We start from the raw sequence: 72089 nt of genomic DNA, 5'->3' as shown, positions 1-72089 counted from the left end.
TTTTCTTTACAAGTCTGCAAGTGTCACATTCTTCAATGCAGTCCATGGAGATTTAGGATGACAAAGTTCTCTACAGGCACCAACATGAGAAGCCTCAGAACCATTAAATGTTTTAAAAGACTGGTTTGTAATGGAATAAAAAGTTAAAATTATGAAAGAGTATCATGGTATTTAATCTTGTAGCACTTATTCCCCTTACTACAAAAGATCCAGAATTACCACGGTAAACATCCAAAATGACATGAAACTACACGGTAATCTAGTTGTTTATCATGTTACTTTTTTGTGTTTGCAAAAAAGTACAAATAAACATGTACCATAGGGAGGAGCTTCAGCAATTCACAAAGCTACTGTCAAAAGGACACCTGCAGTTTGCTTATATAGGACTTTTATTTCTACTGGCAACCTATCTCAGTCTGTGCATAGAAAATACAACTAATGCACAGTAATCTGTCTGCACCAGCGTTGTACCAGGAGGAAACATAAGACCATGAACAGCAGTTTAAAGCTTTTTTTCAGACCTGAAACCCCTTATAAAAATACAAAACACAACACAAACAAAACAATGGAAAATCAAATTGACAATCATTATGTCGATAATACCAAATCGGTTCACAAAGAAAGTAGAGTAAAAGGACACTTTCCATTTAAGCGATCATTTATACACACCAGAGAAAGGATTAATAATGGACAGTACAAGAACCAGCGTTGTTATCAATCTGTTGGCTCTTAAAATGTGACAAAATTGTATCTTATACTGGGTACAATAGAGAAACACTGACTACATTTTCCTTGTTTTGCTCTATGCAATGGCCACACGTTTATCTGTGTGTAGTGTACGGCACCTACCGATTGTCACTGTCTTCCTATGGTCCCAGTGATGAATAGCTGCTTGGATTGTCACACTGAAGCTTCACACCAATCTGAGTACTGCACATGCACCAACTAAGGGTATTTATCAGGTTGTGGTTAGATGCACTGACAGTACCATCATACATCATTACACGTGTCACTTTATAAATTGTCATCATTCAAGTTTAGCAGCTTAGGGCATAGTGACCTTGGCAGCAAGTAGTGGAAAACAATAGATAAAGAAGACACCAAAAGGTCAATAAATGCAAATAGAGAACATTACTATACACACAGACTACTAAAAGAAAACAAATTGGTGCAGGTATCCTTTGACCAAAGAGCCAAGACTCTTGGTTATTTTTCACATTTGGGTTTAGAATCATCCCACCTCAGTAATGTGTTAGAAGGAAAAAATGTTTGGTGCATCCTTAAATAAAACTTCAAGACATCACAGGAAACCACACGGCACTTCACATGCAATGAGAAACGATGGACAATGGAAATGGTGTACATGGATGTTTAATTATTCACAGTTCTTGAAATTTATTGCACTTGCTGTAGTAACGTTCTAAACTATAACTTCACCGTATAAACAATGATAAATATATACACATTTTACAATGACATTTTTTCATAAGAAAAAAAAAATATATGGGGACATGGCCGTCCCATTACTTTCCACATATGTTTATGGCCGTCCCATTACTTTCCTTATATCTTAACCCTTCATGCTGCTCCATGCTCAATGATGGGCAGCATGGACCCGTTAAGTGACGCAAGTACTTGCAGACAAAATAGGGCCAGTACATTAAAAATAAACACCTTTTAAGTTAAGAGGAACAGTATGAGCAAAGTTTGATGGTTTAACACAGACCTTAATTGTCAAGTGCATTTCTTTTTATCTTAGTGAATATTTGTAAGATAATTATGATTTGTAACATCAATAGACATAAAATGCAGTGCGGCACTTAGAGAAATAAAAAAAGATGATTGTAGAATATATTTGCAGACGAGAGACCATGTAATTTTGTTACGCAAAATGTAAATAAACCAGGAGATGTAATGTTCGTTATATCATAACCATGAAAGAAGAATATTTTTGGTGACCAAAACCATAATGTGCATATGGGGAAAACCCTTTAGACCATTTATGAAGACTGGCGCTCAGGGAAATTTTGATGCGTCAGATTACAGTACAGTTGTCCTGTGCACCAGTTGTCATAAATGCTCTGAAGTCTTCTCAAATACAAAACTCTACCAGCCCCATCTCACTAATATTTAGTATTCTAGTGATTGCTGAGACCACAGAGAGCATCCATGTAACCGCCACACAATCATGAGATTATGCCCCCCAAAGCTGCTCTATTTTTTAATACCCCCTGCAGCCATTTTCCTTAACCACCTCCCCCTGCAGCCATTTTCCTCAACCCCTGCTGTAGCCATTTTCTTTAACCCCCCCTGCAGCCATTTTCCTTACCTCCCACCCTGCATACATCCCCCCTGCAGCTATTTTTCTTACCTCCACTCTGTAGCTAACCCCCCCGTCACATCAAAACTCCCCCAGTCACATATATCAGTCCCCCTCCACTGCCCTCCTTCACACATATCATCATCATCATTTATTTATATAGCGCCACTAATTCCGCAGCGCTGTACAGAGAACTCACTCACATCAGTCCCTGCCCCATTGGAGCTTACAGTCTAAATTCCCTAACATACACACACACACACACACACACAGACAGACAGAGAGAGGCACACACAGACTAGGGTCAATTTGTTAGCAGCCAATTAACCTACCAGTATGTTTTTTGGAGTGTGGGAGGAAACCAGAGCACCCGGAGGAAACCCACGCAAACACGGGGAGAACATACAAACTCCTCACAGATAAGGCCATGTCGGGAATTGAACTCATGACCCCAGTGCTGTGAGGCAGAAGTGCTAACCACTACGCCACCGTGCTGCCCCACATATAAACCTCTCTCCCTCCGTATAGATTTTTATAGCAGCCCCCCCTCCCACCCTATAGATTTGTATGACAGTCCCCCCTCTCCCTCCCTATAGATATGCAGGGCAGCCCCTCCCTATAGATATACATGGCAGTCCCCCCCTTCACTTACCTGTAGTTGAGTTGTGCTGGCCAGCGTCGCTCCTCGCTCCTCAGATCAGCAGACAGGAAGTGAAGACTTACTGCTTCCTGTCTGCTGCGCAGCAACAGGCAGCCTAGCGATTGGCTGCCTGTTGCTGACCACCAATGCATTTGATCGTCGCCGCCGCCACCCCCCCCCCTTCCTGTGCGGCGACCCCCCTCCTCCTGAAAAAAGAAAAAATACCCGCAGCGCCGCACCCCCTGGGACCCAGTGCCCCAGGCTGCAGCCTGGTCAGCCTAGTGGTTGATCAGGCCCTGGAAAGAGACATTATCTCAGCAATAACTGCTATCAAAATTGACCCTAGTCTCTGTGTGTCTGTGTGTGTGTCTGTATGTGTGTGTGTGTCTATGTTAGGGAATTTAAACTGTAAGCTCCAATGGGGCAGGGACTGATTGCATGAATGAGTTCTCTGTACAGCGCTGCAGAATTAGTGGCGCTATATAAATAACTGATGATGATAATGATGATCGATAAACAGCTTTCAGGCAATGTCTTATCACAGCCTATGGAGGAGTATAATTTGCCTTCTATGGAAAGGGAACAAACCTATCTATAGGCAAAACATCTTTATCCATAAGTCTTTCAATTGCAAAATAGAAAATACAATTAGAAGGGTTATCCACCTTCAGATTACTTTAACAGTTTGTACATACCCTCCTGAAACTTTTACAAACCATATTGATTTACCTTTCTGATAGGGATCGGCCCTATTTAACCAAGTCATCAATCAGAATTACTTACTTGCTCTTGGACATGACACAAAGCTGATCTCTATATAAAACCATACTTGTAGCACAGAGCCCAGCAAAACCAAGGGCAATGCAAATAAGACAACTGGCTGGTGCTTTTCAGGCAATAACATCATCAAATGCTGAAAGTTTAAGCATTTATTTTAATTGCACATTAAAAATATATGTGCAATACTACTGGGGAAAGCCAAAGAGGAAAAGCTTGAGGAATACAGGTAGATAGCTGAATAGCACACCGCTCAATGCCAGGCAGCTGCTGCAAAAGCTACTAAAATCACGAGATTGTTTGCATGATATAAATCTTAGTGTTACCAATTTATGTAGGTTTACTCGTCAGACTACCGGGGCACTGGTTTGGACTACTCTAAAGAAAAAACAAAAAGGAGGATACCTTGAGATGATTCAGAAGCCAACAAAATCATCAATGGAATAGCGTATTACACTATAAAAACAAAAATTGACAAATTGTGTGTATGGGAGGGTCGGGAATAAAAAAAATGTGCCTTTGATGTGACCCAATTCATATGGATAATATCCAAGGATTTATCCAATGAGCATTTCATACAGATATCTGTCCAGGTAATTAAGGGATCATCCATTGCATCTGGAGAAGCCATTTCACCATCAGCACAGAAAAAGGCTTCTTCACTGTGAAACGCCAGCTATATAGTCCTCTACGAAGGGAAGTGATGATGGGTATATTAAATGGATTACATGCATTGAGTTGTAATTAGATTTGTTAAATCCCTGGTTCAATCCAGCCCAATAATGATAATTGTAGAGATTGGTAAATGTGTTTTATCCCTAATCCCACAAAAGGAGAATAAAGTGCCAGATTCCTCACTAAAATTCATTCCATAGTCTGGATGCCCACAGCCAGGACTTCTACCTGGCCAAGTATGTAATTATGTAAATGTAGGTAATAAAAGTTGCAGGAGAGCAGGTACATCCCAATAAAAAGTTGTCTGAATATGGATAAACCCCTTAAAGTAACAAGCAGTACTCCATAAATAGGTAAAACGCCAGATTTGTGCAGACACTATGTATGAATATTTCAATATAAAATCTAAGCAATGCAACACGTTTACCTCCCCCCCTCTCAAATAACAAAACTTGCAAAGAGTCACTGTGTTTAATGATGTGTTGAAAGGCGAAAGTGTAACTTCATTTTAACTAGAGATGCTCACTGACCCCCGTGAAGCTGTTTTGGTTTTGGATCTGGATTAGCTTCGTGTTTTGGTTTTGGCAAAACCACCCTTGTGTGTTTTGGTTTTGGATCGGTAATTTTTTAGAAGAATGTGAAAAATATGCTAAAAATCACATAATTTTGCTTTTTTTTTTTATCCTACAATATTATTAACCTCACTAACACTAATTTCAAGTCATTTGCAATCAGTTTTGACCACCTTATTATTTTCATACACTTTTGGACCAATACTGCAGCGATCTGGCTGGATGCTAAGCGTCAGTGGAATGACTCAAACACACGGCAGTTCTAGGACACATTGGCACACAGTGGCAGAAAAGAAAAGTGGTGCAAGATGGAATTGTCCTTGGGCCCTCCCACCGGCCCTTATGTTGGATCTTAAAAAGGACATGCACACTTTAACAAACCAAGCACTTCAGCCACAAAAGTTTCACTCCTTATGGCTGAAGTGCTTGGTTTGTTTGGGCCCCCACAAAACAAGCTAACAATGTCCTTAAGCTAACAGTGGTGTTAATGAACTCAGCCTCATCCTCACCCTCATCAGTGTGTACATCATCCTCGCACATTATTAATTCATGACCGCTCGAATCCACCATTATAGAAGTCTCAGTATTTTGAAATAATTGGCGTGAAAGGCCTTCCTCGTGGAACTTGAAGTTCATTTTTATGAACATCATCTTTTCCACATTTTGAGGAAGTAGCCTTCTACGCCGATCGCTGACAAGGTTCCCGGCTGTGTTGAAAACTCTCTCCGAGTACACACTGGAGGGTGGGCAGCTTAGGTAGTACAAAGCGTGTTGGTACATGGGTCTCCAAATTCCCTTTTTTTCCTCCCAGTATGTAAAGGGACTGTCTGATGTATTTATTTCTATGCCTTCGTGAAAATAATCCACCATGCTTTGTATGTTGATAGTAGGATCAGGTGGAGTTACAGCTGAGGTTTCCCGTTTTTTGGTCATTTCTTTTAGACCAGGCCAGATGTCAGAATTTGGTGCAGAGTCATCTGCATCATCCCTGGGTCTCTTGGGAAAGTGAAGTTTTTTCCTAGCAGCAGTTGAGTGAGAAACTGAAGGAGGAGACGCCGTTCTGTCACGTAACACTTGAGCTGTCATCTTGCTCACCAGGAGCTCCTTGCATCTCTTCAGATCTGGGTCAGTTGGAAACAAAGAGAAGACATAGGTCTTAAACAGAGGATCAAGCACAGTCACCAAAATGTATTGATCCGATTTCAAGATTTTGATAGCTCTTGGATCCCGGTGAAGCGAATAAAGTACTTGATCTACAAGTCCGACATACTTAGCGGAATTGCTTTGTTTAATCTCCTCCTTCAGTTTCTCAAGCTGTTTTTCCAAAAGTCTAATTAAGGGAATCACTAGACTCAAGCGCGCAGTGTCTGAACTCACTTCACAGATGACTACTTGAAATGGTTTCAGAACCTTGCACAACACGGAAAGCTTTCTCCACTGCGCTTGACTAAAATACATCCCCACGCCTTTCCCAATGTCATGACTTGTGGAGCAAGCGTGGATGGCTTTTCGCTGTTCCTCCATCCGCAGAGGCATATGCAGGGTGGAATTCCACCTTGTCACCTCCTCTTGCTTCAGTTGGTGGCAAAGCAAATTAAATTGCTCTTGCAGCTGCTGCAATCTCCTACACGCTGTTGCCGAATGCCGGAAATGTCCAGATATTTGGCGGGCCACAGAATACATCTCCTGCACGTCCCTGTCATTTTTTAAAAAGCTCTGCACCACCAAGTTTATTATGTGAGCAAAACAGGGAATGTGATGGAATTCACCCAGCTGTAATGCTCTCACAATATTGGTTGTGTTATCAGAAATGACATTTCCTGAGGAGAGTCCAAGCGGGATAAGCCATGTTGCAATGACATCCCTTAGTTTTTGTAACAGATTGTCAGCTGTATGCCTCTTAGTGAAGCCGGTGATACACAGAGTAGCCTGCCTCTAACAAATGTGATGTACTTGGGTACATGCTGCTGCTGTTCCTGCTGTTGAAGTCGAATCACCAACCCAGTGGGCTGTCACAGTCATATAATCTTTAGTTTGCCCATCTCCACTTGCCCACATATCTGTGGTTAAGTGTACAGTGGGTAGAATGGCATTTTGCAGCCCAATAATAACATTTTTACGAACCTTCTGGTAGAGGTGAGGAATAGCTTTTCTACTGAAATGGTGTTGTGATGTTATTTGGTAACGGGGACACAAGACCTCAAGTAACTGTCTAAATCCAGCTGCATTAATAGTGGATATTGGACGCAGATCTAATACTAGCATAGTTGCCATGGCGTCTGTGATCCGCTTTGCAACTTGGTGACAGCTTTCATACTTGCTTCCTCATGCAAAGGATTGTTTAACAGTCAATTGTTGTAAACTACTTGTAGTCTTCTTCTTGGACTGCTTCTGAGATGAAAATTCACCCCCAGCAGCAGCAGCAGCAGTGGGACTAACACTTAAGAATTCTTCTGAGGAATCCAGGATAGTGGAGGAGTCATCTAGCCTTACCAATTTGGATGCAGGACTAACTCAGATCGCTACTGAGGATATTGATGAGGACAGTGTTGTGGGTGTAGATTGCAGTCATCGGGATGTAGGTGAGAGAAGGGTCTTAGCTGATGATGGACTGCTTGTTGTTATCTTTTTACCATAACTTTCTGATTTTTCCAACACCTTGCCATGAACTTGTGTTAAATGGCGCAACATGGATGAGGTCCCTAGATGGTTAAGGTCACTCCCTCGACTGACTGTGGCTTTACATACACTACAAATGGCTTTACAACTGTTGTCAGGATTTGGGTAGAAATAATTCCACACATAAGAAATGGCTTTTTTGGTCTTATGTCCAGGCAGGACAATGGCCTTCTTATCACGTGCCAGAACTGGTTCCACCGGTGCAGGACTTACACAAACATCATCCTCATTAGCGCCGTCATCGGCTACACAAATATCCCCCTCATCCTGTTCCAATTCCAAAGTGGCATCCTCAATCGGAGTATCAACGGCTACACTTGGGCTGTTCAGGCACACATCAGCCGAAATGCTGAAAGGGGCCTTCTTTATGGGTACACTATCAGAATGGTCACGATTACACATCGCACTCGTGCATGGACTCTCCACAAGGATTGGTGTCATTTCTGAATCTGAGCATACATTTTCCTCTAAAGCCTGTTTTTTTCCAGCTCGGCTCTTACACCTAAAAGTATTTGTGCACCCCTTTTGGAGTCCGAATTACTTGGTCTTGCTTGGTCACGATTGACCTTACAAGAAGATGCCTCAGTAACAATTTTAGATCTCGCACTCATAGAGAAAGGCGAAGGCCTCATTCTTTCTTTGCCACTGCGTGTGTAGAATGGCATGTTGGGCAAAAAAAAATTTCCGGCAGATAACTTTGCTTGGATTACAGCTCTTTTTTTCTTGACCACGGTGAAAGGTGTTTTTTTGGATGTGTTTTTCCCTGACTTAAAAAGATTTTGTACTTTTACATAGGCTTTACCAGAATACGTACAGGGATCACTGTCATCAGGTCTGGTGGCAGCAGCTGCTTGCTGCTCCTGCTATTCTGTGTACTGCTGTGAATCTATTTGGATAACACCATACACTTTTTGGTGCAAATTCAGAAAAAAAGCCTGCAAGGACTAGTATATTATATTTGTATTGTAGGGGGACATTTATCTTTCATCCAGAGAAGGGGGAAAAGGCTCTGAAGTCCGTTATTAGGTTATTTTACAGAACCCCTAAAATCAATTCTATAACCACTGGTCCAAAATCCAGTTCCAAAGGCCTATGGTTTAGTAGCATTTTATTTTTCAACAGATAATGAATTACTGAAGAAAATAAAAAAAAGACCCAAAAAAACAAAAACCCATACAAGGTTCTTCAGCCCCCAGGACTGTCCCAACATCCACTAATTTACATTATAGCAAAGTTGATGAGGGCACCATTTACCATTATAGCGTTATTTGATCTGTTCGACGGGTAACCTTTAGATCACAATAATTCCATTAACAGATCGAAAGCACATCATCGCTATGTAGTGTCCATGTACCATTACCACATTGTAAAAAAGGTGACACCACAGACTCCATAGAGTGACAATTAAACTATGGGTTAGGACCAGAGACAGTTCTGGAGCTCTCTCTGCAAACCTATTGCTCACTTCCAGCAAATCAAATCATATTTGCTGGAAAAGTAGAGCTTACTCTCCCTAAAATGTGTGTGTTTTAAAAAAAGAAAAAAAAAAAGCACATTTCTGAATGTACATTTGTTAATGGGGCAGGCTATTTCATGAGCACGGCGTCCTCCCACACACGGAACCGATTAGAAGACATACAAGTAGAGGGTGGGCGAGACAGTAAAGAGACACCAGCAACTTCTCTGCTTTCCATATGCAAGCTCTGGCCAAATTCAATGTCTTCAAAATTTACATAGCAAAATAAATTAAATAAATAGCATGAAGTAAAAAGGTTTTTAGCTGTACAAAACAAAATAAATATATGACCTTGTCATGTGCTACTGGTTAGGTTTTAGAGTACATCAATCGACTTCATGGCACTACCAGTAGCATCAAACACACAAACATAATATCGTACAGGCCTAGCCAACTTGCGGCTCTCTGGGTGTTGTAAGACTACAAGCCCCAGCATGCCTGGCCAGTAGATAGTCAACAGATTCCTGGCAGCCATGCTGGAACTTGTAGATTCACATCATCTGGAGAGCCACAGGTCGGCCAGGCCCAATATAGAATCTAGCCAGTTTGAGTGACAGGGGCCATTGACCTGTGCCGGTCTTATTACTGTGGGAAAACATCTAAGAACAGAAGAACGCATTATATATTTCTCTGTCTCACTAGGTTTATACAACTGCAATTTCTAATCTTTGCCATCTGTTTTGGTAACATCAAGTTCTCTGATCATTAGTTGATTAATGGACATTAATAAAAGACTCTGGGAAGGGTGTACTCAAAAACTGGGCAGACTTGTACATGTGCCGCCAAATGGGGAAGTGGAAAGATTTCTCCGCTTACAAAAAAGGGGGTGTAGGACAAGGGATGAGAAGTCTATTATCAGCAACCAAATCACTTGTTCAGACCTATTCAGAGGGCCCTTCAGCAACTATTTTCACCCATTACATTTCATGCTGGGCTCCATTTTTTCAGTGATCCCAATCACTGTCCCTGGCTCAAGTCATCAGCGGTCTATGCAACTGCCTGTACAGCAGCCTTTAGTCTATTACTAGAAGGACTAGGGTAAAGGCAGAGCACTAAAAGCAAACAGAAACCATACTGAAGCCATCCCAAAGTGGCAGCAAAAATTATGACCAAACAACAAACAAAAAAGAAACATACCAAACCCTAACTTGTCTGCTGGGAGTCCTATCACACTCAGCTCTAGGAATTTTGACTGGTGAATGGCAGTCCCCACTGATAAATGCAGAAATATGCTACTAAACCCCACTGCTTGTTACAAGCTTGTTTATGTAACCTTCTCTCTAGCACTAAACCAATCCAAGATTGTGGGAACAAGAAAGCAAAAATCCTTGAAAGAAACTGTAACTCTTCAAACTTCACAATAACGTTTGGAACTGATGAAAGCATGCTTCTTAATTTACTTATTAACTTTTAAATTACATGGTGTCAGATATCTGAAAAACATATGTGGTAGACAAGGACTGGAGAAAACCAGAGAATACCCTGAAATTACACCAGTATCCCTATGTTCTACTTTAAAGTGAATTCCCACTTGTAGATCACTATCAGATTTGTACATGCTTTCCTGTAAGGTCATCCACCCCCCCCCCCCCCCCCCTTTGGGTAATAACCTCTTCCAATGGTCTTTTCCACAAAGCTTCAAACAGGTCCCTCCTTCTCACTGACCATAATGTTACTGCGGGATGAACCATGGTGTCCCCAGAAAAATGCCTGTATGGAGCAGCCCATGGGACGCTCCAGGAAAGGGGGACGGGACATAAGCTGCACTTGGATGTGCAGCTATTAAATACAGCTCTAAATGCACTTCTGAGACACTGCTTTTGCTCAGTGGATGCTGATATAATGCCGAGTGGGTAAATCAGTAACGCAGCCTTTGGCTTTTTTTTAACAACCCTCATAAGTATGAACTGATATAAAGGACATTTGAAATGAAGTGCTAAGTTATTAAATGATGTAAAAAAAAGAATTCCCACTATCACTGTGGACGTCCCATTCCTTAGCATTACACAGCTGTTAGTTCCTGCTATGAGCTAGGACTGAATATTTGTTCATAGCAAAATAACACGACTTAATTCCATTCAATCATTTTGCTGAAGGGAACACTGGGAAAGGTTTTATTTCTGTGGTGCCTCAGCTAAACCGACTGCACAAACAACAAAATAATCCACAATAAATATTCAATCAAGTACAGAAAAACATTAAACAGTATATACATTTTTCGCACACTAAACTGCCAAACCGACATTTACAGACTCCTGCCAGCAGGGGGTGCAACATTTGGAGGTGCTCTGTTGCTCCTATAGTCAGTGTATCGTAAACCCACCATATCTACCAACCTGGATGGGCGTTTTTGGAGAAGCACAAGCATACAGACTGAAGTCCTCCGTCTGGAAGCCGGCGTGGTTCAAAGACGGCTCAGATGCACTGCGGTGGATTTTTGGCAATGAGCGGGCCAGGAGTTCAATAGAGGTTAGAATCTCCCCTTAGATTGTACGCTCCTCTGAACAGGGCCATCTCTCCTCCTGTTTACCCCACTTCTAATTCTGCTCTCCAGCTACTTAGCCCTCCTCCTCAAGGGTCCTCCACCCCACGTCCACTCTCGCTTCCTCCTCCCCTCTGGGGGTCTCCCTGTCTTCCGCGCTCTCCTTCTTGGGCCCTGTAGTTTGCGGATCCTCCCTCCCCCTTCCCCGCCCTCTCTAGCTGTGCATTGAGCTTACTGAGTTGCTGTGCTTACTGTTTACTGTACTGTGCTGTCTCCCATTGTATTGTAATTTGTTTGTCTCTGTACGGCGTTGCGGACGCCTTCTGATTAGCTTGAGGTTTTGGGTTCTGATTAGCTTGAGGTTTTGGGTTCTGATTTGTTTTGCCAAAACACCTGACGAAAGGTTTTGGTTCTGATTTAGGGTTTTGGGTTCTGATTTATTTTTAAAAAAGCATAAAAAGTGCTAAAATTCAGTTGTTTTTTTTTTTTTTTACTCCTACTCTATTATTAAACTCAATAACATTCAATAACAATCATTTCCACTAACTTCCAGTCTATTCAGAACACCTCACACCTCACAATATTGTTTTTAGTCCAAAAGGTTGCACCGAGGCAGCTGGATGTCTAAGCTAAGCGACACAAGTGGGCGGCACAAACACGTAGCCCATCGTAGGTGGCTGTGTAGGCTTGAATGGCCATTTTCTGCTCCTCCATCCTCTGCAGCATATAGAGGGTGTACTTCTAGCGCGTCAATACCTCTTGTTTTCGATGATGACAGGGCATTTTCATTATTTTTGGATTTGGCAGCAACAGTGAACGTATTTTAATATCTGATACGCAGCTATCTGGACTGCGTAGTGGAGTGGCCCCGGTATCCAATTTGGTACCGGGGCCACAATACCTCCTTCAACTAGTCTAAATTCCACTGCACAGATGACGGACACTGGACGCACGTCTAACAGCAACATAGCAGTTACAGCCACAGTTATCCGCTTTGCAATATGGTGACTACTGTCGTACTTTGTGCTCATGGCAAACGACTGTTGGACAGTCAACGGTTTGGTGAAAGACGTAGTAGCATTTTTACGACTTCCCCTCTGGGAAGATGACCGACTACCAGCAGCAACAGCAGCAGTGGCAGTAGTAGGCGTACTGCTGCAGGATTCCTCGGGTGAATCCCGGATTGAAGAGTCTGGCTGGTGACATGGCCTACAGGACTAAATCTGATGGAAATTGTGGAGGAAGTTAACGAGGAGGGTGTTGGTGGTGTGTATGCAACAGGACCAAGGGATTTAGGTGTCCCTGTACCGATGACGGTCCTAGCCCCAGTTCCTGAACTAATCACTGAACTATGAAGGTTATTCAGGTGACGTATAAGGGAGGATGTCCCTAGGTGGCCAAGATCCTTACCCCTGCTTATTTGAGCTTAACATAAGCTACATATGGCCATACATTTGTTATCCGGATTGGAATAAATATAACTCCAGACCGAAGAGGTGCATTTCTTGGTCATCTGACCAGGCATGATGATAGGCTTTTTCATCCCATGGACATCAACTTTTCCCCCCCCTGGTGCCTCATTTAAAATAACCACATCACCATCCTCCTCGTCAAGTTCCTCCTTAGCGCCAGCAACATCAATAGCCTCCTCCCGGTGTACAACATTGACACCTTGATTATCCAAATATGGATCTACACTGTGGGTGATCCTTCCAGCATATGCAGAGGGCGTGCTGCAAATGGTGGAAGGAGCCACCTCTTCCCGTACAGCGATGGGAAGGTCAGGCTTCGCAACCACCAACACCCTTGGACTCGCCTTGGGGATTTGTGATGCCATCTCTTTAGAAGGCAAAGTTGTTTGCTGTGTTGTTGATGACAGCTTAAGTCTCTTAAATTTTTTAGAGGGGGGGAGGAGGAGGACTTAGATCCTTGGGTGAAGCTGAACCACTAGTCCTGAACACGGGCCAGGGCCTAAGCCGTTCCTTGCCACTCCGTGTCGTAAATGGCATATTGGCAAGTTTACGTTTCTCTTTAGATGTTTTTAATTTTCTTTTTTTGCTAGTATTATTGAAGTTTGGGTTTTTGGATTTTACATGCCCTCTACTAGGAGATTGGGCATCGCCATTGCAAGACGACGTTGATGGCATTTCATCGTCTATGTCATGACTAGTGGCAGCAGCTTCAGCATTAGGAGGAAGTGGGTCTTGATCTTTCCCTACTTTATCCTCCAAATTTTTGTACTCCATTATATGCAGCACAAGAGAGCGTACCCCTAAACCACACACACTCGGCAAAGGCTTTACAAATTATCTGCGGCACAGGAGAGTACCACTGGACTGGAGTTTTACAGCAGTACCTATTTTTTGGTACAGCAGCAACAGTGAACGTAGTGTTAAGTGCGTATTGTCGCTAACCAATAACGATTGTTGAATCTCGATTTGTGTTTCCAACGCACAAAGAATTCTTCTCAAAAAGTAGCTGTAGATATTCAAGCGAAAATTATAATAAGTATAGCCGTTACTTATCGCAGGCGCTCTGGATCCAGTGTACAGTCATTCAATCCTGAAGTCTGGGGACAAGATGTCTGCACACTAGTTGAGGAGCTGCTGCTTATATGCACACAGAAATACAGTAAAACAATGCAGAATGGTATAGCTTGCTTCTATTGGTCCAGGTTTTAGGAAGGTCCAAGGGGTTGTTAAGCATTGGCTAGTTCAACCTAAAGAATTCAAAGGAGGGGGTCATCTCCTCAGGGGGTATGCTCCGATCTTCTCGCCAAGATTCCTTAGTCTTAAATAGTTCATAATTCCCTATCATTCATAACTTGCGTATGCACTCTGCGATTCCTTCGCAGAGTGGCCCGGACAGTTGCAAGTGTTAAGAGGAGTATTATGATACCACACATGATATGATTCCTTCAACCTGTACCATATGTTTTACTGATATGCATATAACTTATGATATTACACATAAATACTACTATATTTTGACATAAATGACTATGTGTTGCAACTACCATTAATGTGTACTATTTTACAACTGTGCGTGTGTGTGCGAATGTATTTAAAAGACTAAATACTGTTGTTGCCACGTGTTGCAGCTGCGTACGCCCTTTTATGCCGTAGCGTGCCCTTTTACGCCGTAGCGTGCCGTACGCATCTTTTCAGACAAAGACAACCAAGTTTGCTCGATTTTAATTGAAATGACTTTATCCAATATGCTGACTTCGACAGTAGTTTGACTTTTAAATAGCAGTACCTAGTATTTTTGGGTACAGCAGCAACAGTGAACGTAGTTTGACTTTTAAATAGCAGTACCTAGTATTTTTTGGTACAGCAGCAACAGTGAACGTAGTTTGACTTTTAAATAGCAGAACCTAGTATTTTTTGGTACAGCAGCAACAGTGAACGTAGTTTGACTTTTAAATAGCAGTACCTAGTATTTTTTGGTACAGCAGCAACAGTGAACGTAGTTTGACTTTTAAATAGCAGTACCTAGTATTTTTTGGTACAGCAGCAACAGTGAACGTAGTTTGACTTTTAAATAGCAGTACCTAGTATTTTTTGGTACAGCAGCAACAGTGAACGTAGTTTGACTTTTAAATAGCAGAACCTAGTATTTTTTGGTACAGCAGCAACAGTGAACGTAGTTTGACTTTTAAATAGCAGTACCTAGTATTTTTTGGTACAGCAGCAACAGTGAACGTAGTTTGACTTTCAAATAGCAGTACCTAGTATTTTTTGGTACAGCAGCAACAGTGAACGTAGTTTGACTTTTAAATAGCAGTACCTAGTATTTTTTGGTACAGCAGCAACAGTGAACGTAGTTTGACTTTTAAATAGCAGTACCTAGTATTTTTTGGTACAGCAGCAACAGTGAACGTAGTTTTACTTTTAAATAGAGAACCGAACCCACCCGAACTTTGGGTATCCGAGTACCGAGCTAAGTACCGATTCCCGCCCGTTCTGAATCCAAATCGAGGCCGAACGTCATTGTGACGTCGTCGGATCTCGGGGCTCGGTTCTCGCGATACTTCAACTTTATAAATACAAGCCTCCACAGCAATCCATCGCCATTTGACAGAGGGAGAGAGCAGGGTGTAGTCATAGGCTGATTAGAGCAGGGACAGAGAATACAATATTGTTCTTGCAATTGCTCTAACCAAAATCGCTAGTGCAGAGAGGAGGATAAAGGTTTATTATTTTTTCTTCATATTTGGCACTCCCCAGCGCTTTTGGGGTGTCCCCCATAATTGTGCATAAATATTTCTGGCTGTCAAAAGTCATATCTGTCAGCAGTATCTACCAACTAATTTTTAGCACTCCTCAGTGCTTTTGGGGTGTCCTCCCTAATTGTGCATTAATATTTCTGGCTGTCAAAAGTCATATCTGTCAGCAGTATCTACTAAATAATTTTTAGCACTCCTCAGTGCTTTTGGGGTGTCCTCCCTAATTGTGCATTAATATTTCTGGCTGTCAAAAGTCATATCTGTCAGCAGTATCTACTAAATAATTTTTAGCACTCCTCAGTGCTTTTGGGGTGTCCTCCCTAATTGTGCATTAATATTTCTGGCTGTCAAAAGTCATATCTGTCAGCAGTATCTACCAAATAATTTTTAGCATTCCCCAGTGCTTTGTGCTCAGAATGGATGTTAGTGTTCCCAGGACGTCATCTGGCCAAGGCGATGTCAAACAACAGAGTGTTTCCAAATTAGTGCAAAAAACAAAACCCCCAAAAAAATTTACTGTATTGAAGCGAAAAAGAAGTGTAACTGAGCAAAAGTTAAGTGATGATAAAAAAAAATTGCAAGCATGCCATTCTACACACGCAGTGGCAAAGAGAGAATGAGGCCTTCACCTTTGGCTATTAGTGGCAGATCCCAAAAAGTTACCCAGCCTACAATTGGTGCACAACTACTGTTACGCGTCAAAGCCGAGCTGCAAGATAACAGTAAGGCATTAGAGGATAATGTTTGCTCTGATTCACAAATGACAACAATCCCTGTGGAGAGTCCATCCAACAGTGGGATGTCTAATCGTGAGCATTCTGCTGATGTGTGCCTTAATAGCCCCAGTGTAGTCGGTGATACACAAATTGAGGATGCCACTTTGGAATTAGAAGAGGATGAGGGGGAGATTTGTGTAGGCGACGAGGGCTCTAATGAGGATGTTGATGAGGATAAGGTTGTTTGTGTAAGTCCTGCACCAGTGGCAGCAGTTCTGGCACGTGACAAGAAAAAGGCCATTGTCATGCCTGGGCATAAAACAAAAAAATCCACTTCTTATGTGTGGAATTATTTCTACCCAAATCCAGACAACAATTGTATAGCCATTTGTAGTGTATGTCAAGCCACAGTCAGTCGAGGGAGGGACCTTAACCATCTTGGAACCTCGTCTATGTTACGCCATTTAACGAGAGTTCATGGCAAAGTGTTGGGAAAAGCTGAAAGTTCTTCCCCAAAAAATACAAGCACTCCATCATCAGCTAAGACCCTCCGCTCACCGACATCCCGACGACTACAAAATACACCCACCACACCATCCTCATCAATATCCTCAGTAGCGCTCGGAGTTAGCCCGGCATCCCACTTAAGGCTGGATGACTCCTGCACTATTATTGATTCCTCTGAAGAAAGCGTTAGTCCCACTGCTGCTGCTTTTGCTGCTGCTGGGGGTGAATCGTCATCCCAGAGGCAGGTCAAGAAATTTATCCTTAAGGGTAGGGTGTCATAGACAGAGTGACCCCAAACTGACTTTGTCCATTTCTCATAATATTGTACAGTCTATAACGGCTGAATTTTTTTGTATTTTTGACAAGTGAAGGGGGGCCTATAGAGGCAGAAACCAAACTGGCTTTGTCCATTTCAATTAATATTGTACAGTCTATAACGGCTGAAGTTTTTGTTTTTTTAAACAAGTGGAGGGGGGCCTATAGAGACAGAAAGCAAATTGCCTTTTTCCATTTCTTTACATATTTAACTATAAGTGTAGGGTGTAATATACATCCAAAGACGATGGCTGCATTGCCAATATGCATAGATGGAGAGGAAGACAATCTGTTTTGTGTGTAGAATAAATGAAGGCCTACCAACGAAGAATTAAACTGTTTTTTTGGATGATTTATTACATCAACAATTAGATTACTTATCTCTAAAACAGTTGGAGCACTAAATTGGGTTATTTTAGGCCCAAAAACATTGATTTTCCAACAAAATAGCAAAACAAAACCAAACAAAACCAAAACCAAAACCAAAACATGCAATGGCGGTTTTGCAAAACCAAAACCAAAACACGACGGTAATCCAGATCCAAAACCGAATCTAAAACCAAAACACGGGGGTCAGTGACCATCTCTACTTTTAAATAGCAGTACCTAGTATTTTTTAACTAATTTTTTTATATTTTTTTTCAATTATTTTTGGATAATTTTTTTATAAATTTTTTAATTATTTTTTTATAAGTTTTTTATAATTTATTTTTTTTAGAACTTTTGGATAATTTGGAAATAACAATGCCCTTTGCAGAACAGAGCACAGGACACAGGCAGCACCACTGGACTCAGCAGAACAGAGCACTGGACAAAGCACAAAGCAACACTAAACTGAAAAGCAGGACAGGAGCTCCCTAACTACAACCTCCCTCACGAGTGATCGCAGCCAGAATGAAGATGGCGGCCGCGAGCGGTGAATTTATGGCATCCGAGGCTCGTGAGATCCGACGCAAGACTTGGATGTCATAGCCTCGGTTTGGCTTCATTTGCCGCCCGGAAGTTCCCGAACAGTGCTCGGATCCTGTCGGATCCGCACTGTTTGAGTGAGGTCGGCTTACCGAAATCCGAGCCCGCTCATCTCTAGTTGTTAATGATCTGATCACTGCTAAAACTAAACGCCATTACTCTCTGCTAATTCTCCTGGATCTCTCGGCTGCATTTGACACCGTTGACCACTCCCTTCTCATACAAATGCTGCAATCCGTAGGTCTTCAAGACACTGTTCTATCCTGGTTCTCATCCTACCTTTTTAATGGCTCTGACTGTTAATTTCTCTGGGGCCACCTCTGCTCCGCTTCCTTTATCAGTTGGAGTACCGCAAGGCTCAGTGCTAGATCCTCTGCTGTTCTCTATCTATACCGCTTCTCTTGGAAATCTAATAAGTTCCTTTGGATTTCAGTATCATCTCTATGCGGATGATACCCAAATTTATCTATCCTCTCCTGATCTCTCGACATCTGTGTTGTCCCGTGTAACTGACTGTCTTTCTGCCATTTCATCTTGGATGTCCTCTCGCCAACTCAAACTTAATCTTTCTAAAACAGAGTTAATAATATTCCCACCCACCAACAAGAGCATACCTGACATTTCTATCTCTGTTGATAACATGAACATAAATCCCACCCCATAAGCTCGCTGCCTAGGTGTATTCATTGACTCACACCTATCCTTTGTTCCCCACATTGACTCTATATCTAAATCATGTTACATACATCTAAAAAACATTTCCAGAATTTGCACATATCTCACGCAAGACACTGCAAAAACCTTAATTCATGCACTTATCATCTCCCACATTGACTATTGCAGTTCCCTCCTTACTAGTCTTCCCCAAAACAGACACGAACCCCTAAAATTTATTTTGCTTGCTGCGGCAAGATTGATTTTGTTGGTGCTATATAAATAGATGATGATTGATGATGACGATTGATGGATGATTTTATATTTATATATATATATATATATATATATATATATATATATATATATATACACACAAGTTAACCTGTGCATGATACTCATGCATTCTAGTCAAATCAAGCTACTTAAGGTGTTAAAAAGGTTCTTGTCATGCATTTGGGCCCAGCCCAGGCCTCCTCAGGGGAAGAGCGTTACTTCCCGACGCAAGCGCCCTTTTTTAACGTGGTTTTGTCCACATGTCACCACCTCATCCTTCATCTTCATCGCCACATCCTTCATCAAGCTACTTAAGGTGTTAAAAACTCCCCACTGTCACCCCCGGCAACCACCAACCACTCCCAACTGTCACTTCTCCTTCAAGAAATATATAGGTCAGTGTATAACTCTGCCCAGCAGGTGGCGCTGCAGCTTGTTTTTGTTTTTTTTCACACACGCCACTTGGCATTTATATAGTAGAGATATATATATATATATATATATATATATATATATATATATATATATATATATACACACACACACAGTGGTAGGATTCAAATAAACTAACAACCAGTCGCACCTGCCTAGTTACGGCTTCCTCCAGAGGAGGGGGGGGGACAGAGAGAAATGCTGCTGAAGGGGGGGGGGTTGGGGGGAACAGAGAAAGATGCTGCTGAAGGGGGGGGGGCAGAGAGAGATGCTGCTGAAGGGAAGGGGAAGAGAGAGATGCTGCTGAAGAGGAGTGGGCAGAGAGAGATGCTGCTGAAAGGAGGGGGCAGAGAGAGATGCTGCTGAAGGGAGGGGGCAGAGAGAGATGCTGCTGAAGGGGAGAGGCAGAGAGAGAGATGCTGCTGAAGAGGAGAGGGGGCAGAGAGAGATGCTGCTGAAGGGAGGTGGCAAAGAGAAATGCTGCTGAAGGGGAGGGGGCAGAGAGAGATGCTGCTGAAGGGGGGCGGGCAGAGAGAGATGCTGCTGAAGGGAGGGGGCAGAGAGAGATGCTGCTAAAGGGGAGGGGCAGAGAGAGATGCTGCTGTAGGGGAAGGGGCAGAGAGAGATGCTGCTGAAGCGAGGTGGCAGAGAGAAATGCTGCTGAAGGGGAGGGGGCAGAGAGAGATGCTGCTGAAGGGTGGGGGCAGAGAGAGATGCTGCTGAAGGGAGGGGGCAGAGAGAGATGCTGCTGTAGGGGAAGGGGCAGAGAGAGATGCTGCTGAAGAGGAGGACAGAGTGAGATGCTGATTAAGAGAGGGACAGAGTGTGAGATGGCGAAGAGGGGGACAGAGAGTGAGATGGCGAAGGGGATACAGAGTGATATGGTGAAGGGCCCAGTGATATGATGAGGGGGACACAATATGATGGTGAAGGGGCCTAAATACATCTTACGTTATTTTGACCAACTACTTAAAAAACGAGACTACCCTATAATTATCTTGGCTTAGGGGTGCCTTGGAAAAATTATGGTGACCCTAAGGGTGTCTTGATCTGAGAAAGTTTTTGAATCACTGCACTAGCCCATAATCTGAAGCCTGGGGTACTTGATTAATAATGTGAATAAGTATACCAAGATAAAAAATACCCTACCTATTGTGAAAGTAATAGTTAACAAAATTTATAAATGGCCGATATAATATAATATTATAAAAATATATATATATATATTTAATCAAATATAATCTTATGTATCACTGATGCAGAACTAATCTAAGTTTATGTTCCTGTACTTTTAAGAGGAGAAGTACTGACATTTCTTTTACATATTACACAATAGAGGACAAGAGGCACGTTTTGTAAATTTCCATTATCTCCCTTATCTCACAATGACCTGACAAAGCCAAGGCCATATTTGCTTAGAATAAGGTCAACAAAACCCTACCAACAGCCCCTTTAAAGAACATGTCACTTTAATAATAAATGTCACTCTTGACTTGGTTTAAGAGGATTGGTTTGGCAAATTATAATTAATGGCATTGATGAGTAACATTTTCTATCAAAGAATGACTTAATCAAATATAGATTGTCAACTGGCATTTGAGACGCTGGACCTATGTCTGCTTCGTCCAGTAATGTCTGTATCTATGCATAATATATTTTAATAAAGAATAGAAATATTATATTTTGGAAAACTGCTCATCTCAATTATTTGAAGTCACAGTCACACACAGTATATACTGCTGATAGAGACTAGCCTGTCAGTCACACACAGTATATACTGCAGATAGAGAGCAGCCTGTCAGCCACACACAGTATATACTGCTGATAGAGAGCAGCCTGTCAGTCACACACAGTATATACTGCTGATAGAGAGCAGCTTGTCAGTCACACACAGTATATACTGCTGATATAGAGCAGCCTGTCAGTCACACACAGTATATACTGCAGATACAGAGCAGCCTGTCAGTCACACACATATTACTGCTGATCAGTGCTTAAGGTAAAACTGCGCAGGAGTTTTTTCGACTGTCTACTGTCCAGTTCATGATTTGGCTTCAAGGAACAGACCAATCTGTGTAGGGGGAGCAGTCCTATAGGAAAAGGACATGCTCCTTCTACATTTTTTATATGTTATCATTTAAAAAGAAACAGAAAGGCCATAAACAACCACAGCACAGAGATCATAGTATAATCACTTTTGTTTTGACCCCGACTTTTGCCTCAAAACAGTATGGATAATGAAATGAATGTCTTATAATAATATGACTGGACACTCATGTAAAATACTGTCTGCATTAACTGTAGAGCCTTCTATAATAAAACTTACATATATATATATATATATATATATATATATATATATTTATTAGAGATGCTCACTGACCCCCGTGTTTTGGTTTTGGATCTGGATTATCTTCGTGTTTAGGTTTTTGCACCGCCCCTGTGTGTTTTGGTTTTGGTTGGTTTTGTTTTGCAATTTGTTAAAAAATTCAATTTTTTTGGGCTACAAAAACATAATTTAGATATTATTTAGTAGCTACATTATTATTAACCTCACTAACATTAATTTGCAGTCATTTCCATTCCATTTTGACCATCTAACAGGTCACAATATGTTTTTCATATTCTTTCAGCCAAATACTGCATCGATCTGGCTGGATGGTAAGCAACAGAGCAATGACTCAAACACACGACAGTTCCTACCACATCTAGGAAACATTTTTTTCGACCGCTCCCCCTGTTTCTTGGATAAGTGAGGTAATTCTACAGCTAATAAATGTCAACGAGCGCTGCCCCCTTCCCCCGGGATGTGTGCTTTTACCAGACACACACCAATCCAGGGTGCCAGACAATGGTCTAAAAAGAGCAATTGAAATTCAGGGCAAAAAGGCAGTTGGGTGTCTATGTGTATTTAACACCCTACACTTATAGTGAAATAGAAAACAAAGCAGCCTGCAAAGACTGTAAGATAAATAGAAATGCCCAAAGCCCCTTTTCTCTTTGGGGGTAGATTACACCATACACTTATAGTGAAAGTTTCAAAAAGATGTTGTCGTCATCAACTTCAGCATCATCCTCACCCTCATCAGTGTGTACATCATCATCACAGACTATTAATTCATCTCCGCTGGAATCCGCCATTAGAAAAGTGTCAGTACTTGGATGTATTTGCCGGTAAAGGTCTTCCTCATGGAAAATGTAGTTCATTTTGATGAACATCATCTTTTCCACATTTTTCGGAAGTAACCTCCTATGTCGATCACTGACAAGGTTCCCGGCTATGCTGAATACTCTTTCAGAGTACACACTGGAGGGTGGGCAGCTTAGGTATTGCAAAGCAAATGTCAGACAGTCCCTTTCCATATCAATTAACTCTTGAAAATAATCCTCCACCACCCTTTGCATGTTAATAGTAGGATTGGATGGAGTTATGGGCAAGGTCACACATTTTTTGGTAAAATTTTTCAAACCAGCCCAGATGTCAAATTGATGTGTTCTGCCCCCTGCGTCATCACTACTTCGCATTGGAAAGTGCAATTTTTTCCGAGCAGCAGCTGCCCGAGAAACTGAAGGAGGAAGCTTCGTCAAGCCAAGGCCCAGTTCAGCGGACAACTTGCTGACCAATAGCTCCTTGCAAATTTTCACATCTCAGTCATTTTAAAGCAAAGAATCAATGTAGGTCTTAAACCTAGATCAAGCACAGTCGCCAAAACATAGTGATCCGACTTCAAGATTTTATTTACTCTTGGATTATTGCGAAGTGAATTAAGTACTTGATATCTACAAGGCCAACATACTTTGCGGAATTGCTTTCTTTCATCTCCTTCAGTTTGTCAAGTTGCTTTTCCAAAAGTCGAATTAAGGGAATTACTTGGCTCAAGCTAGCAGAGTCTGAACTCACTTCACACGTCACAACTTCAAATGGTTTCAGCACCTTGCACAGCACAGAAAGGATTCCACACTGTGCAAGAATGAAATACATTCCCCCTCCTTTCCCAATGTCATGGCTTGTGCAATACGCTTGTATGGCTTTGTGCTCTTCCTCAATCCTCTGAAGCATGTACAGGGTGAATTCCACCTTGTTAACACCTCTTGCTTAAGCTGGTGGTGTGGCAAGTTAAATTGTTTTTGGAGCTGCTGCAATCTCCTACATGCTGTGGCAGAATGCCGTAAATGTCCCAAAATTTTACGGGCCACCAAAAGCATCTCCTGCACCTCACAGTTATTTCTGAAGAAGCTCTGCGCCACCAAGTTTATTGTGTGAGCAAAACAGGGAATGTGATGGAATTCACCCAACTGTAATGATCGCACAATATTGTTGGCGTTATCAGAAATAACATATCCTGGGGAGAGTCCAAGTGGTATAAGCCATGTATGAATGACATCCCTTAGTTTTCGTAAGAAATTATCAGCTGAATGCCTGTTAGTGAAGCCGGTGATATAAAGAGTAGCCTCCCTGTGAGAAATATTACGTAGTGGTGTACATGCTGCTGCTGTTCCTGCTTGTGAAGGGGAATGACCAACCCAGTGGGCTGTCACAGTCATATAGTCTTTGGTTTGGTCACTTCCACTTGTCCACATATCTGTGGTTAAGTGGACAGTGGGTAGAATGGCATTTTTGAACCCAATTAGTACATTTTTACGAACGTTTTGGTACAGTTGCAGAAAAGCTTTACGTGAAAAATGGTATTGCGATGGAATTTTGTAACGGGGACACAAAACCTCAATTAACTGTGAAAAAACAGCTGCAGTTATAGTGGATATTGGGCGCAGATCTAACACTAGCATAGTTGCCATGGAGTCTGTGATCCACTTTGCAACTGGGTGACTGCTGTCATATTTGCTTCCTCTAGCAAAAGATTGTTTCACAATTAGTTGTTGTTAAGTAGTAGTGCTCTTCTTCTTGGGCTACTTATGGGAGGAATATTCACCCCCAGCAGCAGCAACAGCAGCAGCAGTGGGAATAATGCTCAAACATTCTTTAGAGGAATCAATTATAGTGCAGGAGTCTACGAGCCTTACCAAGTTGGATGCAGGGCTAACTTCAATCGCTACTGAGGATATTGATAAGGACGGTGTGGTGGGTGTAGATTGCAGCCGTCGGGATGTAGGGGAGAGAAGGAGATGATGGAGTGCTTGTTATTTTTTTGCCATAACTTTCAGCTTTTCCCAACACCTTGCCATGAACTCTCGTCAAATGGCGTAACATGGATGAGGTTCCAAGATGGTTAAGGTCCCTCCCTCGACTGACTGTGGCTTGACATACATTACAAATGGCTATACAACTGTTGTCAGGATTTGGGTAGAAATAATTCCACACATAAGTGGCTTTTTTGGTTTTATGCCCAGGCATGAGAATGGAATTTTCTTGTCACGTGCCAGAACTGCTACTACTGGTACAGGACTTACACAAACAACCTCATCCTCATCAACATCCTCATTAGCGCCCTCGTCGGCTACACAAATATCCCCCGCATCCTCTTCAAATTCCAAAGTGGCATTCTCAATTGGTGTATCACCGGCTACACTCGGGCTGTTCAGGCACACATCGGCAGAAATGCTGAAAGGGCCCTTCTTTATGAGTACACTATCAGAATGGTCACGATTACACATACCACTCGTGGATGGACTCTCCTCAGGGATTGGTGTCATTTCTGATTCTGAGAATACATTTTCCTCTAATGCCTTACTGTTTTCTTGCAGCTCGGCTTTTTACACGTAACAGTAGTTGTGCACCAATTTTGGACTCCGAATTACTTATTCTTGCTTGGTCACGAGTGACCTTACAAGAAGAAGGCTCAGTAACATTTTTAGATCTCGCACTATTAGAGAAAGGCGAAGGCCTCGTTCTTTCTTTGCTACGTGTGTAGAATGGCATGTTGGCAATTTTTTTTTTATCGGCAGTCAGCTTTTGCTCAATTACAGCTCTTTTTCTCATCAACACGGTAAAAGGTTTTTTTTGTGTGTTTTTTCACTGACTTAAAAAGACTATGTACTTTTACATAGGCTTTACCAGATGAGGTACAGGGAAGACTATCATCAGGACTGGTGCCAGCAGCTGCTTGCTGCTCCTGCTCATATGTGGACTGCTGTGAATCCATTTTAATGAAACCCAAAACACTTGTAGTGCAAATTCAGAAATATATAGTGCTGGTATATAATAATTTCAGCACCAGAAAATAGCCTTTTTCAAAGAGGAGAATATCTGACACCCCAAACACTTGTAGTGCAAATTAAGAAAAATGCCTCCTACTACTCTCTTCAAGCTCTATTACTGCTCTCTTCCTACTCTATTCCTGCAACCTAACCCTTCTCTTTCCCTCTCTCAAATGGCGCTGTATCGCTGTGGAGGCGGAAATTTATTCAGTCTAAAAATCGCGAGATTCAATGTCGTCACAATGACGTTTAACCTCGCTTTGGAATCCGAATAGGCGGGAGAGTCCCGAGCCGACTCGGCTTCCAGAAGTTTGGGTGGGCTTGGTTCTCGGGGAACGGAGCCCGCCCATCTCTAATATATATAAATTATATATATATATATATATATATATATATATATATATATATATATATATATATATATATATACCCCGGTATATATAATATATACATAAAAACAGTGTTCTCTATATTACCACAAGGAACCTCATTAACTAGTTATTCCCCAGTGGGGTACTTAGTAGCTGAGGACAGTATCACACTGAGCACTAACAGCCCCCTGGTCTGTTTGCCTCACAGATAATCTGACAGATCATTGTGATCAGCTATAATATTCTGCACAAGAATTATTGTTTTTATCATATATGATATTTATTTTCTCTCTTTTTACAGATTAGGCAACTTTCACAGAGAAAAATACAGTAAAATAATTACTAATTCTGACTAATAGCCTCAAACCAGTAATATAAATATATGTGATGATAATAATAATGTAATAGTAGAAGATATTGTGAAAATTCACCAAAGTGCAGATAGAGTCTAATTATAATCATATATGCCCTTTGTAAACACATATATACACATACAAGCATACATATATAACACACACATACATACACACATAAACATATAACTGGTTACTGCTATCAAAAACAACTTCCCCCACTGGGGTACTTAGCTGCAATTGTTTCTTCAATGAAGAGATGGCAGCTGCAGATGGATTCTCCATTATTTCAGTCAGGAGTCCTCTGAGGTAAACTCAAGTTGAATTTTCCCGCCTTTGGAGTCTACCAATTAGTGGGGGGGGGGGGGGGGGTCTCTGTTATACTCCTCACACTGGAGGCTTTTTCTTATTATAGCTCTCCTTTGTTTCTTTTGTGTTGCAGCCTTTTAATCTGTGATGAGATTGTGGCCAGATGAAATCCAAGTCTCCCACGGAGGCGGAGGGGGGACTTGGGGACTTCACTAAGAAAGTAATAAAAATGTAATTTAGCAGCAAGTACTGCAGAGCAGGCCTGAAACAACCCAACTCCTTGGGCTAAGGTCTGTGGGGTTGCAGAGGGAAGGAGACAGCAGCACACTTCGTTATTAACTATTGAAGTAGCAATTCCATGCGCCCTCATACAACCCCATGGTAGCAGCATCCCCCCAGAGTGGATGAAGGAGATAGATATATATATATATATATATATATATATATATATATATATATATATATATATATATATATATATATATATATTTCTCCTTCATCTATGGCAACTAGGACATATTTGCTTAAAATAAGGTCAAAAAAAAAAACCTTACAAAAGCCCCTTTCAAGAACATATCACTTTAATGATAGTTGTCACTCTTGACTTGGGATTAGTTTGGCAAATGATAATTAATGGCAATGTTGAGAAACATTTTCTATAAAAGGATGACTTAATCAAATATAGAATGGCATTTCGGACCCTGGGCGTATATCTGATTCGTACAGTAATGGCTGTATCTTTGCATAATATCATTTAATAAAGAATATAAGTATTATATTTTGGAAAACTGTTCATCTCAATTATTATTTGAAGAATATATGTTGGCTTCTACCACGTGGGACTGATTTGGGTACCAGAAGCCATATCTGTTACCATATAGTTAATTGTTTTAATACATAAAATAATGTAGTGTGTAGAAGTATAAGAGGAACTGTTTAAAATTAACTAGTATAGATAATAGTACACATATATATATATATATATATATATATATATATATATATATATATATATATATATATATGTGCACTATTATCTATATAGTAAGAAATAGATGTTTTGAGATATAGTTTTTATGCTTAAATGTATCTAGGAAGGGAATTAAATATTAAAGTTTAAATGTAGTTAAGTAGACTAGCTCAGGGCCGGACTGGGACTAAAAATCAGCCCTGGCATTTATATCGCACAGGCCCACCTGTGTTCATGAGCAGGGAAAAAAACGTGCGCTGCAGCGCAGTGGCTGCGCCGCCAAGGGCGTGGCTACATTATGTTGAAGGGCGTGGTCAAAATGGTGTGTTGATACATACATTATAATAAAACAATACATATATCAGGCCCTCCCCATCCACATCACACCACCCCTTCAGACACATTATGACACCCCCAGTCCACTGTACCTATCTATGCTTCTGATCCGTCAGGGTGGGAACTTTCTCTTAGTCTCACGAGATTAATAAATCTCATGAGACTTAGAGCTCCTCAGCTTGCTCTGCAGGCTGTGCCCTGTCCGGGACTGGGAGCACAGATCCCTCCTGCTGACCAGAACTGGACTAAGGCTCGGGGAACCAGGACACTTAAGGCAGGGGGGCTCCTATGATGCAATTTGGCTATTAGACACATTTTCGACAAATACACAGGCAATACTGTGTGCACTACTGTTAGGTGCACCCAGTTCTACCTTCGCAAGCAGCACAGTGTGAAGCAGGACATATCTCCCAACTGTCCTTGTAGTCAGACCAAATCCTGACTAAGCGGGACAGTCACCCACCAAATTCAGGACAGTTGGCAGACTGTCCTGGTCTCTCCTACCTGTCTTGTCATTGTCACCACTTGTGGCTGCTGGTGTCTTTAGATCAGTTGCTGCTTGTCTGGATCCTGGGATGTTGGATGGCCTATTTGGAAAAAAAATGAGTACATTAAATTTAGAAAACTTCAACCAGCACCGCTGTTAAATTAATATAGCACCCACATTTGAAAATTAGGCCTCCCTCCAGCCTCAACATTAAAATACTAGTACTTACATTTGATAAATTCATCTATTTCCCTCCAACTAACCCTGACATTAAATTAATAATATTCCCATTTAATAAATAAACCTATTTCCCTCCTTCCAAACGACCCAAGCTAGAAATTGACATTCAATTAACAGCGCCCAAACCACGCCAGCATTAAATTAAAAATCCAATCAATTTAAAATCAACTCCAATTCATCTTAAATTGATAGGCCCCACTATTAAATTAAATTGCCCCACCATCACCCCACAAATAAAATAGCACCCAATAATTAGCCCCCATCTGCAATTCACCATTAGATTAATAGCCTACCTCTCACATTATATTAAGACCCCCCCTGACACTCACACATTATAGTCATACACCAGGCCCCCACACACACATTATAGTCATACACCGACCCCACACACACACATTATAGTCATACACCGACCCCACACACACACACATTATAGTCATACACCGACCCCACACACACACATTATAGTCATACACCGGCCCCCACACACACATTATAGTCATACACCGGCTCCCACACACACATTATAGTCATACACCGGCCCCCACACACACATTATAGTCATACACCGGCCCCCACACACACATTACAGTCATACACCGACCCCACACACACAATATAGTCATACACCGGCCCACACACACACATTATAGTCGCACCGCCCCCCCCCCCCCCCCCCCCCCACACACACACATACTATAGTTACACTGTCACACACAAAACATACCATGTCACAAACAAAACATACTATAGTTACACTATCACACATAAAACATACTTTAGATGCACTGTCCCACATATAACACTCTTTAGATGCACTGTTCCACATAAAACACTCTTTAGATGCACTGTCCCACATATAACACTCTTTAGATGCACTGTCCCACATAAAACACTCTTTAGATGCACTGTCCCACATAAAACACTCTTTAGATGCACTGTCACACAAACTACCCTCCCTCACCTTGTTTGCTCTGCTCCGCGGCGCGCTCTGTAGTCTCCTTTAACACATGGGACGGCACCGATCACATGGTGCGCGTCCCATGTGATACTGATCGCCGAGAGCTTCATAGGGAAGGAGGGGAGGCGCAGCAACAAGGAAGTTAGTATAGGGCCGGCCCCATTGCTCAGCGCACAGGCTGTCATGCTGGAATTCGGCATGACAGTCTGTGTGCTGAGCAGTGGGGTCGGCCAGCTAGTAACCGGCCCATCTGGTCATCGGCCCTTCTGGCATTTGCCAGAACTGCCAGATGGCCAGTCCGGCCCTGGACTAGCTTGTATATGTGTATACAGATATATATATAATGGTTAGGCCTAGTCACTGTGTATCCTGAAGTGAATTGTCCTTGCATACAGAGTAGAGATTGAACTCAGGCCATACAACTGAGCTGTACAAAAGATTAGGTGGAAACATTGAACAACTGTGTGAAAAGAACAAGTTTGTCACTGGATTCCCAAACAGCTGCCATGTACACATCACAAGCCAGTCCCAAAAGAAAATTAGGGAGGAACAGACATCCTACATTTAGGGCCTCCGTCCTTATCAGCTGAAGATAGAATTGCTTCAAGAACAATTTGGAGGAATATGGAGGCCAAATGATATTGAACTGATATGGTCATCTCATGTTTATTCCTCATTGTCAAATTATTGTAAGGACAGCTGGACAATCATTACTGAAACTTAGTTACATCAAAGACACTTTTTACAACACTCCTCTTGCCTCACTTGGGCAGTGTTGTTTTTACAATGGCACAAGACAAGGCTGCCCGCTGTCCCCCCTACTGTTTGCTCTATGCATTGAACCCCTAGCAGCCAAAATACGCTGCAATCCTGACATAACTGGTATCTCCCTGGGCTGGGAACAATATAAAATCTCCCTCTTTGTCGACGATGTATTACTAACATTGACAAACCCGATGGTTTCGCTTCCAAATTTAATGTTAGAACTAGAACATTTTGGTAAGCTATCGGGCTACAAAATCAATGACTCTAAATCTGAGGCATTACCACTTCATATTTCCCGTTCCACTAGAGAAGCTCTCCAACAGTCTTTTACATTTCAATGGCGGCCTCATTCAATCAGATATTTGGGGATAAATATCACTAAACACTTTTCTGGTCTTTACATTTCAAACTATCTACCTCTACTAACCAATATCCAACGTGACTTATCTAAATGGGAACCCATGTACATCTCCTGGGTAGGCAGAATTCAGGTAATTAAGATGAACATTCTTCCCTGCCTACTTTATTTATTTCAAACTCTCCCAGTACCAATCCCTCGCAAAATATTAATAACGCTCCAATCGACCTGCAACCGGTTTATATGGCAAGGAAAGAAACCTAGATTGAGGATGACCATGCTGGCTAAGCCCAAAGATGCTGGAGGCCTCGGCCTTCCGCTAATACATGAATATTTTCTGGCTACTCAGTTAAGTTTTGTCCTTTCTTGGCACCTTAGACCAGGCTTGAAAAAGTGGGTGGACATTGAAAATGCTTTGTCACCAGTCGCCCCCGTGCATCACCTACCATGGCTTCCCAGATCCAGTAGACCTGCCACGGCATACTCTTGCCCCTCCATATCTTTCACACTAAATTCCTGGGATCTGGCCAACAAAAAACATAGCCTGGCACTTTACCCGTCACCTTTGACACCTATCTGGACTCACCCACTTTTTCAACCAGGTAGGTCAGAGGCGATGGCCGACTGGTGGAAAAGGCATAAAATGGAACGCTTCCTCCACACTGTGGGGGAAACCGCAACTGTCTCATATGTAGAAATTCAGAATAAATGCCATCCGCCACTATCGGCTCATTTCCAATATATACAAATTCGGAACTTTATACAGTCACAAACCAGATCCACCCGATTGCATAAAAGATCCCCATTTGAGCGGCATTGCATACATTTGGCGGGACACAGGGGAAACATTTCCATTTTGTACCGCATGCTCATAGCCCCTCTGGACCAAACTCCCGAACCTCACGAGGAGGCTTGGCAACAAGACCTGGGGATAACACTGGACAGCGAGGAGTGGTCTATCATTCGGGCGAGAACTGCAAAGGTCTCCATAAACGCAGGCATTTAAGAAAATTGCTTTAAAATTTATTCGCGCTGGTACCTAGCCCCAGAAAAACTACACCGTATGTACCCATCTGCTTCTGACCGTTGTTGGCGTTTGTGTGGAGCTAAGGGTAGTTTCCTGCACATTTGGTGGGAATGCCCGGTTGTTCAGGCTTTCTGGAATCTAACTCTGGCTATTACACGTAAGGTAACTGGAATCCGAGTTACTAAGGTACCGGCTCAGGTATTGCTAAATCAACCTATTCCTGATATTAGCAAGGCCGAAAACTGTTTAATCGCCCATATCTACCAGGCTTCCAAGCTACTTATTGCAAGAGCATGGAAGCAGCCGTCCGCTCCTTCTAAAACAGAGCTGCTTAATTGTATCTGGTTCATCTCCTCTATGGAACATATCTCTGCTCTACTAAATGACACTGTCCCTAGATTCCGGGAAGTTTGGACACCGTGGTTTAAGTGGCAACAATCTCCTGTTCCGGGTACTGTTTGATTCGTATAACCAAACCCTACACCCCCCCCTTCCTCCCCTCCGCTTCATCCCCCCCCCTTCCCCACCCCAAAAACAAAAAACAAAACCACCGCTTTACCATAAATGTTTTCAAGTCTTAAAAAGTAATAGAGTACCCTGTTTCTTCTTTCAGCTCTGCTTCCTAAATTACGCTAGGGCTAAATTTTACATGTGCCAATTTGGGTCTTCTATTTTTTATTAGTATGTTACTTCTTTTGTTTCTGCGGTTTCTAAATAAAAATTTTAAAAAAAAAGAAATAAGGCATATCCTTTAGCAAGGTTAAACAGAGACAAATTTTTCTACCCTGGTCTCAGAGATAATGACTTCCTATCTTACACTAAACAAGAATAAGTGCAAATGCAATTACATAAATAAGTGCCCTGCGCTATTCGCTTTAAATAATTTTTTTACCCAAAGTTATTTAATAGTGATCCAGTCACATATATACTTATAAATATATTAACATATAAGTATTATATATATGTTAAATAGATATTATAAATATCTATCTACAAATAAAGATTCCAGATTCCGAGTATTTCTTTTCAGGAGGACTGGATGAATTTAATCTTTCTACACCGAGATGACGCACAATATGGAAGAAGCAGTTGCAAACACTGATTATCGTACAGATGCGTCAGAGCTGCTGCACTGTGGACATACTGTAAGTGCTGGAAATGGCGGCCAATCTACAGTTACTGAAGCTCTCGTTGCCTGTGGGAATAAGGGCCGCTCATCCCTTTTCTTCTTCAGACAGTCTGCCATTAACCTCTTCATTGCTTTGGGACAGTTACTCCGAGCGTTGCTGAGGTCTGGAGACAAATATCCTCTCCCAACCATAAATATGATCTTCAAAATAAAAATATATTGTGGTTTTAGAAAACAAAATGACTAATTTTCCATTACATTATTCTCATTTGTATCTCACAATGAACATGGTGTCTAGTAGTATAAAAGAAGTTGGCGTTTGCAGCTCGGTGTATTCTTGGTCCTTTACGATTTCGGGAACACGCCAGGTCCCTAATCCCCAATCTCTTGACAGACCAAAAGGATATGTAAATTGAAATATGCTGCAGAACGTAACTGCAACATGATTAATAGAAACCCTTTATCCCACCTTGCACAAAAAACCCACATAATAGTTACCTGGTCTCTGTTGTTGATATTTTGATAAGGTAGCTGGCCAGTCATCAATTCATATAGAACTATGCCAAAGGCGTAGACATCTGACTGAAAGCTGTAGGGGTTCTTGTCCTGCATCCGAATGACCTCTGGAGCCTACAGACAGACAAGGTTACAGTGGGGTCACAGCTTTATGGAAAGTGTCTCACATACAGAAGTAAACCAGCTTTACAAGGTTACTGCAATGCCGTACAACATTTGAGACAGCATTACTACAATGGAGTGCGTTCATGTCAGGACCGTACAGGATGTTCACACTATCACCCGACAGTTAAGTGGTGGGATCAAGCAAACAAGGGGATTTTTACTCACTACAAAATCCACTTCTCCGGAGTACAATAGAGGCAACCATAGGGTATAGTAGGTGGACATAGAGCAAAGGCACTTTGATATTAAACTGTTGAAAGATCAGTTTCTCCCTGAACATGCCCCTCCTATCTGGAACCATTGTCCGTTTTCTTCAGCACCCACGGAAGAATTGGAATTAGTAGGAAAAAGTCCACCAGACGAAGTTTACAGGGTATCGTCATGGCATTTGTGTACCCAGTCATTGGATTTCCCACTACACAGACTTCGAAGTTCAGATGTGATGCCATGAGATCTACCTCTGGCTAAGTCCAGCACTGAACCAGCAGGACAATCATCTGCATGAAAGGTCCACTCTCCCAGACAGAGACTTGTTTCGGCTGAGGTAATCTGCCTCCCAGGTCCCCACCCCTGGGATGATTATAACAGGTATCACTGATGTAGTGCTCCGTCCAGGATATATTGCACTGTGTTCCCCCAATGGTTGAGGTGGGCTACTACTGTAGAATTGTTCAATTGGATTTTCCGGCCAGGACAGCCTGATGCTGCACAAGTACTCTGTAGATTGCTCTCAGCTCCAGGACAGTGATGAGCAATAAAGACTCCTGGTGAGATCAGAGTCCCTGAATAAAGAGGAAATATGACCGCTCCCCACCCAGACAGACTGGTGCTCAAGTGACCAAGATCCACAGCCAAGTTCATAAGAACTGGCCTTCTGCATGATTGGCTCTTGACAACCACCAAGTGAGGACTGATGTGTGGCCACAGATAAAGTGATGATCTGCCTGTCCGGATGGAAGGTGGATTTGGACCATTTTCAGAGAAGCTTCCGTGTCACGGGCACTAATCTGAAGTGTTACTGGAGACGTACTCTGAGTGATGAGACCGTTGAGGAGACGTGATCCATCTATAGCCGTCACAGTAATGGGTGTTTTTAAGGTAATCACTGGTAGAGACCATTGATTTACTAATGATTTGGAAATAAAATTTCCTGCTGCTCCGGAATCAATTAATGCCTGTGACTCAAAGGTTTTGGTAGCAGAGGAAATCGTAACATCAAAAGCGCAGACTTTAGATTTCATGGAAGATGGAGAGGACTCCAGGGACCCTAACTTCACCTCTCCAGAACTAGTTAGGGCCTGGCATTTCCCGATCTCTTAGGGCAGGAGCTGAGAATATGAGTGGGATCAGCACAATAGATACAGAGTCTATTCTTTACTCTTCGTTTTCTCTCCTCGGAAGATAATTTGGAACGTCCTATCTCCATGGGAATCACAGAGGGTGAAACTGGACGAAATTGAGGGTTAGAACGAAGAGGTGCTTTAGCAGAAGTTGTTTTCTCAGCCTCCCTTTCACGAAATCTCATATCAACACGATGGCAAAGAGAGATCAAATCTTCAAGTGACGAAGGAAGCTCTTGAGTAGTCAGTGCATCTTTAATTTTATCGGAGAGCCCCTGCCAGAAGGCGGCAACTAGGGCTTCAGTGTTCCACTGAAGTTCAGAGGCTAAGATCCTAAATTGAATGACGTACTGGCCCACTGTATGAGATCCTTGTCGTAGGCGGAGGATGCTGGAAGCAGCGGAGGTCACACGACCTGGTTCATCGAACACACTTCGAAATGTAGAAATGAATTTGGCACTATCTTGTAATATTGGATCATTTCTTTCCCACAGAGGGGAGGCCCAAGCCAGGGCTTGTCCTGAAAACAAAGAGATAAGATAGGCCACTCTGGAACGATGGGTAGAAAAATTTTGAGGTTGGAGCTCAAAATGGACTGAACATTGGTTCAGGAAACCCCTACAAGTTTTGGGGTCTCCATCGTACTTTGACGGAGTAGGCAGGTGAAGCGTGGAAGCTGTAGACACCTGGGATGGCACTGGGGAAACGGAGGAAAGCACAGGAGCCTCAGGAGTAGCTGTCACAGTCTGTCCAGATGTTCCTTGGGAGGTTAATGACTGATAACACTGAAGTAACAGCTGTTGGCGGGCATCCTGTTGCTCCACACGGCTGACCAGATGCTGCAGCATCTCTTTGGCGGTAGGTTCCGTATCTGGGTCTGTCATGGCCTGATCTTGGAGTCTCATTCCCCATGAGTCTCTGAAGGTGTTCCTGTGTTTCCTCGTGTATTCAGCGCTGCTGATTCCTGTGGTTTCCAAACCACTTCTACCTCTGTGGTTTCCAAACCACTTCTACTACTGTGGTTCCCACACCACTTCTACCATCAACTGTATCATCGTGACTGTGAGCTGATTCCTATCCGCTGCCTCCGTGCACTACAGTCTCCTATACCACTTCAACGCTATTATATTCCATAGTGACTGTGAGCTGATTCCTATCCGCTGCCTCCGTGCACTACAGTCTCCTATACCACTTCAACGCTATTATATTCCATTGTGACTGGTTGCTGATTCCTATCCGCTGCCTCCGTGCACTACAGCCTTCTCTCCTTATCCACTCACCTGTTCATCATCAAGTCTGTGAGCTGATTCCTAGCCGCTGCCTCCGTGCACTACAGCCTCTAGCTGGCAGCTCGCCTGTGTTCATCATCGTGACTGTGAGCTGATTCCTATCCGCTGCCTCCGCGCACTACAGCCTCCAGCTGGCAACTCGCCTGTGTTCATCATCGTGACTGTGAGCTGGTTCCTGTCCGCTGCCTCCGTGCACTACAGCCTCCAGCTGGCAACTCGCCTGTGTTCATCATCGTGACTGTGAGCTGATTCCTATCCGCTGCCTCCGTGCACTACAGCCTCCAGCTGGCAACTCGCCTGTGTTCATCATCGTGACTGCTAGTTGATTCCTATCCACTGCTCCTGCGCACGTCAGCCTCATCTCATCTCTTCCGTGGGTCCGCAGAGTCCTGCTGCCGCTGCCAGCGCTATCGTCCATCTACTGCTGATCCGCTCTCCACGCCTTCCTGTTTCCCGCTGGTCTCTACCCTCCTGTCAGCATTGGATTCGTATCTCATCAGCTACTCCTCTGCTAGATCATCTCCATTCTCCTGGGTCCTCCATGAGTCCAGTTCCATGTGTTACTGATTCCTGTGGATTCGTGTCCCTGTTGGTCTACTTACCTGTGCGCTGCACCTACTAGACCCCTGCCTCTTGCATCCAGGGACTTCTCATCCTGTCGGCCTCCTGCCGCCCAGGTATCACTACATTCCTATCTGACTGCCTTCTGAACCACGGTATGCATACTTCTCATTGACTGTGCTGGTGTATTGCATATCTTGCTGGACTGTGTTGGTTCTCCTCTGGAGTCTGCTATCCGCTGAGTCTATTGCCATCATTGACTGTGTTATCTTGTGCTGGATTACTTCAAGAGACTTTCTATATTTGCAGACCTGTTCAGTCATATATATATATTGTGCATATTACTGTGGATCGTGTTTAATGTGCCCGTGTACATCCTGTGTTGCAGTCTCTCCCCGTACACCTCCTCACCTATATATTCTGTGGTACAACTTGCTGAAGGCAGACCACTGATTCCTGTTCCGGTATCACCTGTTCCATTCCTCTCACATAGCAGTGGTACAACTTGCTACCGCAGACCACTGACTTCCCGGATACCTCCACTTGGATTCCATTCCTTCACTCAGACAGCGGTACCACTTGCTATCCGCAGACCGCTGACTCTCATCACCTCCTTGTTTCTGTTGGACATTCCGCCTCACTATAGCAGTGGTACAACTTGCTATCGCAGACCACTGACTACCTCCACTTGCCCTTGTCCATACAGTTCCTCGTGTATTATTACCTCCATATTACCAGTGCTGCTAGTCATAGACTTTCCTGAGCATCTCATCATCTACTATTGCCTGTTCCGTGATCACCCTGCTACCAGAGCACACTATTACCATCTACATTGCTCTGGTAAGCTTACCACCTGGTGATCCCTGGGTAAAGACTCCTAGTGCCCGTGACATTCCGCTGAAGCATCTCAGAATGAAGCTGTGCGAAGAGCACCTCCTCAAAAAAGATACCAAGGTCCACAGCAATTTCATGCACCTGAGAAGAGACCCTTCCCGTTTGGCCAGCAAGGCCTTGGTCTTGCTCGGAATGGAAAGGACCTTGTCCTCCAGGAGAAACACCTTCTGACAAACCGTGTCAAAGTCAAGAAACCTCATTTGTTGTGCTAGAATCAAGGAAGGCTTGGGATGGTTCAAATGTGCTAAAGTAGTGATTTGGATGGCGCATTTAACAGGTCGCCCAAATAAGGTACGATAGTTAAGCATTGAGAATGCAGGAGGCACGCCAGGATGGCCATAATTTTGGGGAAGACCCTTGGGTCAGTAGCTAAGCCAAAGAGCAGATTCCTGAACTGCTAGTGTACATAGTATACTGCAAGTCGAAGGAGACACAGATGACCCTCTCAAAAGGGAACATGGAGGTAAGCATCTTTTATATCCAAGTACGCAAGAAACTCAACTTTTTTTTCCCCATGCCTGCTATCACTGACCCCAACAACTTCATCTTCAATTCCAGAACCCAAACCTTGTGCTTGTTGAGGGTCCAGAGATCAAAGATCAGACAAAGCGTTCCATCCGGTTTTGGGGTCTCTTTTGAGAGGAGGAACCGTAACTATTACACCAGAAGCTTCTGGGTGGCCTCACCGAGGGTCAGGGCTCTAAGCCTGCAGAAGGGGAAGCCTGTGGTGAAGAATCTGTCGATAGGATATAATCAAGGACATAACCCCTTGACACTACCCCCTGAATCCAGGATACAGCCTGAAACTGCAGAAGACGGGCCCCCACCGTCTTGACAACTCTTCCACCCATTTTTTTATAGCCTTGTTTACCCAGGCCATAGAAAGGAATGGTCTACATAAACATCCTTCGGCCACATAGGTGGACCCAAAGAGAATAAACTTCCTGCCTATAGTGTTTCAGAACAAGGCTGCTCCCTGTAGCTGTAATTTGGTGGATCTAAAGAGAAAACAAATGGGAGAATCTATCTTGGGTGAATTTTTCAAATTAACAGACTCCTCTGCTGGTAAGAGGTAAAGAGATTTAAATTTCTCCCACCATCTGGAACTTTTTGTCAGGTTTTTTTACCAAGCTTCTGAAACCATCGGCAAGTGTTGAGGCAACGGAGGGAAACAGACTGTCTAGTTTTGTCTTTTAAAAATAAAGAGAAGTCAGAAGAATATGCAGACTGAGACTCCACAAATCCTAGTTTGATGAACCTCCAAGCCCATATCACCCACGGTTTGAGTTCCAGAGGTATCCTCTACACTACAAGTGTCCCCCCCTTAGACTCCTGAATTGACTCCATCCTCAGATAAGAAACAATGTTCTGAAGCAATTCAAGAACAGGGAACTTGCCTGTCTTCCTATGAGTGGTACTAACGAGGCGTTCCAATAAGGAAGAACCCCCGCCTCTGCCTGGGAGGCTCCACCAATGGTAGGCAGAGGCTGGGATACAGGAATGTATGTAGGAAAATGAGTAGTTACCACAGAAACCTCAGCAATGGATGCAGCCAGTGATTTAGCCCTAGCCGGTTAAGAGCACTGACCCGGATGCCCTGCGCGTGAGACCAAGTGCCGTGATCAGACTGCCCACAAGATTATTTAGAATTACATTTGGCGCAAGTATAGTGTTGCAATGACTTTCTAGGACCCTTTAGTCTTGGAGGGCTCTTTTTCAGACCTGGTGATATAATAGATGAGGTCTCATTTTTTTCATTCTCTGGTGTGTAGTTTTTTTTATAACACTATTGAGGTACAATAAGGTACTAAAACACTACACTTCAGTCATTTAGTTAAACCTGATATTAAGATGACCATAAAATGGGTCACAAATACACGTTAAAATAAGCGTGTATACCAAGTAGTATAAGGAGAGAATTACTAAAATGACTGAAAAACGGCACCAGATGAGGGGACAGAGCAGGAAACTGCAGCGATGTGAAGTCAGAAAATAGGGGTCTCTGCTTAGGAGAAACCAATGAGAAAACATGCCCCTCATGAGCTTTATGGTTGGCTTCTAACCAGGAAGTGCTCTCTCCGATGTCTGCTGCTCTCCCCCTTGTACGGTACATTGTGTAGGAGAGAACAGTTTTGGCACTTGCTATTGCATAGATCTGTTTTGGCATGTGTCTTTCCCCCTCCGGAGCACTGATGTTACTTAGCCGACAGGCATAATTCTGTAAGCCAAAGCAGTTCTCTCCTTGAAGGAGATTTGCTACGGAGGTATTCCCCGCTGAGACACGCTGCTTGTTTCTAGGGGATCACACTGACAGTCACCGCGGTTCAGTGTGAGCATTGAGGAGCTGGCAGGCTGCTGGGGAAAGGGAAGCCCGACGGCTACGCACCCCCCCCCAAAACAAAACAGGGACACAGAGTAGAGGCGGCCGACAGGCACTTCCCTCCCTGGGAGGTGTCCCGATCATCCTGAATGCATAAATACAGTTAAAATTCATTACAATACAGAGGACATGAGCCCTAAGAAAAAACACCCTACTGCAAACTGCAGAGGAGGATTCTAAATGGCAGGGGCATAGTAAAGAAGGAGCGACCCATTGAACAATTTAATATTAAAGTACTCTTGCTCCACGTCCATCTATTATATCCCTGGTTGCAGTGTCTCCCAATGGCAGGAAAGAGATGTAAATGTATATAATCTTAAGTAGACTGAGCATTCAGATCCTGGTAGGGGTTGTCTAATTGAGACAGAGAAGTTTAAGATTGAGCCAACAGTTTATTTTATACAGGGTACCAAATCACATATGCTGAGTTTCTGTGATATCAAATGGTCAAGTGTTGAAGAGCAATCCCTACAGCAGACTAAACCAATAATCGTGGACAGAAATTCATATGGCGCAATTTCCTGACCATTGGTTTTGCCTTCAATGTGTGAGGCCGATTTGCATACAAGAAAGGCCGCCATGTTTGAAAAGGATACTATTGCTTTTCAGATCTCTGTGGATGATCGACTTGGCGTGCAAGTAGCTGGAAAACAAAACGGAAAAATATTACAGTATGAAGTAGCAACGTCCGAAATTCTTTATAACCATACATATCGCCATAAAGTCTTACCTACTCCATGCCTTGTGCCATCTTCCGCGCAATATCAATTAGCTTAATCATCTCAAATTTGGTCACTATGATGTGTAGGTGGTGGTAAAGGCTGGACCACTCGCACCACTGGGTCACTATTGCCAGCTGGGTTTTGGTAGAATAGCCCATGAAAAGCAGGATGTTTACATATCATTTTTTCCTGTAACAAAAGGGTCAAATTATTCAGCATCTCTGTTCTATACATCACAGACTGAAGCAGAAGCATAAAAAACACTCTTATTGTACTGGTAAGTTAATTGGCTGCTATTAAATTGACCTTAGTCTCTCTGTCTGTGTCTGTGTGTATGTATGTAAGGGAATTTAGACTGTAAGCTCCAATGGGGCAGGAACTGATGTGAGTGAGTTCTCTGACCAGCGGCTGCGGAATCAGTTGCGCTATATAAATAAATGGTGATGATGATAGTGTACCAGTTATATATATATAGGACATCTATACACACAATGTTCGATATCTTTCACTTTTAATAAAAGATCTCAAACAGAATTTACTTTACTGAATTTAATATAATGGGTTGTCGGGTATTGGGAGATAGTGGTAAAGACAAAGGCCTCTGTGACTGGATCACTGATAAATAACTTCTGGTATAAATTTATTTAAAGGAAATAGCGTAGGGCACTTATTTATATAATTGCACATGCACTTATTTTTGATATTGTGTATATTTTGTGATAGGAAATCGTTATTTCTGAGACCAGGGTAGAAAATTAGTTTTTCTGTTTAAACCTTTCTAAAGCAAATGCCTTCTTTCTGATGTATATATCTGACACAATGAGTCTTTGTGGATGGAGGTATTTTGTGTATTGGGATATGTTTTGTATGGAAGTGTCATTGTTTGGGGTTTGTAAGGTTGCAAGTGGAAATCTCCAATTAGGCATATGGGGAGGGAGTCTGATAGCAGGAACTGCTAACCACGCTTTGTGATGAAGTGGAAAATGCCTGCTTGGCCAATAATATAAGTATAACAAACAGCAGTGTCACACAGATGGGATGTCACCCTCACCAATCTACTGATCTATTGGAGTGTATAAACACTCTGGTAGGCAACATGTGGTCTCTGGACCTTTACCTGTGACCCCCCACCCAGACACTCACGATTTTTTCAGAACTAGGACAGCCGACTTCTGCATCACGCAACCTCCTCGGCACAGTGCAGGGGGGTCAGGCGGCATACCCGCTGTGCAGGCCCTATACAGGCTGGAGGACCATGCGCCTGCAGCCCTCCACCTCGTGCACAGTGCCCATCTCTGGTATAAAACCATACTCAATATAATAGAGTTAAATGGGGCAGTGCCCCTAGTGGCCAAAAATGTAAATATGCTGCATTCTCACAAATATAGGGTCAGACCCCACAAAGCAGCTTTTACAAAGTAACCGAGTGATGTCGCCGACACCTAGAGCAGAAACTAGATACTTTCTCATAGGTTCAGTTCACACTTGGTCAGTGGTTCCTAATGGATAGGCTCACAAGTATTGTACTAGCCCACACAATGGCTAATGGTACAGTGTATAGGCAACAGGTTCACTTCAATAATGAAATTCAATTTCATAATAGGGGGAATCAGACTGTTAGAGATTACCTGAGCACTCCGACTTCATTTTTAAAGGCCTGTAGTTGCTGAGGCGTTGGTGCAGTTACATTCAACATTTTCACAGCTACATCACCTGAGCAAACAGATATGGAAACGTAATCAATACACCATGAGGTGATAACAGCGATATAATACATGTTAATTCATCTAATTGCACACATTTGCTTACCATAGTAGCACATGATTTTTGGGTTTTAAAGTTTATTTTGGTTTCCATTTGCAAAAAAAGGACAAATATCTGCTCAGTAAATTACTTGTTAGATACACTTCCCAGTAGTGTGCACCTAACCAATCATGTGAATGTTTTCCAGAGTAATTTGGTGAAGAGGAACACGTTGATCTGACAAGCAGAATTGGTGGTGGCGGTGGGATGTGTCCACTTTGCTTATTCGCGCTTTATTTTCAGAACACATCTGTGTGTACCCCAAACATGTTTTCCCTCATATTTGCCATAAGTTTTTTCCCTTAGCTTCTGCTACCAGTAAAATTGTTCCTAACATTACACCAGAGCTTTCACTTTGTACATTTAAAAGACAACGTTCCCTTTATCTAGCACTGAAATGTGGGTGGGTAGACTATTGGGTGTAAATGGCCATTGCCAAGTAATCACGTGCCATCAAAAACCAGACAACACCCCCTGATTATCACTGCAGTGGTTGCTGGTGGTTTCTCCTGTTCATCTATCTGGAATCTCAATGTCTGCATGCACAAAGTCGTTCTGCAAATTCATGCAAACAGTCAGGACCTGACTAATAACCTTTTCTCGACTGAAATAAAATACTATGAGCTACAAGCAGCACTTACTAAATCAGTGATAATGCAGTCACCAACTGTATTGGTGAAAAGGTATTTTTCCATTGTAACATTCTAATTGTTTTATAATCATTTCCATTCCAGTGTTGGCATGCAGATATTTAGGAAGACGTTTAAATACATTTATACCATGCCACTTTCCCTTATACACTGTCCCAAATGAGCCAGATACTACTCGCTGTCCGACAGTGATCTTCTACTGTGTAAGATAAGAGAAGCGGCAGAGAAGAACAGTGCACTCTGCACACTGCCTGCTTTAAATTGTTACCCAGCCCCTTCTCCTCTTTCCACCAATCCAGAGTGAGGGGTCGTGTCACTATTATATGCAGACTTACAGCAGAGCAAGAAAGAGATTACAAAAAATATTCAGGTTCAAGGTAAGGTCAGCATGGAGGAAATAGTGTGTTCCACTTTACCCAAATCAGTTGGGGGGAGTGAGGGGCAAGGTCACCCTGAGAAAGACCCTGTTATGTTTCCTTGAAAGTTAAGGACAGCAAAGGTCAGAAAGAGGCCTCATCTAAGTAGACACTGGACCTGGTCTAGCCAAGTTGGAGGATATTTCAACATCATCATCATCATTTATTGATAAAGTGCCAACATATTCCGTAGCGCTTTACAATTGGGGACAAACATAGTAAACTAATAAGCAAACTGAGTAAAACAGACAAAAAGGTGTGAAGGCCCTGCTCGCAAGCTTACAATCTATGGGACAATGGAAGTTTGACACATGAGGCTAAAGCTAAGTCTACATTTTGCATTTCGGCCCAGCCAGACTGCAAAGGTAAAAGTGACTCATAAGCTAAATGATCCTGTCACACAACAATGTTGGTCAGGGGGTAGTTGTCTTGTGTGAAATTGTGTAATGGGTGGTAATAGGGTAATGTAGTGAGGTTAAGAGGGTGGTTGAGGAATACTATAAACTTGTCTGAAGAGGTGGGTTTTCAGAGAACGCTTGAAAGTTTGTAGATCAGAGGAGATTCTTATTGTGCGAGGGAGAGAATTCCATAGAGTGGGTGCAGCCTGAAAAAAGTCCTGTAACTGGGAATGGGAGGATGTAATGACGGTGGAGGAGAGAAGCAGATCTTGCGCAGAACGGAATTGCCGAGTTGGGAGATATTTTGAGACAAGAGGAGATGTATGTTGGTGCAGCTTTGTTGATGGCCTTGTAGGTTAGTAAAAGTATTTTATATTGGATTTGGTAGAAAACAGGCAACCAGTGTAGAGACTCACAGTGTGATTCAGCAGAGGAATAACGATTTGCAAGGAAAATCAATCTCACCCTAGAGGTAGAAGAAGGGCAGAACAAGGCTCAAGCTATCTCAGATAGGGTGCGCCCAAACAATCTAAAGGCCATCCAGAGATTCTTGGGTTTTACAAACTATTGCAAGAGATTTATTCACACCCTTTCTGGTGGCTCCGATAACTGTTTTTACCAGGAAAGGGGTCGATACTGCCAGCGTGAGGAGGACGCAGAACAAATTTTTTAAGCAACTTCCTATAGAGCTGTATCATGGCCTGATGTGACGTGCAATTAAACAAATTACTTGTTGGATATGTACAAATACACCACATGAACACCAAAATGTTGGCTTGTTGCAAAAACCTTTTACAGATTTGCTTAATTTACTAGAGGGAAGACCAGCTGCTGGGAACACACGGCCTCCTCAATTAAACGTATTATTTAGTTATGTGTTGACTGAAAGTGTTATATGTATAAATGTTACAAGCGCACAAGAGGTTAAAAACTGGTAACTGAAGTGGTTTGAATGGGTGGTAACCACTTTTGATAGACCTATTGGGGAGAGAGGTGAACATCTAGGTAAAACTGGGAAAAGTCCTGCAGCAACCAACTGTACAGTAAATTAATGTCATTCACCTATAATAAAAAGACCCATTTCTCCCCACACAACCCAAACATTAAAGTAATAGCCTTATTTATTAAATGTAAATACTATTTCCTTCCAACAATTAAATTAGCATTCTCTTTTAATAAATATCTCTCATTCTCCCCAAACTCAGCCAAACATTCAATAGTCCCATCATTCCACCATTAATAGGACTGCCATAACCCCACTATTAAACTAAATATCCCCAACCTTCACCCACCTATAAATTAAAAGCATCCACTCTCAAACTGCTGTGAAATTAATATTTCACATTCCACCCACATCACATAAAATACCCCCCTACACTTACATTAAAATCCCTTTCCCCCCTCCCCCACAATTATATTAAAAGCCCCTGCAAGCCTCGATGACTCCTGCACTATAATTGATCCCTCTGAAGAATGTTTATGCGTTAGTCCCACTGCTGCTGCTGGGGGTGAATCTTCCTCCCATAAGAAGGCCAAGAAAAAGAGCACTACTACTTTACAACAATGAACTGTGAAACAATCGTTTGCTAGAGGAAGCAAATATGACAGCTGTCACCCAGTCACCAAGCGGATCACAGACACCATGGCTACTATGTTAGTGTTAGATCTGTGTCCAATATCCACAATAAAAGCAGCTGGTTTTTCACATTTAATTGAGGTTTTGTGTCCCCGTTACAAAATTCCATTGCGACACCATTTTTCCCGTAAAGCTATTCTGCAACTATACCAAAAAGTTTGTAAAAATGTAGTCATTGCGCTCAAAAATGCCATTCTACCCACTGTACACTTAACCACAGATATGTGGACAAGTGGAAGTGGGCAAACCAAAGACTATATGACTGTGATAGCCCACTGGGTTGGTCATTCGCCTTCACCAGCAGGAACAGCAGCAGCATGTACACCACTACATAACATTTGTCACAGGCAGGCTACTCTTTGTATCATCAGCTTCACTAAGAGGCATACAGCTGATAATTTGTTACGAAAACTAAGGGATGTCATTGATACATGGCTTATACCACTTGGACTCTCCCCAGGATATGTAATTTCTGATAACGCCAACAATATTGTGTGAGCCTTACAGCTGGGTGAATTCCATTTCATTCCCTGTTTTGCTCACACTATAAACTTGGTAGTGCAGAGCTTCCTAAGAAATAACCGTGAGGTGCAGGAGATGCTTTCGGTGGCTCGCAAAATTTCGGGACATTTCCGGCATTCTGCCACAGCATGTAGGAGATTGCAGCAACTCCAAGAACAATTTAACTTGCCCTGCCACTAACTTAAACAAGAGGTGTTAACAAGGTGGAATTCCACCTTGTACATGCTTCAGCGGATGGAGGAACAGCGCAAAGCCATCCAAGCGTACTGCACAAGCCATGACATTGGGAAAGGAGGAGGAATGTATTTCACTCTTGCACAGTGGGGAATCCTTTTGTGAAGATACCGGGTTTATCTGGCCCAATGCTACCCACTTCACGCTGGCTGACCACCCACGGGTGCCTTCCTATGCCAGAGAAGTCTACCCAATACCTTGTAGGATTTTCAGTCAGTCAGGCAAATGTAGTTATAAAAGTACAACAGTATATTTATTGACATACAAACAACACTAGAATATTATGTACACACGGTAAATAAATGTCAGGCAGGTTTACCACATCATCTGTCCCTTACCCCACTAGCTTAAGGAGTTATAGTCACCTGGCTATCCTGACTTCACGACCCATGGATCTCTCTCAGCTGCATATATAGACTCTAGTTAGAAAACGATAACTCAAAACTAGATCTTGCACTCTTCATGAATGAAATCCCAGAATGAACACCCTTCCCCCCCAGAGTCGTTCCTTATATCTCAGGTATAATTTCCACAGTCTTTCCCCTCCGTGGGCAAACCCCTGGGTCTATTCTTCTTAACCATTGGTCAGTGTAGGACTAGGGGTTTGGACAGGGCAGTGAAGATGAGCTGTCCTTTCGCAGAAGCCCCCTACTGGGATGCAGACAGAACGTCCCCAGCTGTTCCATGCTTCCTGTAGAGGAGAGAGGGGGAGAATGAATGCAGCTCCAGCCCTCTCACCTGTATTGTGGACACCACCTGATCTTTACCCATAACCCTCCGGGCTTCAGTTTAAGGACAATGAATAACATTACTGCAAGTCATCAATATATAATGCACAATATACATATTTACATTGAACTACAATGTCTCCTTAACCACATGTAATTGGACAATGCAGTTGTAGTCTGGTGAGCTGGGGAACAAAAGCAAGGGCTATAAAGAGTACTATAATCCACATTATGTGAGAAACGAGACACAGAATGGTTAGCGTATCACACCTTTCTGTGCTGTGCAAGGTGCTGAAACCATTTAAAGTTGTGACGTGTGAAGTGAGTTCAGACTCTGCTAGCTTGAGCCAATTCATTCCCTTAATTCGACTATTGGAAAAGCAGTTTGACAAACTGAAGGAGGAGATGAAAGAAAACAATTCCGCAAAGTATGTTGCCCTTGTAGATCAAGTACTTAATTCGCTTTGCAATGATCCAAGAGTAAATAAAATCTTGAACTCGGATCAGTACGTTTTGGCCACTGTGCTTGATCCAAGGTTTAAGACCTACATTGAGTCTTTGCTTCAAAATGAACGAGATGTAAACCTTTGCAAGGAGCTATTGGTCAGCAAGCTGTCCGCTGAACTGGGCCATGGCTTGACGCAGTCTCTTCCTTCAGTTTCTCAAGCAGCTGCTGCTCGGAAAAAATGTAACTTTCTAATGCGAGGCAGGGATGACGCAGGGGGCAGACCACATCAATTTTTACATCTGGGTTGGTTTGAAAGATTTTACCAAAAAATGTGTGACCTTGCCCATAACATCCAATCCTACTATTAACATGCAAAGGGTGGTGGAGAATTATTTTCAAGAGGTAATTGATATGGAAATGTCAGACAGTCCCTTTCCCTACTGGGAAGAAAAGCAAGCCATTTGGACACCCATGTACAAACAAGGTTTGCAATACCTAAGCTGCCCACCCTCCAGTGTGTACTCTGAAAGAGTATTCAGCACAGCCGGGAACCTTGTCAGTGATCGACGTAGGAGGTTACTTCCAAAAAATGTTGAAAAGATGATGTTCATCAAAATGAACTACATCTTCCATGAGGAAGGCCTGTACCATCAAAGATATCCTAGTAATAACAGTTCTCTAATGACGGATTCCAGTGGAGATGAAGTAATAATCTGTGATGATGATGTACACACTGATGAGGGTGAGGATGATGCTGAAGATGATGACGACAACATCTTTTTAAAACTTTCACTATAAGTGTAGGGTGTAATCTATCCCCAAACAGAAAAGGGACTTTTCTATTTAACTACAAGTGGAGGTGTAATATACAGACACCAAACTGCCTTTGGCCATTTCTATTTTATTCTACAGTCTATGCAGGCTTGCTTTTTTTCTATTTAACTATAAGTGTAGGGTGTCATATACACCCAAAGACGATGGCTCCATTGCCAATAGTCAAAGATGGAGAGGAAGACAAGCAGGCTTGTTTCTAAAATTTGCAGGCAAGTGTTACATTACATTGAATAAATATGATTTTTTTATAGCTCTTTTTACACCATTGGCTACCACCCTGGATTGGTGTGTGCAGCTGTAGAATTAAGGACGACCTACCAGGGATTAAACTGTATTTCTCATAATTTGCACTCATAAGGTTTGGGTATACACTTGAGCCAAACAGAAAAGATGCATTTCTATTGATTGTACAGTGTTTGCAGGCTGCTTTCTTTTCAATTTAAACTATAACTGTAGGGTGTAATATACAAATAGACACCAAACTGACTTTTTTGCTATGAATTTCGAAAGCTTATGTTAGTGCGTTGTCTGGCACCCTGGATTGGTGTGTGTCTGATAAAAGCACACATCCCGGAAGGGGGGGGGGGGGGGGGGAGGATCAGCGCTCATTGACATTTATTAGTTGTACATTTACTTCCCTTATCCAAGAAACAGGTGGAGCACTAAATTATGTTATTTTAGCCCAAAAATATGTAATTTTTTAACTTATTGAAAAACAAAACCAAACAAAACCAAAACACGCAAGGGCGGTTTTGCCAAAACCAAAACACAAAGATAATCCAAAACCAAGACATGGGGGTCATTGACCATCTCTAATTTAAATATTAAACTTTCTTCAACCAAAGTCTAGTGGCTTTACACCAATATTTTTGTTGGTGCTGCCCAGATCAGTCAGCTATATTTACCACAAACAATTCTGTGCAGTGATAAACAACAAAAGAAGAAAGGTGTATTCTATGTGGAAAGAAATCTCTTCCCTCCACTTAAAATCAATTATTGTCCTTAGTACCATCCAAGAAGTAGTGATAAAGATCAGTACATAAACAGACTTCAGGTCAAGCAAGATTCCCAGTTGTTAGGCTATGTATGCCTCTCACAGCCACAGCTGTTCAGATTGCCGGCCTGTCAGAATATCTCTCACAGTGAGCTCTCCGGAAGATCACAAATATTGTTTCAGAAGCTGTTAACTCCGTCCTCTTCCAAATGTGAGGAACAGTCCAGACAGAAACCAGCTGCACACAAGCTGTAAAAGTAGCAGGGTCCAGCCACCTCAAGCATACAGTGTCACAGTTTGTGAGGGGAGTTTCCAGGCACTAGGAATCCCCCCCCAGGTGTGCTCCTGCACAGCGCTAGCTTTCATGTTGTTAATAAAACCTTTTATACTTTTTCTTAACATTCCTTTGTCGCAGAAATTCAATTATAGCTTTTCTCAATATAAAAGTTAAGGACAGAGCTAAAAGAAGAGGTCAGGGCAGACAGTGAGTGAAAGAGGGAGTAGAGAAAAACTGAAATTTAAGGTAAGATGGTGATTGGTGTGGAAAACATATTTAGGATAGTAATTTGCATTAAGTACTCCAGAAAGGTTTTTAAATCTGCTTTGCAGAGTCAACGGACTGGAACTTTGCATCAGTAACTCAGAATGCATTTTTGTTCCAGACTTTTTTTGTATTTCTTCTAAATTGTGGCAAGGAAAGGATTGAAATTGCAAAAATGGAGTTTCATGTCAGTAAATGTTCTGCTATGTTTACATGATTGAAATGTGTTTTTCATGTGAGTATTGGGGTGGAAAACAAAATCAGAGAATTGAAGCAGTATGTTTCTGTACTTTTACTCCCTTATGAAAGGCAAAAAGCCTGTCTATGTTTGGGAAATGTAATATATGCACTTAGGAAAGTAATATATGTAATAGAATCAGCACATATTTAGTTACCATTCACCTCATTACTTCAATACATGCAGTAAATAATAAAAAAAAATACAATGTTAATGTATGTGATATATTTTGGAAATATCAGTATAAAGAAAGATATCTAATGTCATTGTTTATAATCTGTGAGTTATAATATCATCACTGTTCTTTAGGAAAATTTGTGTGTTAAGAATATTGCGCTCCTCATTGTAAATGATTAGTATACTTGTAGTCAATTCAGACATCTGTTACCTGTAGAGAAACAATCCTACAAAATTGTGCTTTTATACAGTCACAGAACGCCCTAGTTGCTTCTAGAATTGCAATAATTTACAGTAGATTATTAAATATTTATTTATTAAATGTGAAAGTTTTTAAAGTGGTGCAATATATAGTGATTAATAGTTTTCTGTTTCTTTTAGATAATTTGAATTATTTGTCTTTCTAGAAAATTATGATTGGAAGCATTATGTATATCTCTATAATATCAGCAAAAAACAAAGAACCATTTATGTTTGCGCAACAGTGGGAGCAAAACACCTGTTAAATTAAAACAAAATAAGATGTAGAAATAACACCTATTATCATTTATGCTGGGACATTACCAGGGGCAGGATGTCCTCTGCGTCCCCCCACCGGATGGTCCTATAGTGGGCTACCTGTATTTTATTTTCCGTTAAAATGTTACTAATAGGCTGCTGAGCCTGACCTGAAATACCAATAGTGCCCTAAAAACATAATACCCCAAAAATGCAATAACTATTTACAATTGTTGTGGAAGATTAAAGGATTGTGACAATAGGAAGAGACAGAGGAAGTAACATTTCATTGTGTACCATTAATAAAAGAAAAATATGTATAAGTGGAAAGTTGAAGTAAGATTTGTAATCTTATAAACTATAAATCTAATAAATTACAAGACACATTTGGTAAACAACTTCACCTCCCATCCGAGATCTTGCAGAGGGGAGGAAAAAGAAGTTAAGTATGGATTAAGTGTGTCTCTATGTTGGGTCTCTATGAAGACTGAGCAAACTCAGGAGGTTGTACCGGCAGCCTCTACCTGATTTCTAACGTTTTAGGACTTTACCGGATCTGGACTCACCCACAATGACATCATGCCACATATCTCTTGCCCTTAGGCTTGTATTGTGAAAAGATTGTCACCCTCAATTAGATTGTCAGGGTATTTCTGGAAGGAGGTAAAGGAATTATGGGGAACAGAAACCAAGAGCAGAACTGTAGGCTATTCCATGCGTCAGATTGCCAAGAAACTGAAGATTACATACACACACTGTATTGAGAAAAAAAATGGCAAACTGAATGTAACCAAGATAGAGAAAGCGGAAAATCCAGATGCACAAATGCACAAGAGGATAAGTACATCAGAGTCTGCAGTTGGAGAAACACACACCTTACAGGTCCTACGTTGGCGGCTTCCTTAAATAGTACACGCCAAATACCAGTGTTATCTGCAACTGTAAAATGACGACTCCAGAATGCTGGTCTTATAGGCAGAGTTGTAAAGAAAAAGCCATATTTGAAAATGGCAAATTAGAAAAAGGGCACAGTGGGGCTGGGGAAGGGCAAGGAGGGAGAGAGGGAGTGAAGAAGGTAGGTCAGAACTTTAGTTACCAAGTTACCCCTTTGTCTAACAATGTGATCACTTCCCCTCTGGTGGTGTAACTGTGCACAAGCTCCATCCAAACTAGAGATGCTCACTGACCCCCGTGTTTTGGTTTTGGATCTGGATTACCGTCGTGTTTTAGTTTTGGTTTTGGTTTCGTTTGGTTTTGCTATTTTGTTCAAAAATCAATGTTTTTGGTCATAAAAGAACCAAATTTAGTGCTCCACCTGTTTCTTGGATAAGTAATGTAGTTGTAAAGCTAATAAATTATCAAAAAAACAGTTTAATTCCTGGTAGGCCTTCATTAATTCGACACACAAACCATAGATGGAGAGGAAGACAATCTGGTTTGTATGTCGAATTAATTGCTAATATATGCAGCCATCATCTTTGAATGTATATTACACCCAACACTTATAGTTAAATATGTAAAGAAATGGACAAAGGCAGTTTGGTTTCTGTCTCTCTAGGCCCACCTCCACTTGTATAAAATGGCAAAAAATTCAGCCGTTATAGACTGTACAATATTAATAGAAATGGACAAAGGCAGTTTGGTTTCTGTCTCTATAGGCCCACCGCCACTTGTAGAAAATGACAAAAAATTCAGCCGTTATAGACTGTACAATATTAACTGAAATGGACAAAGCCAGTTTGGGGTCAGTCTGTGTATGACACCCTACCCCTAATGAGAAATTGCCAAAACAGCAGCCTTTCAAGACGGTACGTGATATGGAAATGCCTCAAGTCCCTTTCCTCTTTGGGAGTAGATTGCACCCTACACTTAAATAGAAAGTTTTAAAAAGATGTTATCGTCATCATCTGGAGCTTCATCCTCACCCTCATCAGTGTGTACGTCATCATCACAGACTATCAATTCATCGCCGCTTGAATCCTCCTTTAGAGAACAGTCAGTGCATGCATGTCTTGCATGGTGAAGGCCTTCCTCGTGGAAGATGTAGTTCATTTTTATAAACATCATTTTCTCCACATTTTTGGGAAGTAACCTTCTACGGCGATCACTGACTAAGTTCCCTGCTGTGCTGAACACTCGTTCAGAGCACACACTGGAGGGTGGGTAGCTTAAGTATTGCAAAGCAAGTTTGTACATGGACTTGCAAATTGCCTGCTTTTCTTCCCAGTAAGGAAAGGGACTGTCTGACATTTACCTCTTGAAAATAGTCCTCCACATCCTTTGTATGTTAATACTGATATTGGATGGAATTATGGGCAAGGTCACATATTTTTTAAAAAAATCCTTCAAACCAGCCCAGATGTTAAACTGTTCTGGTCTGCCCTCTGCATCTTCCCTGCTTCTTTTTTGAAAATTCAATTTTTTACGAGCAGCAGCTGCTTGAGAAACTGAAGGAGGACACGTCGGCAAGCCAAGGCCCAGTTCAGCGGACAACTTGCTGAGCAATAGCTCCTTGCAAAAGTTCACATCTCGTTCATTTTTAAGCAAAAACTCAATTAAGGTCTTAAACCTTGGATCAAGCACAGTGGCCAAAACGTACAGATCCGAGTTCAAGATCTTAGTAACTCGAGGATCATTGTGAAGCGAATTAAGTACTTGAACGACAAGGCCAACATACTTTGCGGAATTGCTTGCTTTCATCTCCTCCTTCAGTTTCTCAAGCTGCTTTTCCAACAGTCTAATTAAAGGAATGACTTGGCTCAAACTAGCAGAATCTGCACTCACTTCACACGTCACAACTTCAAATGGTTTCAGCACCTTGCACAGCACTGAAAGGATTCGTAGGAAGCTCTGCACCACCAAGTTGATGGTGTGAGCAAAACAGGGAATGTGGAGGAGACTTCATCAAGCCATGGCCCAGTTCAGCGGACAGCTTGCTGACCAATAGCTCCTTGCAAAGGTTCACATCTTGGTCATTTTGAAGCACAGTCGCCAAAACGTAGTGATCCGAGTTCAAGATTTTATTTATTCTTCGATCATTGCGAAGCAAATTAAGTACTTGATCTACAAGGGTAACATACTTTGCAGAATTGCTTTCTTTCATCTCCTCCTTCAGTTTGTCAAGCTGCTTTTCCAATAGTCGAATTAAGGGAATGACTTGTCTCAAGCAAGCAGAGTCTGAACTCACTTCACACGTAACAACTTCAAATGGTTTCAGCACCTTGCACAGCACAGAGAGGATTCCACACTGTGCAAGAGTAAAATACATTCCTCCTCCTTTCCCAATGGCATGGTTTGAGCAATACGCTTGGATGGCTTTACGCTGTTCCTCTATCCTCTGCAGCATGAACAGGGTGGAATTCCACCATAGATACCACCTCTTGCTTAAGTTGGTGGCAGGGCAAGTTAAATTGTTCTTGGAGTTGCTGCAATCTCCTACATGCTGTGGCAGAATGCCGGAAGTGTTCCGAAATTTTACGGGCCACCGAAAGCATCTCCTGCACCTCACGGTTATTTCTTAGGAAGCTCTGCACCACCAAGTTGATGGTGTGAGCAAAACAGGAAATGTGCTGGAAATCACCCAGCTGTAATGCTCGCACTATATTGTTGTCGTTATCAGAAATGACATACCCTGGGGAGAGCCCAAGTCATATAAGCCATGTATCAATCACATCTCTCAGTTTGCGTAACAAATTGTCAGCCGTATGCCTGTTAGTGAAGCCGGTGATACAAAGAGTGGCCTGCCTGTGACAAATGTTACGTAGTGGTGTACATGCTGCTGCTGTTCCTGCTGGTGAAGGTGAATGACCAACCCAGTGGGCTGTCACAGTCATATAGTCTTTGGTTTCGCCACTTCCACTTGTCCACATATCTGTGGTTAAATGGACAGTGGGCAGAATGGCATTTTTCAGCGCAATCTCTACATTTGTACACACTTTTTGGTATAGTTGCAGAATAGCTTTGCAGGAAAAATGGTGTCGCAATGGAATTCTGTAACGCGGACACAAAACCTCAATTAACTGTGAAAAACCAGCTGCGTTTATTGTGGATATTGGACGCAGAACTAACACTAACATGGCAGCCATGGTGTCTGTGATTCGCTTGGCGACTGGGTGACTGCTGTAATATTTGCTTCCCCTAGCAAATGATTGTTTCACCGTTAATTGTTGAAATGTAGGACTGCTCTTTTTCTTGCCCTTTCTCTGGGCTGACGATTCACCCCCAGCAGCAGCAACAGCAGCAGCAGTGGGACTAACGCTTTGTTCAGAGGAATCAATAATAGTGCAGGAGTCATCCAGCCTTAATAAGGGGGATGCAGGGCTAACTCCGAGCGCTACAGAGGATATTGATGAGGATGGTGTGGTGGGTGTATTTTGTAGTCGTCTGGATGTCGGTGAGCGGAGGGTCCAGCTTATGATGGAGTGCTTGTAATTTTTTTGGAAGAACTTTCAGCTTTTCCCAATACTTTGCCAAAAAATAATGCAAAAGAATGGGGGACACCCCAAAAGCACTTGGAGTGATAAATATAATTTTTTTTGACTGTTGACAAATAGGACTTTTGACAGCCAGAAAAATTAATGCAAAAGAATGGGGAAGACCCCAAAAGCACTTGGAGTGCCAGAAACTGAACAAAAACCCTCCTCTATCCTCCTCTTACTGATTATGAAGATTAGAATAATATTGAATAGAAACAATAATGTGTCCAATTACTGCTCTGTCCCTGCGCTGATATAGCCAGTGTGACCTAACCCTGCTTTCTCCCTCTGTAAAATGGCGATGGATTACTGTGGAGGCTGGTATTTATGCTTTTGAAATCTCGCGAGATCAGAGCTCAGAAACACGAATACATCACAATGACGTTTTGCCTCGATTAGGAATCCGAATGGGCGGGAGAGTACAGAGCGTGCTCGGCTCGGTACTCAGATAGGCTAAATTCGGATGAATTCGGATCTTAGGGAACCGAGCCCGCCCATCTCTAATCCAAACATCTATGAAGAGGACCCAAAAATTCCTTTAATTGAATAATTATCAAGGATTTGGCCACCACTGACCAAATGTTTGTCCACCTGCAAGACCTCAACAAAATAAAATTCCTACTTGAATTTGTGGGGGTCTTTGGAGTTGGTTTGAGATATACATAATGTGTTGTGTAGATTTAAATTAGGTTCTGTGGAGGAAAGTGAGGCGGCTTCACCCATAGAGGGATAAAGGTTTAGCTGAGAGCAGGGCCGGACTGGCCATCAGGCCCTTCTGGCAAATGCCAGAAGGGCCGATGGCCAGATGGGCCACTCGGCGGACGGAGAATCAATGACTGCCGCCTATGCGAGCAATCACATGGGACGGCACCTATCACATGGTACCGTTTAGGGATGTGCACCGGCGACTTTTGAGGTCTCGTGTTTTGTGTTTTGGATCCGGATTTTCGTTATTTTTGAGGTTCGGATTTGTCTCGCAAAACACTTGACGAAAGGTCTCGGTTCGGATTTAAGGTATTGGATTCGGATTTTTTTTGAAAAAAACATAAAAAGTTTAAAAATCAAGTTTTTGGGCTTATTTTCACTCCTAGGCTATTATTAACCTCAATAACATTCAATAACAAGCATTTCCACTAATTTACAGTGTATTCTGAACACCTCACAATATAGTTATTAGTCCAAAACGTTGCAACAAGGTATCTTTCTGGACTGCGTAGAGGAGTGGGTCACCACAATATATATTAAAAACCCTGAACTTTTATGATTCGCACCAATAATTGTACCTGGACTGCGTAGAGGAGTGGGTCACCACAATATATTAAAAACCCTGAACTTTTATGAATCGCACCAATAAATGTACCTGGACTGCGTAGAGGAGTGGGTCACCACAATATATATAATAAGAAAACCATCAACTGGTTTGATTCGCACCAATAAATGTACCTGGACTGCGTAGAGGAGTGGGTCACCACAATATATTAAAAACCCTGAACTTTTATGAATCGCACCAATAAATGTACCTGGACTGCGTAGAGGAGTGGGTCACCACAATATATATAATAAGAAAACCATCAACTTGTTTGATTCGCACCAATAAATGTACCTGGACTGCGTAGAGGAGTGGGTCACCACAATATCTTAAAAACCCTGAACTTTTATGAATCGCACCAATAAATGTACCTGGACTGCGTAGAGGAGTGGGTCACCACAATATATATAATAAGAAAACCATCAACTTGTTTGATTCGCACCAATAAATGTACCTGGACTGCGTAGAGGAGTGGGTCACCACAATATATTAAAAACCCTGAACTTTTATGAATCGCACCAATAAATGTACCTGGACTGCGTAGAGGAGTGGGTCACCACAATATATATAATAAGAAAACCATCAACTGGTTTGATTCGCACCAATAAATGTACCTGGACTGCGTAGAGGAGTGGGTCACCACAATATATTAAAAACCCTGAACTTTTATGAATCGCACCAATAAATGTACCTGGACTGCGTAGAGGAGTGGGTCACCACAATATATATAATAAGAAAACCATCAACTTGTTTGATTCGCACCAATAAATGTACCTGGACTGCGTAGAGGAGTGGGTCACCACAATATATTAAAAACCCTGAACTTTTATGAATCGCACCAATAAATGTACCTGGACTGCGTAGAGGAGTGGGTCACCACAATATATATAATAAGAAAACCATCAACTGGTTTGATTCGCACCAATAAATGTACCTGGACTGCGTAGAGGAGTGGGTCACCACAATATATTAAAAACCCTGAACTTTTATGAATCGCACCAATAAATGTACCTGGACTGCGTAGAGGAGTGGGTCACCACAATATATATAATAAGAAAACCATCAACTTGTTTGATTCGCACCAATAAATGTACCTGGACTGCGTAGAGGAGTGGGTCACCACAATATCTTAAAAACCCTGAACTTTTATGAATCGCACCAATAAATGTACCTGGACTGCGTAGAGGAGTGGGTCACCACAATATATATAATAAGAAAACCATCAACTTGTTTGATTCGCACCAATAAATGTACCTGGACTGCGTAGAGGAGTGGGTCACCACAATATATTAAAAACCCTGAACTTTTATGAATCGCACCAATAAATGTACCTGGACTGCGTAGAGGAGTGGGTCACCACAATATCTTAAAAACCCTGAACTTTTATGAATCGCACCAATAAATGTACCTGGACTGCGTAGAGGAGTGGGTCACCACAATATATATAATAAGAAAACCATCAACTGGTTTGATTCGCACCAATAAATGTACCTGGACTGCGTAGAGGAGTGGGTCACCACAATATATTAAAAACCCTGAACTTTTATGAATCGCACCAATAAATGTACCTGGACTGCGTAGAGGAGTGGGTCACCACAATATATATAATAAGAAAACCATCAACTTGTTTGATTCGCACCAATAAATGTACCTGGACTGCGTAGAGGAGTGGGTCACCACAATATATATAATAAGAAAACCATCAACTTGTTTGATTCGCACCAATAAATGTACCTGGACTGCGTAGAGGAGTGGGCACTGGGCACCACAATAAAATATATAAAAAACCTTCAACAGGTCTGCATTACACTACACATACGGCTGCTCCTCCATCCTCTCCATCATATACATGTTGGAGTTTTAGCATGTGACAACCTCTTGTTTTTGATAATGTCAGTGCATTTTGAATATTTTTCAATTTGCCCCACACCACTGAATGTACTTTATCTATGATACGCATCTATCTATCTTGACTGCGTAGTGTGGTGGCCCCGGTACCCAACTTGATACCGGGGCCACAATAAAATAAATACACCCTCCACGTGTCAGAATTCCACCAAACAAGTATCTGGACTGCGTAGTGGGGTGGCCCCGGTACCCAACTTGATACCGGGGCCACAATACCTCCTCCAAACATGCTACAGACAATTCGTCATTGAGATCCCATTAAGTATGTTAAAGACAGACAGGGTCCAAGTGTTATTAGTTGACTTTGTAAAGAAAAAAACTGTCCCTGTTGCACATAGTCGTGCAATGAAGACTTACTTTTTCATTTAAAGGCACGATCTTTCAAGTGTAGTGTTTGTAAGTCTAAGTCATATTATACTTTTGGTAAAATTGGTTTTTTTGGTTCCTCTTTATGTTAATTAATTAGTAATAGAATTAAAGTAGGAAATAGAATTAAATAGAATTAAAGTAGGAAATAGAGTGGTATAGAGTTGTAGTGTGGTATAGATAGAGTGGTCCACACAATATAATAATAAAACCCTCAACTGGTCTGAATTCCACCAAACAAGTATCTTGACTGCGTAGTGTGGTGGCCCCGGTACACAATTTGGTACCGAGGCCACAATATAATTAAAAAACCCTCCACGTGTCGGAATTCCACCAAACAAGTATCTGGACTGCATAGTGGGGTGGCCCCGGTACCCAATTTGATACCGGGGCCACAATACCTCCTCAAAACATGCTCCAGACAATTCGTCATTGACAGACCCCAGACAGACAGGGTCGTAGTGTTACTGTTTGACTTTGTAAACCCAAAAAAATGTCCCTGTTGCACTTGCACATAGTCGTGCAATCAAGACTGACTTTTTCATTTAAAGGCACGATCTTTCAAGTGTCAGAAAGAGAGAGAAGACACAGGAGAGGAGAGTTGTAGCTGGGGACCTGGGGTGGAAGCTCCCAGGCTCCCCCAGCATTGCCTGGAAGTCTGAGCGTGGTGACTGAGCCAGGGCAAGGAATGTGTGCCCTGGATGAGGGGGAGAACTCCATGCCACTATAGTGAACCCAAGAGAGAGGGGGACACTGCACATGGAAGAGGCCCTGGAGTGAGGGCTGCTACAAGAGGCATGGTAGCTGTAGTGTCAGATCCTGAGGCTGAGAGTACACAGAGTGACGTGTCAGAGCACAGGAGACATTATCCCCGCAGAGGAGGGATGAGCTGCAGTTGAGAGGTCTGCTGTTGAAATAGGACATGCACACTTTAACAAACCAATCATTTCAGCGACAGGGCCTACCAAACAACTTTGACTGAAATGATTGGTTTGTTTGGGCCCCCACACCAAAAAAGCTATTCATCTCTCCCTGTACAGACTAAACAGGCTCTACTGAGGCAAGATGTCGTCCTCATCCTCAACCTCTGATTCCTCTCCCCCTACAGTGTCTACTTCCTCCTCATCACACATTATCAATTCGTCCCCGCTGGACTCCACAACCACAGGTCCCTCTGTAGTATCTGGAGGGCAGTGCTGTACTTCATTGAGGAATTGATTATTCATTTTTATAAACATCATTTTTTCAACGTTGTGAGGAAGCAACCTCCTTCGCCGCTCACTGACCAGGTTCCCCGCTGCACTAAAAACTCTTTCCGAGTACACACTGGAGGGGGGACAACTCAGGTAAAATAGAGCCAGTTTGTACAGGGGCTTCCAAACTGCCTTTTTTTCCTGCCAGTAACAATATGGACTGTCTGACATGTCTACTTGGATGGTGTCAGCAAAGTAATCATCCACAATTTTTTCTATTGTGACAGCATCCAATGCAGCGAGAGTAGACATGTCTGCAATGGTTGGCAGGTCCTTCAGTCCGGACCAGATGTTATCAGCATCCCCGCCAGTGCCTCTTTTGGGAAAACTGAGCTTTTTCCTCGCAGCCATAGATGTGGAAGAAAATGAGGGTGGAGCTGTTGGCATGTCACGGTCCTCTTCAGAGGACAATCTCCTGACCAGCAGGTCTTTGCACCGCTGTAGATTTGTGTCCGCCGGAAACAGAGACACAACATACGCTTTAAACCGAGGATCGAGCACGGTGGCCAGAATGTATTCCTCTGACTTTAAAAGAGTGACCACCCTCGGATCCTGGCAAAGCGTACGAAGGGCTACATCCACAAGAGCTACATGCTTGCTGTAATCGCAATGGCTTACCAGCTCCTCCCTCACTTTCTCCAGCTGCTTCTGCAACAGCCTGATCAGGGGAATGACCTGACTCAAGCTGGCAGTGTCGGAACTGACTTCTCGTGTGGCAAGTTCAAATGGCTGCAGAACCTTGCACAACACGGAAATCAGTCTCCACTGCGCTTGACTCAGGCGCATCCCCACTCCTTTGCCTATGTCGTAGGTGGCTGTGTAGGCCTGAATGGCCTTTTGCTGCTCCTCCATCCTCTGCAGCATATAGAGGGTGGAGTTCCAGCGCGTCACAACCTCTTGTTTGAGGTGATGGCAGGGCAGGTTCAAGCTTTTCTGATGTGCCTCTAGTCTGCGGTAGGCACTGGCTGAATGCCGAAAGTGTCCAGCAATTTTGCGGGCCACCGCAAGCATCTCCTGCACACCCCTGTCACTCTTGAGGTAATGCTGCACCACCAAATTAATGGTGTGGGCAAAACATGGGACGTGCTGGAAATTGCCCATATTTAATGCCCGCACAATGTTACTGGCATTGTCTGACACCACAAATCCCCATGAGAGTCTAAGTGGGGTAAGCCACTGGGAGATAATTTCCCTCATTTTCTCTAATATGTTGGCAGCGTTGTGCCTCTTATTAAAGCCTGTAATGCACAATGTTGCCTGCCTTTGCATGAGCAGCCATTTTGTAGATGCTGCTACTGATGCAGCTGTTGCTGTTGCTGCGGAAGGGGATGCATCTACCCAGTGGGCTGTCACAGTCATATAGTCCTTCGTTTGCCCATGACCACCAAATACGATAGTAGTCACCCTATTGCAAAGCGCTTATAACTGCGGACCTGTACACTGCTACATGTTTGGTAGTCTCCTAGACGTGAGCTCGAGTGATTCCGCCATCAGTGGGTGGAATCTCGAGGGGATTTGGTACCGGGGACACAATACCTCCATCAACCCTCTAAATCCCACTCCACTGATGGCGGACACCGGGCGCACGTCTAACACCAACATTGCAGTTACAGCCGCAGTTATACGCTTTGCAATAGGGTGACTACTATCGTATTTGGTGGTCATGGCAAACGACTGTTGGACGGTCAATTGTTTGGTGAAAGACTTAGCGGTCTTACGACTTCCCCTCTGGGAAGATGACCGACTAACAGCAGCAACAGCAGCAGTGGCAGTAGTAGGCGTACCGCTGCAGGATTCCTCGGATGAATCCCGTATTGAGGAGGACTCAGTCTGGCTGGTGACTTGGGCTGCAGGACTGAATCTGATGGAGATTGTGGAGGAAGTTGACGAGGAGGGTGTTGCTGGTGTGTATCCAACTGGACCACGGGATTTAGGTGTCCCTGTACCGATGAGGGTCCTAGCCCCAGTTCCTGAACTAACCACTGAACTATGAAGGTTATTCAGGTGACGTATAAGGGAGGATGTTCCTAGGTGGGCAAGATCCTTACCCCTGCTTATTTGAGCTTTACATAAGCTACATATTGCCATACATTGGTTGTCTGGATTTGGATAAAAATAACTCCAGACCGAAGAGGTGCATTTTTTGGTCTTCTGACCAGGCATGACGATGGGCTTTTTCATCCCATGGACATCAGCTGTTTCCCCCCCTGGTGCCTCATTTACAATAACCACATCACCATCCTCATCATCAAGTTCCTCCACAGCGCCAGCTACATCATCAATAGCCTCCTCCCGAGCCACCTCTTCCCGTACAGTGATGGGAAGGTCAGGCTTGACAACCACCAACACGCTTGGACTCGCCTTGGGGATTTGTGATAATTTCTCTTTAGAAGGCAGAGTTGTTTGCTGTTTTGTTGCTGACAGCATAACTCTCTTCAATTTTTTGTAGGGGGGGGGAGGAGGAGGAGGGCTAAGATCCGTGGGTGAAGCTGAACCACTAGTCATGAACACGGGCCAGGGCCTAAGCCGTTCCTTGCCACTCCGTGTCGTAAATGGCATATTGGCAACTTTACGTTTCTCCTCAGATGATTTTAAGTTTCTCTTTTTGCTACTTTTTCTTAACTTGGGCTTTTTGGATTTTACATGCCCGGTACTACGAGATTGGGCATCGGGCTTGGAAGACGACGTTGATGGCATTTCATCGTCTATGTCATGACTAGTGGCAGCAGCTTCAGCATTAGGAGGAAGTGGGTCTTGATCTTTCCCTACTTTATCCTCCAAATTTTTGGTCTCCATTATATGTAGCACAAGATACTGCAGAATGTGTGAACTTGGTAATATTGCAGTACCAATGGACTTATAATGCTGGATTGGTTTTGCAAATTTGGTTATAATTATTATATATATTTTTTTTTTTTAAATTTTTTATTTTTTTTTACTTTTTTTTTATTTTTTACAAACTTGGGAATAATGGGGAAATAACTATGCCCTTAGAAGCACAGAGCACAGGACACAGCACCACTGGACTGAACAGGACACGGCACAGGACCCAGCAGCACTACGGAACTCAGCAGGACAGAGCACAGGACACAGCACCACTGGACTGATACTGCAGAATGTGTAAACTTTGTAATATTGCAGTACCACTGGACTTTTACTGCTGAATGTGTGAACTTGGTAATATTGCAGTACCAATGGACTTATAATGCTGGATTGGTTTTGCAAATTTGGTTATAATTATTATATATATTTTTTTTTTTTTTAATTTTTTATTTTTTTTTACTTTTTTTTTATTTTTTACAAACTTGGGAATAATGGGGAAATAACTATGCCCTTAGAAGCACAGAGCACAGGACACAGCACCACTGGACTGAACAGGACACGGCACAGGACCCAGCAGCACTACGGAACTCAGCAGGACAGAGCACAGGACACAGCACCACTGGACTGATACTGCAGAATGTGTAAACTTTGTAATATTGCAGTACCACTGGACTTTTACTGCTGAATGTGTGAACTTGGTAATATTGCAGTACCAATGGACTTATAATGCTGGATTGGTTTTGCAAATTTGGTTATAATTATTATATATTTTTTTTTTTTTTTAATTTTTTTATTTTTTTTTACTTTTTTTTTATTTTTTACAAACTTGGGAATAATGGGGAAATAACTATGCCCTTAGAAGCACAGAGCACAGGACACAGCACCACTGGACTGAACAGGACACGGCACAGGACCCAGCAGCACTACGGAACTCAGCAGGACAGAGCACAGGACACAGCACCACTGGACTGATACTGCAGAATGTGTAAACTTTGTAATATTGCAGTACCACTGGACTTTTACTGCTGAATGTGTGAACTTGGTAATATTGCAGTACCAATGGGCTTATACTGCAGGATTGGTTGTGAAAATTTTGTGGTAATTAAAAAATATTAAAGTAGTTTTTGGTATTTTATAAAAAAAACTTTTTTTTATTTTTTTAAACACAGGGGAATATTGGGGAAATAACTATGCCCTTAGAAGCACAGAGCACAGGACACAGCACCACTGGACTGAACAGGACACAGCACAGGACCCAGCAGCACCACTGACCTCAGAAGGACAGAGCACAGCACACAGCACCACTGGACTGATACTGCAGAACACAGCACAGCACAGCACAGCACAGCACTAAACAGCACAGCACTAAACAGCACAGAACTAAACAGCACAGAACTAAACAGCACAGAGGACCACCTAACACACCCTCCCTCTACCCTGATCAATGCCCGAGTGAAGATGGCGGCGACTAGCGGGGAATTTATAGGATCCGAGTATCGCGAGATCCGACAACGGGATTATGAGTCAGAGCCTCAGTTTCACTTTTGAATTTGGCGCCAATACCCGGATCTGTCTCGGATCCGACTCGGATCCGCAACGTTCGGGTGGGCTCGGATTTCAGAAATCCGAGCGCGCTCATCCCTAGTACCGTTCCATGTGATTGCTCGCATAGGCGGCAGTCATTGATTCTCTGTCCGCCGAGCAGTGCGCTAATAGTGTGTCTGTGCGGCTAAGAGCGTGTCTGTGCGGCTAAGAGCGTGTCTGCATCGCCCCATGTTGCTATAGTGTGCTTTTGGCCATGTTCATATAGTGTGTGAGTGTGTGTGTGCATGTGCATTATTTTAATATAATATGTGAGGGAAGGGAGGATCTTAATATAGTGTGGGAGGTATGCTATTTAATGGTGGAGTGTAGGTGGGGGCTAATTATTTAAAGTGAGGTGAACGAACCCTTTAATTTAATGCTGGGATGGTTTAGGGCTATCCGTTGAAAATGGGGCTGATTTTGGGGAGTAGGCCTATTTCTTAAATGTGAATATGAATTATTTATTGTCGGAGATGATTGTGGAAAATGGCTATATTTATTAAACTTTAATGCTATTTAATTTATTGCTGGGACTGTTTGGAGGGAGGGAATTATGTCTTGAGTAAATGGGTATACTGTTATTTTAATGTTGGGGCTGGTTGGAGGTAAATAGGTCTACTTATTAAATGTGAATATTATTATTGTGGGGACTGGAGGGAGGCCTAATTATAAAACGTGAGTGCTATTGTTTTAACATTGGGGCTGGTTGGAGTTTTCTAAATCTAATGTACCCCTTTTTTTTTCAAAATAGGGCATCCAATATTCCAGGATCAAGACAAGAATGAACTGAGCTAAAGAAACCATCTGCTACAAGTGGTGAAAGTGACCAAGACAGGTAGGAGAGAGCAGGACAGTCTGCCAACTGTCCTGAATCTGGTAGGGCAGTCCTGAATTTGGGTCACTGTCTCCCTTAGTCAGGATTTGGTCCGACTGCAAGGACAGTTAGGAGGTATGTCCCGCTTCAAAACGTACTGCTTGTGAAGGCAAAGCAGTGTGCTTCTAACAGTAGGGCCTGTGTATTTATCTAAAATGATAAATGTAATGTATTATTATAATGTATGTATCAATGACCCATGTTGGCCACACCCACAACACAATGTGGCCATGCCGTGTTCGGCGCCGCCGTTTAGCGGCGGAACATATTTTCATTTGTGTTGGAACTGAGGTGGGCCTGTGTACCTTAAATGCCAGGGCTGATTTTTAGTCCCAGTTCGGCCCTGGCTGAGAGGGTGTTAGTAATTCTGTGGATAAAAAAGTTTGATCTGCAGTTATTAGTGGAACTGTGCCATGGAGAAGCCCTAGGTCGGCAGCAGGTCAGAGTAGGTAGGAAACATTCATAATTTGGGAACATCGTTCAGAAATCTAAAGTATCCCTCTATCCAATTGAAGAATGAGCGTAGGAAAAGTTCTGCAGAGAAAGCTGTTGTCCCAAACTGGGTTTAAAAGGGAAGAAGCTGGAGATAAACTTTACAGTCTATTGACCAAATAATTAAAGACAGATTAATTACAGGGTGGGGAAGGGCTGAGACAGACCTTTGATTAGGGAGAAGCCAAAGTAACGCATAACGAGGGGATGCAGGGAGAGAGGCCATCTCTATATGCACCCAGACTTTAAACCTAGGGGTAGAATAACCCTGATTACACTGCACCAGCTAAGCAGCACCCCAGGCCAAAATGTGTCACCACTTCCCTGCCAGTCATCTAGCAACCAAATATCTACCATGTAAACTGATACAGATTGTGTGTATACATTATATTATAATAAATTATATAATGTGTGATTTGTGTTATGTACTGTCAGATATGTCTTATTTCTTATTGTGTGCTATGAATCATATAGGGTGTGATATCTGATAAAAAAATATTTAATTTGTATTTTTAAGGTGTTCCAACTAACAGCAAATACTGGTATTAGTACAAGTGTTCTTTATTTTTTGTAAACTGCACTTTGAGGTTACAGCACCTGTGCAGATTGCATGACATTAAATAAGCCCAGTAGTGTGATATATTTCTGATATGCAGCCTGTCTGGTCATAATACACAGGAGAGTTATGATGCGACAAAATGTTGCACATTGGTCAGTACCGCTTTACACTGTGTCACTGGAATGGAGTGTACATGATCTGTTACTTCCAGGTCTGTATTAAAATGTGCTAATAATTTAGTGCCAGGGCTCACTATGGGATATAAGCCTATTTATTAAATGTGAATGCTGTCTGTTTAATGTTGGGGGGAGGGAGACCTAGAGTGTTCACTTTTTGCTCGGCTTTCCATATTCCATGTAATTATTCATTTTCCAAAAAGGCCCCAACATCTCAGGATCCAGTCAAGAAACCAGCAGCATGTTGTGAAATCTGCAATAACAGATAGGAGAAAACTACCCAGTCCACCAAAAGCTTTGTCCGTTAACCCTCCAGATTTTGCATCCTAAAAGGAAAGGAGCCCTTCCTTCTATTAAGGAGCAGCATGGTGGCTCAGTGGTTAGCACTTCTGCCTCACATCACTGGGGTCACTAGATCAATACCCAGCCATGTCTTTATTTGTGTGGAATTTGTATGTTCTCCCTAAGTTTCCTCTGGGTGCTCCGGTTTCCTCTCACTCCAAAAACAAACTAGTAGGTTAATTGGCTGCTATGAAATTGACCTTAGTCTCTCTCAGGGTGTGTGTGTGTGTTAAGGAATTTAGACTTTAAGCTCCAACGGGTCAGGGACTGATGTGAGCAAGTTCCATGCTTTTCCGCTGCCACAGATATGTAGATGCTAATAAGACTAATGTACAATGTATTTTACTGCAAACACGTTATACACATGCCATATTATATCAATCAGAGTAGACCCTATAACAGCTCCGGTTACCAATATATTTCATAAAATAATAGATTATATAAACCACAAAACAATACTTTATTGTATTATAAGAAGAATGTGGCATTAGAAGCCAGATACATTGTTACACTCATGAACACATTTCTAGATGATGTAATAGATTCTGGCTCTGGGTGAGAACTTCTCTTGTGTTAGAGCTTCTGACAATAGTAGTATTTCCACAGTCTGTCCCTAGAACACAAGACACAGTTTCATAATGTTAAACAATAGAACAGACTGAGATTATCCAGCTTTCCTTAGTGCAATAGGCATTTATATGGTCACACAACATATAGGGAGGTGTGGTCAGCACAGTGGCATAGTGGTTAGCACTTCCCCCTTACAGCACTGGGGTCATGAGCTCAATTTCCGATAATGGCCTTATCTGTGAGGAGTTTGTATGTTCGCCTTGTGTTTGGGTGGGTTTCCTCCGGGTGCTCCGGTTTCCCCCCACACTCCAAAAACATACTGGTAGGTTAATTGGCTGCTAACAAATTGACACTAGTCTGTGTCTGTCTCTGTCTGTGTGTATTAGGAAATTTAGACTGTAAGCTCCAATAGGGCAGGGGACTGATGTGAGCTCTCTGTACAGCGCTGCGGAATTAGTGGCTCTATATAAATAAATGGTGATGATGATGATACAAGGTTAAATCTGGATTCCAATTTATCATCTGTCATGGGGAAGAAAAAGTGGATACAAGAGGTTTTAATTGTTATTAGTTGACTCACGCTATTATCAGGTATTATTGTAATTAATGGTGCAGAGTAAGACTAAATGGCCGCGAAAGGTTCCGCAATGACGCCAGGGCTAAGTGGAATGGTCGCTGGGCAGCCTGTGAGCCAGCGGCGGAAGGGGGAGCCCATCCCATTCTCACCTTAAAGGGCATGAGTAGTATAGCCTGTTCTAAAGGAGTGGGGAGGAGTCAGGCAGCATTGTGGTTAAGATTTCCCACCATCCCAACCCTTCAGAGTTTGGACGGGTCAGAGTTTTCGGGTATAGGTAGATCAATTATAAATAAAAAATAATTTATCAATCAAAAAAAGGAAATGTGTTTGCTTACATGAAGGGGACTGGCGAGAGGTCACAGTTGCTACATACATTGTATTATTGTATTGTATTTTGAATTTATTGTGTTTTCCTAGATTTTGCACGCTTTATGTTCTCTGTCATATTTCGGTTTGTCACAGACAATGGGCTGGAAAATCTAATTTTGCTAACTCAGCGTCGGTTTAAACATCTTTTTAAAGCTCCTTTTGTGTCAGTTTTCAGTTGATTTAAACATCATTGAAAATGTAAATCACTGTCAATAATACCTCTGGGCATTGCCAGCGTACCATCCGCTAGTATTCTACATCTACATAGTATATTTTTCTCATTGTCTCAAATTTCTTTCTTATAAAGTAGTGTAATTTATATTGTTATATGCTTCGCTTTTACAGAGTGCTGGACTGAGCTGTATTCACTGTGCGGCTAGAAATGCAGATTGTAGCCAGGTTGTCATTGATAATGTTCAAATACTGATAGTTAAATTTCCAGATTAACAGCGCTAAATTGTACCCAAGGGTCTCTTTAGAAATAATTCTTATATAACATAAAAAATTAGTCGTAAATAATAAATACATAAAAAACAAAATATTAATAATAAAAATATTACAGTATATATAAAAAAAGAAAAATATCCAAGTGGCACAATAACCATCTATAATCAGTTCATCATGTGTAATCCCTTCAATGCTGGATATGCACCAAATGTTCACTTGTGGGACAAAGGTAGTTGTGACTTACACCTCACCCAGTGGCTCACGCAAAGGGGGTTTCTGGGTCTTCAGAAACCCCTCCCCTCCGCTAAAAAAGTACCCTATACAACGGCATTGTACTTTACAGCAGCCGTGGCGCTGTCAAAGAAGCGTCCGCTGCGGTGCTGTATACAGCACCGCCGGAGGCTTCTTTGACAGTGCCGCGGCTGCTGTATAGTGCAGTGCTGCCTAAACGGCGCTGCAGCACATTTGCGGGCACATGCGCGACAGCTCTCTCGCTTTTTTTTTTTTTTTCGGTGGAGGGAAAATCCCCCCTTAAAAATGCTCCGTGGGCCCCTGTCACCGTCACCTCCGTGTGAAAAGTAAGAAATCAATTCCTACCAGAGGGTGTTAGATAATGAGCATGTAGCAGGTTCTCTATTTCTTTCTCCGTCTCCTCTGGAATAATCATAGATATCTTGCTAGTTATTGTTTCCTTCCTCGTTGTATCTCTCAAACATTAAAACCATGGAAACAGAAAAATACAGATCTAGCGTGATATAGTTTAAAAAGGGGGAGATTTTATTATGTCCCATAAACATGGGACAAAAATGGCATAAAAAACAATTCCAGCAATAAGAAGCCTCCATAACGAAATACTCCTACCATATAGCAAATGTATAAGCGCTTATCATACATCCAACAAATGGATCAGTCCGACCTCACTCTCTTTCATCGACAAAATATTGAGGTTGATTCATAAATCAGTCTGGGCTCCGAGGGATTTCAACCGTTAATACGGTCTTTATGAAGGGATCTCCTTGATAAAGACCGTATTAATGTCAGAGTAGGAGTATTTCTACATAAACGTTATTGAAGCTTTTTATTGCTGGAATTGTTTTTTATGCCATTTTTGTCACATGTTTATGGGACATAATAAAATCTCCCCCTTTTTAAAATTGCAAAATACTCCTAGTCATTAGGGGGATAAAACACACTGGGCCTGATTCATTAAGGAAAGTAAGGCATAGGCAAACTGAGTTTGTTTTTTTTAGTGCCTGGAAACCCCCTCCAAGACTGGGGCAGTGTATGATTGAGTTGGCTGGACCCTGCCCCCGCTTCACACAGCTCTGCTTGAAAAGGGAGAGCTGTGTGCACCTAACAGTAGTGCACACAGAATTGCCCATGTATATTATGGGGATAGGAAGAGTTGGAAAGCAGCCAAAGTCCTGTCTAAGATTATAGCCACGCCCCCATGCATGTTGATCATGCTTACAGGCGGGGTGTTGTGGAAACCCCAGGGGCAAACGCAGGATTTGTAGAGGGGGGTTTCCACACCATGCCGCCAGTGGGCGTGACAAGCATGCATGGGGCCGTTGCTATAATTTTAGACAGTTCTTGGGTGCTCTCCAACTCTTCCTATCCCTCATAATATACATGGGCAATGCTGCGTGCACTACTGTTAGATGCAGCTCTCCCTTTTCAAGCAGAGCTGTGTGAAGCGGTGGCAGGGTCCAGCCACCTCAATTATACAGTGTCCCGGGCTTAGAGGGGGGTTTCCAGGCACTAGGAAACACCCCCTTGGTTTGCCTGTGAACCCCCCTCTACAATTCCTGCGCTTGCCCCTGTAAGGCAAAAAAATGAGTAAGTTTTCTCCTGGACAAAACCATGTTACAATGCAAGGGGGGCAAATTAGTGTATTATTTTGAACATAAGAAATACTGGCTGCTTATTCATGTAGCACAAATACTTGATAGATTTATTTGTACACTGAAATTTAAAGCTGATCTAGGACATGCCCTACCCCAACTATAAATCTGACATCATATTTTACATTTGCTTCCCCCTCCAATGTAACATGTTTTTGCCAAGGTGCAAAGTTAGTCTTTTTTTTTTGCTTTACTTTGCTTAATAAATCAGGCTCACTGCATTCAATCAAGAAACAAAGAAAATTTAGGCCAAATTGAAAATAGATTAGCCTCTAATTTAGAGAATATCAGTCATTAAAGGGAATAAAATAATTCTATAATGTTTGAAAATGCTCACAGGTGTCTGCCAAGGTATAGAATTTTGTTCTGCATTGCCTCCTGTTGGTGATAAGTGATATTGCAGCAGCTGTAGTTTTACAACAAAGCAGCTGTATGCCACAAATTTGGAAGTAACAGCAGCGCCAACACCAGTCTCAAAGACAATTTCTAAGCAGAGTATCAATATCTAATGTAAGGAAATATTTACATATACTGTAACAAATGATGCAAAATGCACTCTCTTTGGGAGAAATGGTCACTGCTACAGAATACATACTCTACAGCGTTGTCATGGTTACTATCAACCCCGGTCAGGTAATAATTAGCAGGTGCGTCCCATCTAAAGGGCTTCTGAGGCACATTGAAGTTGTCGCTGTACTTGCAGTTGCGTCTAAACTCCACCTCTCCTTCACAGCAATAAAACTGCCACCTAGAAAATAGCATATTGTGAATTCATGTTTTAAAATAGCACTAGCAGCCAATTGTTATAATTAATCTTCATTATTTGTGCAATTTCTCAAAATTATTATTTAAAAAAG

The 72089-nt window shown here is 42.4% G+C and overlaps 2 long non-coding RNA genes across 2 annotated transcripts; both read right to left on the bottom strand.

Moving 5' to 3' along the window:
* Positions 1 to 33194: 33194 nt before the first annotated feature.
* LOC142150216 (uncharacterized) lies at positions 33195 to 38323 on the bottom strand. The gene is made up of 3 exons (XR_012691071.1): positions 37983 to 38323; positions 33719 to 34886; positions 33195 to 33421 (listed from the first exon to the last, which is right to left on the bottom strand). It is a non-coding gene; the product is annotated as an uncharacterized LOC142150216 (long non-coding RNA).
* Positions 38324 to 40963: 2640 nt separating this feature from the next.
* Positions 40964 to 43709, bottom strand: LOC142153092 (uncharacterized). The gene is made up of 4 exons (XR_012691444.1): positions 43670 to 43709; positions 42716 to 42800; positions 41100 to 41276; positions 40964 to 41008 (listed from the first exon to the last, which is right to left on the bottom strand). It is a non-coding gene; the product is annotated as an uncharacterized LOC142153092 (long non-coding RNA).
* Between the last annotated feature and the right edge of the window lie 28380 nt (positions 43710 to 72089).

The sequence above is a fragment of the Mixophyes fleayi genome, chromosome 4 (assembly GCF_038048845.1).
Source record: "Mixophyes fleayi isolate aMixFle1 chromosome 4, aMixFle1.hap1, whole genome shotgun sequence".
Classification (NCBI taxonomy): Eukaryota; Metazoa; Chordata; class Amphibia; order Anura; family Limnodynastidae; genus Mixophyes; species Mixophyes fleayi.
This window is presented reverse-complemented; position numbering and strand designations above follow the sequence as displayed.